This window comes from Myodes glareolus, chromosome 8 (assembly GCF_982192425.1).
Source record: "Myodes glareolus chromosome 8, mMyoGla1.1, whole genome shotgun sequence".
In the NCBI taxonomy this organism is placed as follows: Eukaryota; Metazoa; Chordata; class Mammalia; order Rodentia; family Cricetidae; genus Myodes; species Myodes glareolus.
In genome coordinates this window covers 63,041,875-63,113,963 of record NC_142033.1, presented here as the reverse complement: position 1 = coordinate 63,113,963, position 72,089 = coordinate 63,041,875, and the positions used below count along the sequence as shown (strand labels likewise).

General features: G+C 43.3%; 1 long non-coding RNA gene and 1 pseudogene across 1 annotated transcript; one reads left to right on the top strand and one right to left on the bottom strand.

Moving 5' to 3' along the window:
• The first annotated feature begins 14,087 nt into the window (after nucleotides 1-14,087).
• Nucleotides 14,088-43,954, top strand: LOC146893870 (uncharacterized). The gene is made up of 2 exons (XR_015738581.1): nucleotides 14,088-16,251; nucleotides 40,574-43,954. It is a non-coding gene; the product is annotated as an uncharacterized LOC146893870 (long non-coding RNA).
• On the bottom strand, nucleotides 28,872-29,333 carry LOC125387528 (small ribosomal subunit protein uS19 pseudogene; annotated as a pseudogene).
• Nucleotides 43,955-72,089: the final 28,135 nt, after the last annotated feature.

The following is a 72,089-nucleotide window of genomic DNA, read 5'->3' as shown; positions in this document are numbered from 1 at the left end:
ACCTTAGCCAACTGCGTAGCTTTTCTGTGTCCTACGTCTTCATCTGCAAAACTAGGATAAAAATAGTTTGTGTTTCAGTACTGTGTTGCAGGATCAATTTATCCAGCTCTTATAATGCTATTAGCACTGTTGAGGCACACATAAAGTGTTATATGAATATCACCCATGGTGATAATTAGGAAATGTACTGGGTAGTAAAAGCTCATGTGTTCTCTAGAGTCACAGTTCTTACAGAATGAATCTATAGATAGGTAGATAGATAGATAGATAGATAGATAGATAGATAGATAGGAAGGAAGATAGATAAGATGATAGAGTGATAGATGATAGATACATAGATAGATAGATAGATAGATAGATAGATAGATAGATGATACATACATACATACATACATACAAAGGAGATTTATTGAAATGACTTACAACCTACAATAAAGTGAATTCAACAATGGCTATGGATGGAAAATCCAAGAATCTAGTAGTTGCTCAGTTCCTCAAGACTAGATGTCTTGACTGATCTTCTGTTTATGCTAGAATCCCAAAGAAGTAGGTTCCAGTGCCAGTGAAGGAATGGATGTACTAGCAAGGTACAGGCAGACAGGCAAAGTACAAAAACTTTCTTCTTTTATGTCCTTATATAAACTTCCAGGAGAAGGTATGGGCCAGATTAAATGTATATCTTCTCACATCACAATTTGTATTAAACACGTGTGTCTTCCTGCCTCACGGTCCTAATTAAAGGTCTGTGCCTCCCATTCTTAAGATCTGAACCAATCCCAGCACTTGGGAAGCAGTGACAGGTGGATCTCTGTGAGTCTGAGGCCAGCCTGGTCTACAGAGCTAGTTCCGGTACAGCTAGGACTGTTACACAGAGAAAGATTGTCTCAAACAAACAAACAAAAAAATGATCTGGACCAAAAGTGTCTTCCTACCTCAAGGTTCCAGGCTAGAAGAGAACTCATCCACTTCAAACCAAGAAGAAAATCTCTCACGGGTGTAGCCTCCATTTCTGGATTGCAGTTCATTCCAGATATGGTCAAGTTGACACCAAGAATATCCATCACAGCACCTATGTGATCTAGACTGGGGATATGAACAGTCAAAGCATCCCCGTCAACACTGAGACCCAAAGTGTGTGCAAGAATCAGAAGATAAAGGGTAAAATCCTCCTGGCAGTCTAATGCAACACTTTGTCCAGGACATATGGGAGTTTAGGGCAACCACAGAAGTAGGCCCCAGTGCCAGTGAAGGAATGGCACAAAGATGGCAGACAGTAGGACTGAGCTAGAAGCCCAAGTCTGGTAATGCAAGCTGAATAAGCACCCTCTTACACTCCCAACCCCCAAAGGAGAGGCGCATAGACCAGAACATAATTGATATGTAACAAACTCTGAGTGAACCACACCCTGGTTAAAACACCACACACACCAGCATGGGACAATGGGACTTAACTTGGCACGTGGTCCAGAAGGAGTTACCCTAGGGATTCCCAGAAACAAAGGACCCAAGTTGGGTAATGGATTCATATAGCAATATTCATCCACTGAAGTCAAAGATGGCTTCAAAAACTGAAAGAGAAGGAGCAGAGTAAAAATATTCCTGAGTCTCAGAGGTGTGAAAGTAGACTAACGAGAAATAGGGGAGAGATTAGTGTAGAATAGGCAGCATGGAGCCAGTTTGTCAAAACCTGATTACATCAGCCCAGTCAGTGTGGTTGGGGCCTAGAGTCCTGGGTAGAAATGGAGCACTATGGTACATTAGCAGTCTAGGGTTGAGGAATAGCAGAGAAAAGTCCTCCACATGGTGTCATGACTGTCCTCAAGCATTGCCCTCTGTGATGGGGTTGCCATGGTTGCTCAGTGAGGTCAGGGGTATAGCACAGATACTATTCCTAACATATTAAGTCTACAAGAACCTCCTACTCAGCCTTGTGTAAATGAAGGTAATAATAGTGCTATCTCCAAGTGTTCTTATGAGGATGACATGGCTTAATATACTCAAAGTGCTTTAAATAATACTTGAACTATAGCAAATGTTCTGTATTGTTGCTTAATTGCATTTTACTTTACTTACTCACACAAGGAATGCACCGACGCTTTTTCCTCAACTCCATGTTGGTTGCTTAAACTATAAAATGACTAAAGCAGGATTTTCGCTCTTAGAATGTTGAGTATCTAAGGAGAACATCAGAAAAGGAAAAGGAGGAACAACAGCGTTAAATGTCTGCTAGGCTGGGGAACCGTGGGGGCCCTTACAAGAAAGACAAATGAAGAGGCCAGACACAGAAATACGGAAGAATCATACAAAATGCTATGCCCTGATCCCTCATACTTTTTAAGATTTATTCAGGGAATGAGGCAGGGACAAACATCAAGAATAGGCACCAAGGACAGTGGATTTAATCATTTAGTTAGTAGATTTGCTTGCCTTGCACACAAAAGTCCCTGGGTTCAATGCTTACATTTCTAAAAAACAAAACAAAGTCAAAAGAACAAAAATCAAGCCAATAAAGTCATAAGCATGGCCCAAGCAGATAGAGATTGGAGCCCTGCCAGGCCACTCACCACTGACTAGAGAAGACACGGCTTTCATCTGTACGACAGAAAACAAGGACACACTCAGCACTTCTATGCTTTGAAATAAATATGCATTTTAAAGACTTAACCAACACATCATGACCACGTCTCCCTCCTTTCCTGATTCTCAGACTTTTTATTGTCCCCAATCAATATACTGATGTAAAAGAAGAAAAATGGTTAAGAGAAGCCGTGGTTCTGCCTGTGTGACAAAACAAAACAAAAAAGCACCAGTGAGTTTCAAATATACTTTCGGTTTTCATTTCAACTTGAAATTTGTCTTTTGGAAATTAGATATAGTAAAGTGAGAACAATTGTGCTTCTGAGAGGCTCCCACACTGGCACATTTAAAGAGAACCAGGAAGGTCTCCAGCTACATTGTAAAGACTGGAGGCAGCTACACTGTCCTTGGCTACAGGACAAGCCAAGACCCCTTGTAACCATTTATTTTAATTGTTGTTTTCTGTTGTGTCTGTGGGAACTGACTGGTGTAAACCCACCTTTAAGAATCCTCTTCCCCACTGTAAGAGAGAGACATGAACACAAATACATGTGCTTATTCAAGGCAATGCTGGATCAGATTATTTTACAGCCATTTTAAAATTCGACACGCTGTAATGCTGTGACCCTTTAATACAGTTCCCCGTGTTGTGGTGAGCCTCAACCACAAAACTATTTTTGTTGCTACTTCATAACTGCAATTTTTCTACTATTATGAATCATAATGTAAATATCTGTATTTTCCAATGGTCTCAAGCGACCCCTGTAAAAGGTCATTTGAAAGGTCCTTGAGAAAGGTCAAAAGGGGTTGCAACCCACAGACTGAGAAGCACTGTTTTATGGGAAAACTAGGAAGAACAGAAAAATGATGACCCAGAACTCCGATTTTTTGAGGAAAGCTCAGCTTTGGGGTGCTTCCTTATTGACAGTTTTGTTTGTTTGTTTCAGGTAGTAAATAGTCAGGTCTCTCCACATCCCTAACCCACCCTGCTGCTTGCTGCTCTGCTACAGGTGTAGCCGAGAGACAGTATGAAACACCATGCCCGTGTGCCTGCTTACTACCGCACTACGTTTTCTCAGGGCAATCCAGGTCAGAATTTGAGTCAAGGGTTGGGAATTGTACCAGGTGAGGGGAAGCAGCATGCTTTAAGCTTTACTCTAAAGGGCTGGCTGTGGGGAGAAGACACCTTAGAACACCAAAGGCACTGACTCACGGCTGGCAGTGGATCAGGCAGAACCAGAAAAGGCAGTAGGACCAGCTCAAGAAGAGGTCACAGAAGAGGAACTGAGGCTTATAAAACCTCGAGAAACCCTGAGGTAGGCTTGCATTACCTGAGTGACAGTTGACGGCAGACACTCTGAGACCATTTCCCACCCCTGCACGTCTTTGGCAAGTTCAGCAGGTTTTTCCTTTTTTCCTCCCTGACCACTGTGTAGGAATGCCAGGGACCACTCCCAGCCCACTGTGCTGATAATGAAGGAGGCACGCCTTCCGAAGCCAGTAACTAACCTGGACAAGAGTCAGCAATTGTTTGCTGTCGAGGATCAGAGAGTAACCGCGTTGGGTCTGTGGGTCACTTAGTGTCTATGTCATGTAGTCTTTATTTTTGTTAATAGACTAGAGACGTGATTGTGGTGAGGGTGGATGAAGCGCCCTTCACTCAGGCACACGACAGAACAGATACATCCCTGAGCAGAAGCTTATTTCTCATCTTAATGAAAACTAAAGACACCTCTCCTAGGGAGTGTGTGGAATTTTCTGACAAATGAATGTGGAGCATAAGCTAGTTTATCTAATTAAATGTAAAAGAAGAATGTATTAGCTCATAAAGAATTAGGTTTCATGTTTTCGAAACAAATTTGGTTTTGTAGCTTCTTACTCATCCCCTGCTGCTCTCCTCCCCGCAATGCACTTTTACTCCAGTAGCCTCCTCCCTCCCCCTCCCCATCACCTGTGACCTTTTACCTACCCGCTCCCTCCTCAGCACCTCTTGTTTCTCTGGGAGTCTCCTATCTCATTCCATACACCTAGATAAGAAACAAATCCAGTCTTAACTGAGGTCCGGGGCAGAGAGGTAAGCAGTGGCAGTCACACCTCCATCTCCACTGGAGCACAGGGAATGTGTGACAGTGTCATTTATAGTCTCCAGGCTCAACGTTCTTCTGATGCTTAGGAAGACAGCCATCCTCTCAGACATGGTTAAATATGGTACTCGACAAATGAGCTGTACCGATGACGTGTAAGAAAGAATCCTCAGGAGAATTCTAGTGTCATCTATTGTCATTTGGAAACTCAACAAAGATCCAGACACAGTCCTTTCCCTCGAAGAACTTTAATTGCGTTGACTGAAGAATTTTACCTGACGTCTAAGGAAGGTAAGACACTGAAAATACAAACTGACAATGACCAGAACATATATGGAAGCGAAACACAGGCATACAACTCGCAGCAGCCAGCCAAGGAACCCATCATTACCATAACTAGCCCAGGAAGCTTGCCTGCTCCTTAGAATCAGATTTATAATCAGTTGGGCTAGCAGTCACCCATATCCTTGAGTAACTAATCCAGGAAGTCAAACAAGAACCACCGTAACAACTGACCCAGCACGTCCTTCTTTCTAACAGAGGGAAAATCAAAACAAATATGCACTCTAGGTAATCAAATACAGTGTCCTGGTTGAAGGTAGACAACCTTCAGTCTCCTGAAGCCAACACTTCCAACTGGGTAGCATGGAAGTTCCTGCCAGATCTCGGTCCCTGACTACACAGCATCTGCACTCCTCAGCCGGCCTCTCCGTCACACAAGTCACAGTAGCCAAGCACACTGCTGTGAAAGTTCATCCTTATCCTTCATTTATTTATACAAAGTCATTGATTATTTCTGTTCTGACTGTTCCTGTGTTAAAACTTCACCAATCCCAGTATTTCAGGGTTACGTAGAAAATAACTGAGCATGCTTTAATTCATCATTAATGCTGTCTGTAAGGTAAGCCAATCACAGAGCATCCTGAACCAGGGTTCCATTCAGGGTGCGAGCTGCCTGGTTGGGGGCAAGGTTGCTTCATACTAGGCTCTCTGTGGGATCGAACAGAAGCCAGTGAACTGGTTGAATGACGCTGTGTGGACGCTGCTATGGAGAATATAAAGATACCAATGGAAGAGAAATAGGAAGTTACAGATGATGCCGTTTCCAGAGTGCAGATTTCAAAAATACACTAACTGCTATGTGAGAAAAAAGAATGTCATAACAAACTCACTTAGAGGATGCTATGTGGAACCAGTTAAACAAGATTTTTTTATTGGGCATTTAATTTGCAAAGAGGGAGCGATTTTAAGTGCATTTCCGAGGATAATTGATTCAGGGGCTCACTCTAGGCAAGGCTTCTTTTGGCTCCAGGATAGAGAGAACCAATCTTGGAAAATGCAATTGTAGGAGTCTAAGATGTTCAGGGACATTTTAAAATTTTAATTGAAAGGAAGTAAACTAAACTAATGCAAAAGAAAATGCCACTTCCTTAGTCGGGTCTAGTGGCTTATTAAGGGCTTAGCACACTTAACATTTATTATCTCATTTCATTCTATCAATATCTCCTGGAGTCAGACATTATTAATTATTATGACTATTTTACAGGTGTGGAAAGAGACAAAGGAGAGTATAGAATAACTGCTCCAGGAGTCAGCTTCCCCAGAATGAACTCACTAACTATCCCGCCTCCACTAAACTGGCCATGCTGATTCAGCCCCTGACCCTGCAGCCCAAGGAAGGACAAGGGTCTTTTTACCTCTGCAAGGCCATCTGAGAACTGACTGCTCCCCATCCCCTAAACACTTTACCAAAGCAGAGAGCACAAGCAGGCATATATATTACTATAAGCAACACAAATGAGGTCCTAGATTCTCAGTACTCTGGCTTATAACACGGCTAAAAGCATTGTCTCTAATCCTGTAATGGACTAAATCCCACTTCTGCTAAATTCATATATTGAAACCTAACCCTCAACATGACTATACCTTGAAACTGGAGCTAATTAAGGTTGTGAGGCCATAAGGGTGGGACTCTAATCTGGTATAACAGAAACCATATAGGAGAAAGATTTCTCTGTCTTTATCTGACTCTCTGCTTCTGTCTCTCCCCCACACACCTCACGTCATGTGAAAGACATTAAGAAATACCATCCCCAAGGCGGGAAAGAAGTACCACTGGAAAGAGAATCATCTGGAATGTCACTGCACTTTCAGCCTTTAGAGACAAAAGAAAAACATAACAAAACAAATTTCTGTTGAATTGCCTGGCCTAGGTAATTTTGTGACAATAGACACATAGGAAAGTAAGACAACTCCCTCATCCTTATTACCTCAAAAATTGACTACATTGGGAAGTAGAGCCTTTAGAAGGATAACTAAAATAAACTTGTTAGGGTGGCCCCTCATCCAACCTGACTGGTGTCTTGTGAGAAGAGGTTGGAAGACATAAGAAGCCTGACCAAGGCAAGGCAGCCATAATGAAGAGGCGATAAGGAGATGGCCATTTGCAAGAGGCCCCAGATGAAGTAAAACATACCAGTATATGATCTAGATCCTGTCACCAATCTTCCTGATATCATTCATACACACCTCCCGAGTGACAGTGTGTCGGTATCTATCCCTTCCACTGATTGAAAGGGAACGCCTAGGCCCTAAATTCTGCTAGAGTCCAGGGACGGAGAAGAAAGGCAAGTCCATTGTCCTTTCTAATAGTCACCCTTTTTCTAGTTCTTGATAAGTACCCACCAGCTCCGGTTGGTGACAATGAGATATTTATCTTTAGGATATGTTTCCTAGGACCTCATAACTCTGTGCAATAGGAAACCTCTTCACTGGCACACTGACTGAGAGCCTGGTACAGGATACAGTTAATCTTCATGCTAAAGAGATTCGCTTACTGAAGTAGACCATCAAATAGCTGCAAGTTAGCATTTTACAACATATTTGTGGTATACAGACAACTGTAGTCATTTCTGTCACAAGTTTCACATGGTAGCCTTTGCCCCAGAAGGAAAATGAGGAAGGTCACATGCCTGGCAGCATCTCTGTGACCTGCTCCAATTATAACGCTCTGTGTCTAAGTCCTTTATCTCACATCGGGAAGAGAGGAGGACCTAGACAGATGTCACGCCTTAGTCACATCCAGAAAGTCACACCAGGGGCCAGTCCAGAGGGCTGTCTATTAAGTGTCAGAAGGTCTAAACCATCTCACTGGTCCTGAGGGCCAGGAAGTATTCATGGAAATGATCCAGAAACATGCGCTCAACCGACTCTCTCCTTTCTAAGGGGGCTAACATCTTGTTTTGCACGGAAGGTTTCATTTATGTGGTAGTGGTGTGTCCCTGGGAGGCCAAAGCACTAATAAAGTAATTTTCACCTCTTTCGTGATGGCTCATGTTTCTTCATGCACCCTATTTGCTAGAAAAGAGCATCCATTTGTGCACTGAGTGTTTGTTGAATATCAATTACTTGCTAAACAACAAAGCTGACCACTCTGTTTTCATGATGTTCACAGTCCAGTCAGGAAGTCAGACAATCAATGAGATAAATGACAAGGAAATTATCATAGCATGATTAAAGCCAAAAATGAATTCGTCAATGAGTGGCATACGGGGATCCAGGTGCAAGAATAGAGGTGCAGTTTAGAAGTCCCGCCAGGAAGCCTGTGCTGGTGAACTGAGGTGAAACAGAAGCTTAACGGGGAATCTTGTGGCTGCCAGGTCATCTGGCACACTCCACAATTAGATGTGGTGATGATCCTTGTGTACATATATGTGCCAATATTTAACTCAAGCCATTTATGGGGAAATGCTCGTGTGATCAGGGAGACCATTTGTGTCCAGATCTGCAGGGTTTGTGGAATGAGCTGGAGGCCCAGGAGAGCGGACGGTAGTAACAGTTTCAAAGCTGGCTGCTGGCTCAACACCCAGGTAGAGTCTTTGCTTCCATTTCATTCTAGGGCAAGGATAAATGTCTCTTATCTTGGAAAAGATTAGTTCTTGATTTCGGGTGGAGATATTCTCATTATTGCTTATTTTTAAAGTGCAAGGGTTGGAAGCCAGGGCTCTGGGTGTGCTTGTCAAGTGATCGCCTAAGGCTCAGCTATGCTTGGGATGGCAGTTCCTTTCATTTGGTCTACCGTTTCAAATGTTAATCCCCTCCAGAAATGTCTGAGATAGAGCTTGGCCAAAGTTGGACACTCTGTGGCCTGATCAAGTTGATGAAATTAACCGCGGTGATTGTAAACAGTCATTGGACAGTGGCTAAAAGCTGAGATTAGGGGGTGTGCTGGCTTTGGTATGTATGGTTGGAGCAGTATCTAGAGTGTGGGATGAAACGGTGCAGAGCAACATGGTATAGGATAAAATGGAATAAGGTGGTATCACCGGAGAAATCTTAATTAGCCACCTGACTCCATCTCTTTCTAGCCTTGTGCTTCACACTTTCTGACCCTCTGTTACCTTGTCAATACTGTGGGGTTAGTTGTGCATGACTCCCATAGCTACAGGGAAAATTAAAAGCTCTTGTGGATAAGAGGCCTAGACATCCAGATCAGGAAAAAAAAAAACAAAAGCAGGAAATTGTTGAGAGTTTCCTCACCAACCCTAAAGAAGCTGCCAGGAGCTTCTCTGGTCCTGAGGGCAAGGGCTCTTCATTACAAATGCAATTAGTCAGAAAAATTAGCCAAATTCCTAGGATCCCAGACTTCAGGAGTTTTAGTAAGATTACATTTCATTCTTTGGTGGCCAGTCTGAAGAGCAAAAATGGAAATTCCCAGCCAGTGGGTGGTCTACAATAAGGAATCAGGACCCCCTATTGAAGGCAACGTCATCCAAGGCCTAGGCCTGAGACCAGGGCCCAGTCTCAGTCTGTTGGTTAAACAAGCTAAAAGCTCTCCTGAGTTCCTCATGTAGGCCGGCCGACCCACAGGTGGAGTCTCTCAGCTGTCTGTGGAGCACATGCACAAATGTGCTTCTTTCTCTTTGTACCTCCTGATAAACAACAGCAGCATGTACAACCCCCCCAACACTACCAGAAGACAGGGACCACCTGCTACCTGCGCTCCCCTTGGAACGGCTGTTGCTTGACTTTAGAGGAAGACACAGGTATCATCATGGTCCTGCTGCTAGGCGCTCTGACCTATCTGGAAGTTGGACTTCCAGGTCCTTAGTCCTTCCAATTATAAAACAGCACAGATACTATAAACACACCTCTGCAGGCTTTATTTATAAAGAGATCGGTTGAATCCTCATCACGTGGAAGCACAGTGACTTTGGTGGCGCTAAGGAACTGCTCAGGAGTACACTATGAACTTGTAGCTTGTGTCAGGCAAACGGCCCTGAGTTCTGGAAGAGCCCCTTGATATTCTTAATATGTTTTCAAGGTTTTCACTTAGCACTTGGTTCTAGAGACTTTGATCCGAAATCCCCTTTTCTTCCTTCCTTTCGCACATGGTAAAAATGTGGCTCACTGGGGTTTAATGAATTCTGTAACACTGGTCATCAATGAGTCATACAACTAGGAAGTGAGCATCTTTCTGCTCCGTGATTTAACACAGTTCTGGATCGTGCGTTCTATGAAGTACTGTTTACGAGTGCTTAGTAATCTGAGTGGCTACCATCCTTCATCATCCTCACTTTCTGTCGTCCAGTGGTCTCTGTCCTGGGCCCAGCAACCTTCAGCCGAGCAGCTATTCCAAAATGACCCCTAAATGCTGATGTACGTAACTGGTGAACAACAGGGCCTTCTTAGACAGGCCTAACAGTCACTGCTCTGTGAATTGGCCAGAGGCAGTGTTTCGTTTGAAGATGACAGGGGTGGGGCAGATACCTGTTATTAGTCAACTGCGAAAGTGGGTGGAGCCTGGAATAGTCTCCCACCCTGGAGAATCACCCCCCTGCTTCAGGGGGTGGAGATGGACTTGAAGAATTTGTGAGTCACTCTCCAGGAAATAGCAAGGCTAGGAGGCCAGGACAGGGAAGCAGCCTGCTGGCCTTGTGTGGGCCACCACACCAGCCGTGGGGAAACAGGGCAAGTGTCCCAAGACAGAATTGGAAGTAAACTTTGGTTTGTGAATCAAGACTTCTATAGCGGTGCAAAAGAGAGGGGCCCTGAACCATGTCTCTGAATTCTCTTTACATCGGTGTTTTCCTTTCCACCTCTACTTTTAGTTCATTTTGTTGTTATAATTTTATTTTTTTTAGCCAGTGCACTGAACTGCATGTAAAGGAGCCAACAGAATAGAGTCATCACCTTGCTTGGGGCAGGTTTTGAAAAGACACAGAGTAGTATATGTCTGGGTAATTCTGCAGTGCAGAATGGTTGTAACTGACATAGACCTGAGAGAGGTCAAGGAAAATGTCACAGTGAAGAGAAAGAAACTCATCCTTTGGATTACACGTGTGCTCCGGGCACTGTGTACATTTATGTATTTTCAGGAACCTTCAAGACATGCATTTGCCACACTTTCTACTAAGAAGCAGATCTTAACCAGGAGTGGCGCTGTGTAACTTTGCTTCCAGCATCCAGGAGGCTGAGACAGTAGGATTACAAGCTCGCTTGTGGCCAGAGGACGAGCCTGAAAAGGAGAGGAGGAGGCCTACTCCCTCCAATCTGGTAAAAAGCTAACCAAGGAACACCGTCAGGAATACAAACCACCTTCCTCCAATTAAACAATGCATCATAGCATTAATCAGCAAGTCCTTCCTGTGTCCTATATTCTATTAGGAATTTCCCACAACAAAGGGAGCTGTAGTTTCAGCTCACACAGTAGCTTCGAAATCAGAGTAAAGAGGATGCAATCCTTGAGATGCTTACAGAGGCAGTCACAAGAGGACCACATCCCTCTTGGGATGAACGCTGTTTTATTGTGTATTAAGAAAGACTTTTGAAAGTAGATACAAAACTGGGATGGAGGCTTTGTAGTTCCACAAAGCTTTCATTGGAGCACCTGCAAAGATTTTATTGGCCCATAGCTTTAATCTGCATAGCCTCCCGAGGGCGAATGGCAAGCTTCACTGTTCCCATTTACCGGGCGGAGAAAACAAGGACGGAATATGTACTGGATGTATCTATTTTATTCTGAACAACATAAAACAAGTGGCAAGACTAATTTTTATAAAGATAAAATTAGTAAGATTTTAAGATGAGTGAATGTGTGCGCATATTTAAAGGATACACATATACGCACAGAGACATGGAACTATAAAATGGGTAAGTTGGCTCTCGGATGGTTTCTAGAGGAGGTGCTTTCCGCATTTCCCCCACTATACTACTCCACTTATTTTATTGATTAGTATTTCATAAAACTGCTCTGAAGTAACTGCCCACAGCAAGTGAGAAACAAGGAAACAGAGGTTAGGCCAGTGCAAAGTTGCATGTGCATCCTATGGGAGGGACAGTGAGACCCTTTCGGGAAAGTTGTGACCCTCATGGAGTCCGTAAGGAGACTCTAGACAGCAGACAGGGAGGGAAGGTCACCTTGAGCCCAGCCAGTGACACTCTGGTTCCCTTCTGTCTACGACAACAAACGGAGATGTGAGAATTCTCCAGCCTCCAGGCTATTCCATATGTCTACATCCATGCTCAGTGGGCATAAAAACATTCCTATGAAGCCAGCCTATCATTTCCTGGAATCGCATCCTGCTGGAGGTGTTCAGAGGCAGTTCCGATCGTGTCCCCCCCAGAATCAGTTAAGCCTTCGAACAAAAGGCCTCTTCTGCCTCAAGTTTTTTACCCACTTGGAAGAGAAACGGTCATAGTAACTAACTGAGTGGATTGTGAGTGCTGAGGCATACAGCACTGTAAAGATCTTCAAGTAATCCAGGTAGGCAGAAACCACTGTTTGACCATAGTCACCATCAACAGCCTCCTTGCCCTTCTCCTTGTCATGGAGCACTGTGTATTAGCACCAAGTACTTCCTGCACATGGTTGCAAAGGATCCTCAAGACAGAGTGGATAGCTTCATTCCCCTGTGGTAATAAATGAAGCACTGAGAATATCAGCCATGTGAGAGTTAATCCTTATTATCAACCTGACTGCATTTGGAATTACCAAGGACACAGGGCTCTGGGTTTCTCTATGGGAGTTTCCAGAGAGGTTCAACTGAGTAGGGAAGACTCACCTTGAATGTATCTCAATGTCTGTTGGACCAGACATGGACTAGGGTGCCAAAGCAAATAAAAAGAAGCAAAGGAGAAGCCCACTGAGGATCAGCAGTCAACGCTCTCTGCTCCCCGACTATGGAGACAATGTAATCATTTGCCTCGTGTTTCTGCCGCTGTGAATTCCCCGCAGGATCCACTCTGTCTCAGTCCATGAGCTAAAAGGAGCCCTTGCTTGAGCAGCTTTACTCCAGTCTTTTGTCACAGCACTGGAAAGATACCTAATGCAAGGAATTGACTAAGGTTTGCCAACTAGTGATTGGTATTGCATAGGGATGTGACATAGTGCCTACAGGTCTTGAAATGCCACACGGTCGCTTAAAAATATGTAAAATCACTATGAGGATTCAAGTATGTCTTCATTAAAAAGTAAATGGAAGGAAACCTCTCTGGTTGAGAGAAAATACCATTTAAGATAAACTCAAGTAATCCCTTGCTTAACTTTGAGTTCCTTTTTCCTGAGTGAGGTGCATGGTGTGTGAAAAATAGCACATGCATTGAAGTCAGAACACTCAGCGTGGAGACACGTGGGAAAATCTCCAGGCAGTGTCCATGGTATCAGTCTCTCGCAGGATTATTGCATTGTCTCCCTTTTGATTATCTCTCTTTTTCTCTCTCTTCTCCTCCTTACTTTAGGGATTCATAGTTAGCTTTTAAATATCAATCTTCCCTAGTCACACTTCTACCTTTATTTTATGACTACTTAAAATTGCATACAATATATACAAGCTGTGTGTGTCTGTGGTTTAACTGAAGTTACGTCAATAACTTTGGGGGTGACAATGCTCCCACAAAACAAAACTAAAGACTATCAACAAGCAAAAACCCCACTCAAAGCAACGGAGCCCTGTTTTTTCAGGAGGGCTAAAAACATTCCCCAAACAATATAGACTATTTCCATTGGCCCTGGTGCCCTCTAGAAAAGGAGGTAAGACCCTATTTCTGAAGACACCACACACTTTGCACACAGGATTTGGAAGAATTGATCTGGCTCTGATGTGGAGGCCTCCTCACTGAAGACTAGCTCACATTGTTATGCAAGGAATCATTCAAGTTTCCAGTGGAGAAAATCAATCAAAGCTCCTACCCAGCAGTAATAACAATGTATCCCAATGACCAGCATAGCATAGGGGCAACAGTGGCACTTATATCCTTGGGGGAACTGACAGCCATCTAATTGGACATACGGCCCACTCAGTAAGAGGAGATTTGTGCCTGAAACTATAAATATACTCAACTACCTGTGGCTGGTAATGCTACGGAGCCTAGAGTACTGTTGTGATTACCGTGCGAGGTGGGACCTTTAGTGGGTCCCATGGTTGGTGCGGGAGAATTGTCTGTATTCTGTCAATCATATTTTAATAAAACGCTGATTGGCCAGGCAGGCAGTATAGGCGGGAAAGCCAGACAGGAAGTAGGGGTGGAGCAAAGAGACTGGGAGTATTCTGGAAGCAGAAGCTCTCTCTCAGCCATTCCTGCGCAGATCACTGAAGAAGCAACATGTAAGCTGCCCCTGCTGGAAAAGGTACTGAGCCATTATGGCTAACATAGATGAGAATAATGGGTTAATATAAGTTATAAGAGTTAACAAGAAGCCTGACCTAATGAGCCAATCAGTTTATAACCTGATGTAGACTCCGTGTGATTTTCCTTGGGACTTGCTGGCTTGTTGGGGTACTGGGCGGGAAAGAAACCCCAACAAGCTGGCCCACACACTACATATGGCGCCAATGTGGATAACTGAATCCACAGAAAGCTTGAGAAAGCTTGGGAACGAATAGAGTAAAGCATGTTTTGTTGGTAGCAGCAATTTCTCAGGACTGCTCTGTTTGCTAGAGCAAGCAAGCACTCTCATCTAAGGGAGGCTTCCTGACTCAGCTTTAGCTGCAAAACTTTGTAGCTCATTAAGAGGTCCTGCCACGAAACACTTAAATGCTGTTGGTGAAAAGCTGAACGCATGCTTTTCCGGTTTTCAGTCGTAGCAGGAAAAAAGCTGTGCTGTTTTAAAATGCCGGCTTTCTGGGCTGTCCTGCCAGAGCAAACTCTGACTCTTTCAGGCAGGCAGTCCGACTGAGTGTGGTCTGTGAGCAGAATGCTGCAGCTTGCTTGCTGGCAAGGACCTTGAAACGCCATAGAGTTGTGGCAGTGAACACAGCTCTGGCTGGTACCTCAGCCATGATGATGGAAAGCAAAATAATGGGCTGGATCTAGCTGTCAAAGCCACGGCTTTAGTCCTACTGATATTGCTTGGTAAATTAATGGCTCATGTGGTCAGAAAAAGAAAAATATACAGTAAAGAGAGATTCAAAGAGGAAGAAAACCTCTAAATGGTTTACAGTGTGTATATGCAGGCTAAAAGTTAAAGTTCTTAAAGTTAAAAGGAAAGAAAGAGAGTAGTTGGGTGTGGTGGTACACACCTTTAATCCCAATCCTGGGAGGCAGAGGCATATTGACCTCTGTGACTTCAAGGGGTAGAGGTAGATTGACCTCTGTGACCTCAAGGTGTGGTAGTACACGCCTTTAATCCCAATGCCTGGGAGGCAGAGACAGATCTCTGTGAGTTCAAGGTGTGGTAGCATACACCTTTAATCCCAGCACTGGGGAGGCAGAGACAGGAGGATCTCTGTGAGTTCAAAGACAGCCTGGTCTACAGTGTTATTCCAGGACAAAGATATACAAAGATCCTGTCTCAAAAAGTAAAAGTAAAAATAAAAGAAATAGAGGTTAAAATAAAGCCACATAAAGATGGAAAATGCACAGATAATCTTCATACTGTATGCTTTTATGCTCTCTTTAAATTGTTTGATTGCTGAGGAAGGAGCAACAACTGCTAAAAGATTTTTGTTTATAAATGCTGCTGAACTAACCCAAGATAGGAATTTTGAAAATACCTTGGCTTCAAAACTGAAGTCAAAAGGTATGTTACTTTGGAGAAGAGATTTTGCTTTTGTTTCCACAGAAAACGAGAGACTCTGGATTTATTCAGAGTTAAGAATAATCACCTTTGACCAAGGGAGGCCGCCTGAAAAATCTCCGATAGGAACAGATGGCCCAGATGACAGAGGTCTACATCCAGAACTGATCCAAGACTGCTGCCTGAGATGATCGAGACTCACAGGATACTCCAGTCATGACTTGATTATAACTCTAAATTTTCTTTAGGTCCCCTTAAGACTATCAGCGCCCCCAACCAGCAGGAAGTAGCCTGAAATACTACGCCCACATTCCCAACAAATGGATTATGGGTATTTTCCTTTGTTTAAAAAAAAAAAAAGAGGGAAATGGTGCGGGAGAATTGTCTGTATTCTGTCAATCATATTTTAATAAAACGCTGATTGGCCAGGCAGGCAGTATAGGCGGGAAAGCCAGACAGGAAGTAGGGGTGGAGCAAAGAGACTGGGAGTATTCTGGAAGCAGAAGCTCTCTCTCAGCCATTCCTGCGCAGATCACTGAAGAAGCAACATGTAAGCTGCCCCTGCTGGAAAAGGTACTGAGCCATTATGGCTAACATAGATGAGAATAATGGGTTAATATAAGTTATAAGAGTTAACAAGAAGCCTGACCTAATGAGCCAATCAGTTTATAACCTGATGTAGACTCCGTGTGATTTTCCTTGGGACTTGCTGGCTTGTTGGGGTACTGGGCGGGAAAGAAACCCCAACAAGCTGGCCCACACACTACACATGGTGGGTGAAAGACAAATACACCGTGCAGACAGAGTGGGAGTGCGGCGCTCATTTGAGAGAAGGATAAAGTGGAGGAAATAGAGAAAGAGAGGACAGAGAAGGAAGAAGGGAGAGAGAGAGATCTGCTTGCCACTTCAGAAGAACAGTAAGAAGAGAGCAGGAATAGGCAGGGTTGTTTCTTAAAGGGACCTTTGCACCTCATATAATCAGGGGACTGCTTGTCATATACTGAGGGGTGACTGTACTATGCCAGGTTCTCAGGGATTAGGCCCAAGGCATGCCTAGATTCTAACATTCCTCCCTTCTTTTTTTTATTAAAAAGGTGAAGAGTTGGCATGGCAGGTTAAGGGAATGAGGACATTGAATTCTTGAGATAGCTTCCTGCTGACCTTGGGGCACTGACCATCTTTGTAAAACCTAACAAAGCTGGGGAGCTGCCACGTACTGGGGTTTCACTTCACTGTCCAGGTTCTGTGGAACTCTCTGGCACCTCTTGGACCTGGCAAGATGTTGGTAGAGCAGAGGACAAGGTTAAATTTAAAAATTTTTTTTCTTAGGTCCTGGTGATTTAAGAGGAGGGTGTCAGGACCAGGGAACAGGGAAAAGATTTTGGTTGGTTATTGATTAACAGTACTTATCTGGAGTGCGTCTGATCTTTTTGAAGGGAACTTAAGTCCACTTCCTAGAACTTAAAACTATAACAGATATTTTTAGCACACTGAAAAGCACCTTTTAAGTCTATAGTTAGAAAATGACCAGAGAGAATTTGAAGTCTTGAGCTCGCAGTTATGATGATAGTGAAAGTATCTGCCAGAGTACAAGAGCTTATTTGCACACCTTAAGTTACTTTCATATACCCTGGAACATTCTTTTTGCTTGTTTGTTTGTTTTGTTGTTGTTGTTCGTTTTTTGTTTGTTTGTTTGTTTTCTGAGACAAGGTTTTTCTATAGCTTTGGAGCCTGTCCTGACATTCACTCTGTAGACCAAGCTGGCCTCAAACTCACAGAGATCTGCCTGCTTCTGCCTCTTGAGTGCTGGGATTAAAAGATGTGTTCGGTTACCCTGAAACATTTTTAATCCTCAGACCTTTATAACTTGTATGTACACACCCTCATTGGCATTTGCATACCTTCAAACACATTCTTGACCCTAAAACATTCTCAGATCCTCACATCTTAAACTTCGTATCTTAAACCTTTTAATTAAAGAAAGGAATGGTAAGGAGTTATACTAAAATCTGTTTTGTGAGTTTGCCCCTTTTAAACTGGCACACCTACAAGCCATCAACCTGTATCACAGTTCTAGAGAAGGATAAATTTTACCTGAGTAATTGATTAAAAAATAACAGAGACTTACTATATTGACTACCTAGACAGCTACCCCGAGGTCCTCCATGGTCACTGGGGACAGGTCTTAGGGTAATATCCGTTTTTCAGCTGGGAACTCCGGGGCCTGCCAGGCTTCATGAGATCCTGTGCATTAAGAGTTTGTAGGAAGACAAGTCCCCCATTGACTTGGCCCAGGCATCTCAAGGCAGTCCATTCTTCAGTGTCGTCCATGGTCTGAAAAGGTCTTTGCAGCAGTTGAGGAGAAAGGTAGGTTTGGTCAGTGGCTAGTGTTTTCACTTGTGAAGTGAATTACAGATGGGGGAGTTCTTCTGTACCGATTAGTCTTCTTTGGAGAACGTAGGGGTTGCCCAGGAGTTAACTTGTCTCTCTGGTAAAAAAAGGCTTTTTAATTATACATACTTCCCAGATCTCTATGCATTTGAGGGCTATCTATTGGGTATGTGTGAGTTATGACTACAATATAGAATCTGGGTGGAGAGCTGGATCCAAACTGAAAGGTTGTGGAGGAATGTTTTACCCAGCGTGACTGTAACTTTTTTTAACTTAATAAGACAGATTTATGTTGGAGAATGTTAGCTTTTGTTAATCTGAAATTGATCTTTATAACCTTAAAATTTTAGCACTATGTAGAACATATGTTAAAGCAGGGTTGAATCACGTAGATATTATGTTATTACAGATCTAATGATCTAATTTTATTATCATTTAAAAGTACATACTAATTTAAAGTATTTGAGACTTGTTTTCTTAGTCTAGGAGAAGGTACAATAGACATTGCTCATTAAGACGGTTTAAAACGTTTTTCTTTAACAAGTGCTTATCTACATACATGCAGTTGAATTTAAATTGCAGACACACACATACAGAGTTAAAGCTAGTTTATATTCACATACATAGGGTTAAATCAAAAGTCGCATGCATACACACACACATATATTAAACAGAAGTTAGGTAAAATAAGAAGAAAGGGAAAACCCATGTGTGTTGAGTGAGAGGAAGTGAACTTTTCCATCTCTAACTTGTATGTTGTGACAAACAGACTGTGCATTTAGAGAGAGAGAGAGAGAGAGAGAGAGAGAGAGAGAGAGAGAGAGAGAGAGAGAGAGGTGGAGAATTAAAGTCACCAGTGAACGAGAAAGGACATTCCTTTTAGGTGGAAGAGAACAGAGCTACTGCAGGTGGAGTGGGCCGGTGGGGGCAAGTTGTTGCTGGCGTTGTTTGGCTAGGGCATAGGTTGTTGCAGGTGCCACGGCTTGGTTAGGGGCAGAGCTTCACAAGTCTGCACCTGCTCTTTGTCCCAGTCACCACCAGAGGTCAAGTGGCACAGGGGTAGCTGATCATGTGATCACCTGTAGAAAAGATGGCAGAGAAATATCCCTTTTAACCTCAAACAAAATGGCTGTGGTCACGTAGTCATCCTCTGTAAGGTTGGTGGTTAGGTCATGTGATCTGCCCTTAGCCAAGATGGCACTTTTCCCACGTGTTGTAACTCCTCCCATTTACCCATCTGCTGGCAGAAGTTAGAAAGGTTCCATAAAAGTTTGGGATTTGGTTCTGTCAACCTGTTTTCCACAGATGAGACAGAAAGAAAATTGAGAGGCTCAGGTCACTCTCCTGTCAGTCAAAAGAACGAGGGCCAGAGCAAAGAGCCCAAAGGTCGCAGAATCCAAGAGGCGTGAAGCTGAAGGCACAAGGACAAAAGGGCAGGAGCCTGAAAGGACCCAGAGGTCCAAGAACGGAAGGTACCCCTCAGTGATGGCTTTGCTAGGTCTCAGAAGCAAAGGCACCACTGTACGGGCAGTGCTAGGGCACTAAACCCAAAAGTCTCCTTCACGGAAAGTTTGCTGGAGATGATAGTAGGTGAAAGGAACCAGCTATAGCCTGGTAGGTGGTGGGTGGTGGACCAGGAGTTGGAAAGTAGGCTGTCAGTCTGGGTCCAGGATTCCTACGTGTCTCAGAAACGTGGGAGAAACTGGCCGAATCAGGGGCCAAATGTTATGAGTATAGCCTGAGGTGGAAAAATATGCCATGCAGTCAGAGCTGGAGGGAGGAATTTATTGAGAGAAGGATAAAGGGGAGGGAAGAGAAAGAGAGAGGAACAGAGAGAGAGGCAGAGATCTGCTTGCCTCTTCAGAGAAACGGTGGAAAGAGAGCAGGAGTAGGTGGGGCTTGTCTCTTAGAGGGACCTTTGCCCCTGCGTACAATCAGGGAACTGCTTACCACGTGTAGAGGCCCGTCAGCTGCTCCACAAACCCTACATTTAAGGCTCAAGGGTCATCAAGAAAGAGGAGACACGAAGAGTGTAAAAGACAGAGGACCAAGACAAATGCCCTGAGATAATTTGTTCTTAAAAAGGAAGAAAAAAGGCCTCAAAGGGCAAGGGAGGAAAGGGTGTATCTGGGAGGAGTTGATGGAAGAGTGGAGGGGAGTATGACCAAAATAAACTGTAGGAAGTTCTCTAAGAATTAGTAAAAATATTATTAAAAAGAAATGAAATTTATTTAGCTCACAGATACGGAGGTTTGAGGAGAGAGTAAAACACTTGCCTGGGCTTACCTCTTAGAAGGCACTTTCTGTTGCTCTCTCCTGGGGAGCCTCCTCAACTGTTCCACAAGGGAGGCCCCTCAGCTCCTCCATTGGGGAGGCCCCTCCGCTACTCCAGTGCGAAGGTCTCTCTGCTGCTTCACTGGGGAGGCCCCTCAGCTGTTCTATTAGGGTGAGCTTCACTTGCTCCATGGAGGAGGCCACTCAGCTGCTCCACTGGGGAGGCTTCTCAGCTGCTTCAGTGGGAAGGGTACTCAGCTGCTTCATTGTGTGTGGGGGGGGTGGGGAGCAGAGAATGGGGAATGCTCATCTATGCCACTGGGAAGGGCCATTGGCTGCTTCACTGGAAAAAGTCTTTAGCTACATCAGTGGGGAGACTCCTCAACTGCAAAATGTCATGGCAGTAGTGTGTGTGTGTGTGTGTGTGTGTGTGTGTGTGTGTGTGTGTGTATCAATCCTATTTGTTTATCTCTTGTTGATCTAGCTTTAGTTCAGTGATTTGCCCCCCAAAAGAGCAATAAAGATGGCGAGCAGTTATTTTTGCCCTACAGCTGTGTTTCCCAGTCCCTCTTGTTGCTGGCTGTAGCAGAGAGACTGAGATGATCTTGTTCTGAACAGTTAATGCGGATGAAGTGATTTGCCCATCCCCTGACCTCATCCTTAAACAATGTTCACATAACTGTCCTCAGTCTCCTTGCCTGGTCTTGATCTTAGTGGCCAGAGGACTCTTAAAGCCTCATCTTGCCAATCTTTAACCCAACTGTCACTGATATCAAGTCTCAAACCTAGGACAAATGGCTGAGGTGCCTGTTTAACATCAAAGCAGACCTGGTTGCCGGGTTCTCCCGGCATCCCTCTGTCCCTACCTGTTAAAAAGTACAGCTGGCACACCCTGCACCCCTACTCTAAACTTCTTCAGGCCGGGAGCTGGGCTGTTCTTCCCCCAGCAGGCCTTCCCCATATAATCCAGCCACTTTGGTTACCCGACCCTTCTGTCTACCCTTTACTCTCTTGGCCAGTCTTTTGACCCAGGCCAGCCCTCCTGGTCAGTGGCGCCTCTCCCCTCTTCCTCTTCCGTCTCCCATCCCCGCACTGGCCTAGCTCAGGGTCAAGTTCACTCTGGATTCAGATGTCTCTGTCTCTGGCTATGCTCTGCCTTTGATCTACAGTGATCTCTTCTGCCATACCTAGGAGCAGTGATGTCTCTCCTTTTTAATTTTTTTTCATTCAATTGGCATAAAAATGCCCACTCTCCCTCTGTACCAGTTCAGGCACAGAACTCTGCTGGGCCTTCTAAAACTTGTGTGCTCGACAGTCCAGAATGGCAGGATCTGTGAAGCTCCCTTCCTCTGGGAACCCACTTTTTAACTGAAGCGATTCATAGAACATTCCCACAGACATGCCTGGACCCATCGCAGTTGATTCTACCAACTCACCGTGTGAGCTTCTGTCAAGTCTAAAAGAAGCCTCTCTGTACAGTAGGGCATGATTTGGTAGGTCTGTGCCTTCATGTTATAAACAACAGTATGGGATTAAGAAGTGTCCAGTTCACTTCCTTTTCCAGCCTTGAAACCCAAAAAGCTATTAGATGCTTTCATTAATAGGAAAAAGATTCAAATTTCAACATACCAACTAGGTAACCTTCCTAGAAGGAGGAATAACTTTCCTCTGCTTCTAATGAACCCGCAAGGGAATAAAATGAGATGCAGCTAGATTTCTGAATGATTGAATGACAATGAAATATGTCAATCATTGCTTTGACCCTCTGCATATCCCTAGTGCTAATAAGTCCTATCTCCTGAGGAGATTGTGGCATGGCTGGGACAGGAGATGGGTAAGTACAGAAGTGGATCACATGGAAGTGGAGGGAGGGTCAGTGTGTCGTAGGTGTCCAGAGTGAGTGCCTAACCCAGCCGATGAGAGGAGCACATCAGAGCACAGCTGTGAACACCAGGAACAGCTGGAGGCAGAAAGGGGGCAGTCAGAGTCGGGGAGAAGAGGTGTGCTTCTCGTACTTCTTATTTAATCTATAAACATGTTCTTCCTCTTGTTAAATGGAGGTTAAGGGGAAGTCATTAAAGATCTTAGAGCTCATAGTGACAGGAAGATGAAGCAAGCTGGAAGAAAGCCAAGTCGGAGGCCGAGGGACCAGTTCTGAGGTGTGTTCTCCGCCTTCTTCCAGGATGAGCCATCTTCTAATTATAACCTGACCCTGAAACCACAGAGATGACACAGCACAAGGGGTCCCTGTGTCGGCTGGGATGTCTAAAGCCCTGACCAGACAAGGGAACTAACTGGTGCACCCTCATTCTGCACTCAAGTGTTTTGCTACTGAGCTCCATCTTCATTGACTTCCCCATTCTAATTCCTACATTTCTAACGAAGTCACAAGGGAATGAAATGAGATGTATAGTAGCCGTGCTATGTTACCCATTGTTTGAACCCCTACCCCAGAATTCACCAGACGTCTCAATCCTAGCGTGTTTGTAAGTTGACCTCTTTGGGGAGTGTCAGACTTCAGAGTGAGCCTTAACTCTCTAGGCCTGGAGGGAAGGTTGGTGGGGTGTGAGTCACAGGCGAGAGAGCAAGGCTCATTAGTATAAGAGATTTCATGAGTGGGCTGAGGGCAGGTGGGGATGGGAACGTGAGTGATCACATGGGGTGTGGAGGGGAGGGGGGAGTACTGAAAGAGACTACTGGAAATGGGGGAGCATTTGAGGGTCAGGTAAAAACCTGGCACAACGGAATCTCCCAGGAATCTACAAGGATGAGCCCAGCAAAAACTCCTAGCAATGTTTTATATGTAACCTGAACTGGCCATCTCCTGTGACCAGATTAGTGCCTAGCCCAACTGTCATCAGAGAGGCTTCATTCAGCAACTGATGGAAAGAGATGCAGACCCACTGCCAAACATTAAGTGGAGTTTGGGGAATCCTGCAGAAGGAGGTGAGGAAGGATTGGAGGAGCCAGAAGGGTCAAGGACAAAACAAGAAAATGCATAGAATCAACTAACCTAGGTTTGTAGGGGCTCTCAGACACTAAACCGACAACCAGGGATCCTGCCTCCGACGGACCCAGGCCCTCTACATATATGTTACTGTTGTGTAGCTTGGTCCTCTTGTGGGATTCCTAGCAGTCCTACAACAGCTGGAGCTGACTCCAACTCTTTTACTGGCTTTTACGATCCTACCCCCACCCCCATACTAGATCACCTTGCCAAGCCTTAATACATGAGGAGGTGCTTAGTCTTACTGCAACGTGATGTACCATGTTTTGTTGATACTGGGAGACCTGCCCTTTTCTAAACAGAAACAAACAGAGGAGGAGTGGATTGGGATGAGGGGACAGAAGGGGATTTGAAGGCGAGGAGGAAGGGGAAACTGCCACCAGGATATTAATTAATTAATTAAAAATTCATTAATATAGAGCTTGAGAAAGACCTGAGTCTATGACAGTCACTCCTGCCTTCTGACATGCTAACTTAAAACTTGTGAGTTAAGGCAGGGCTTAAACAGTGACTATATGGTATGGTGTTCTCCTGTTAATGACGTTAGTTGCTTAGACATAAAACAACAGGAAAAGGGAAGGGGAGCAGAAGCAGAGCTGGTCATGGGGAAATAAAAACCCAGGCCATCTTAGAAAAATTAACAAAAAGTGTTATTTTGTCTTTTCTTCTCCTAAAAATCAGAGCTGGTAGCAAGAAAGCATCTCAGTGATAGTGGGGCCAGCAATGCATTCATGCTGGATCACTTCTCTGCCAATCTTTAGCTGTACAACCACAGGCAAGTTGCTGAATCCTTCGCATGGCTTCCTTATCTGTCAAACCTATGTTAAACAATAATGACTGCCCACACTCCTTTCCTTTTCCCCTTTTTCACAATGTGAGTGTGTGTGTGCGCACACACATGTGAGTGTGTGTATGCATACACTTGTATGAATGCATCATTTTCTGCGTGAGGGGCACACATATATGAGGATGCATGTCAAGGGGAGCACGGTTAACAATGGGAACCATCCTCAATCACTCTTGCACCTTATTTATTGAGTCAGAGTCTCGGGATCAGACTCAGAGCTTGCCTACATGGCTCGTCCTATGAGCTACCTTGATGTTAAACTCCTGATTTTGCTTTTTAAGGCTGCAGTTATAGGCACACTGCCATACCTGCCTGGCATTTACCTGGGTTCTGGACATCCCAGATCGAGTCCTGGCCACTGCTCTTGAACAATTGCTCTATGCTAGGCACTGGACTTACAGTGTCTTATTTATATCATCTCAAAATGATAAATGTAAAACTCTGTAGTAGTGTGAATGTGTTTTGTTCTCAAAACAAACAAACAAACAAACTACTGGAAGCCTGTCCCATACTGTGGTGACACAAAGGTGGTGGACCATCTTACGGTTGGGGCCTGGTAGGAGATTATTAAGGCATTGTCGCTGAGCCGTTGTGATAGGAGTGACACTAGTCAGGTGCAGTCTGTGACCAGGGTTTGTAAAGTAAGGTCGCCCTTGCTCTTTTCTGCATATGGCATTTCCTTGTCTTCTTCTCTGGTGTGGGAGAATTGTCTGTATTCTGTCAATCATATTTTAATAAAACGCTGATTGGCCAGGCAGGCAGTATAGGCGGGAAAGCCAGACAGGAAGTAGGGGTGGAGCAAAGAGACTAGGAGTATTCTGGGAAAACAGGAAGCTCCCTCTGCCATTCCTACGCAGACCACCGAAGAGGCAACAACATGTGAGCTGACAGCTGAAAGAGGTACCAAGCCATATGGTTAACATAGATAATGATAATGGATTAATCTAAGTTACAAGGACTAATAAGAAGCCTGACCTAATAGACCAATCAGCTTTATAACTTATAGAGATCTCTGTGTGATTGATTTTCTCTGGGACTTGCCGGCTGTGGGGTACCGGGCGGGACAGATACCCCAACAAGCCGGCCCTCATGTTACACTTCTCTAGTCAAGAAGGTTAAGATGCAGCCAAACACCATACTGTGTGGACCATTCATCCCTGAAAATCATGAGGGGCCCAGTCATCATAAAGTATGCAGCCTCAGGAATGTGTTACAGCAACCCGAAATGGTTAGATGTGATAGCTAGAACTAATCAGTCTCAGCTTAGCAACAGCTCTCAGTCTCTTTTTTTCATCTGTGGATTTAGGACAATAATACCTCTGTCCTGTACAGAATCAGATATCCTCTCTCTTTCCCCTCTCATCTTTCCCCTCTCCTCTCTCTATTCTATTTTCTCTTTCCTTGCTTTCCCTTCTATTCATCCTCTCTCTCCCATCCTCCCTCCTCTATAAATCTTCACCTCCCTCTTTCTTTCAGAATATTGATAAATGATTGGTACGTTGATAGGTAGGTAGCTAGATAAATAGATATATTCATCTAAGTATACCCAAATTGATTGGTATGTTGCTAGAGAAATGGATATATTTGTGTAAGTATACCCACATTTGTACTTAGTATATCCTAAAGTATTCGGTTATTTCTTTGATGGGAAAACTGCCACTCTTCAGTTTCTCAGCCTCTAACTTTTGTTGTTCTCTGATCCCAAGAGCTTGTACTTTATGGGTAATAGGGGAAGAAACTCAAAAAGAAAAAGGTAAAATCTTATGAGAAGTTTCAGGCTTGCTAGTCAAACAGTTTTGTTGTTCTTGTCCCTCCTCTTTCTTCTGGCTCCTTTCCCTGTCCTGCCCTCACTCTCCCCCTCTTCTTCCACTGTCGCTTTTTCCTGCTCCACCTTCCTCCTCTTCCTCATTATCTCCTCTCCCCTTCTGCTCTTCTTTCTCCATGTATTTATTCGGCAGCTATGCCTCCTCGTAGACATAAGTCAACCTAGGGGACAACTCAGTGAGACAAGATAATACAGCCGGAAAAACTAGACTCTGGAATGTGGACTTGACTTTTGACTTTGCAACATGTTTTGTGACCTCTGGTAAATTATTAAGTTCCCTATTCTTGCTTTCATTATCTTATAAACACATACTAATAGTATCAGTAATAGTATTTGCTCCCTCACCTTGGTAACAACTGTCACAGGGGAAGCACTTAGCCGAGTATCCGGGAAATAGTAACAGCACCTCATTGTTATCCCGTATCTTTAATGTTGACCTCATTCAATAGATGGAGATACAAGGTCAGGATGTTGTGTCTTCCTCCAGATCATACATCAAGGAGCCCTCCACCAGTCTTCAATGAGGAAGGGAAGGCTGTGAAGTCAACCAGCAGAGGCAGCCTTGGGAGTCAATGTGAACTATATGTAGCTCCTAAAATGCTTTGTCTTGAGTCAATCAATCATCTGATAGTCCAATGCCCACAGTGTCTGGGTCAGAGAGAAAATTCCAAGGGGGTGTTGGAGACTTAAAAGATTCAGAAACTGATAAGAGAATTAGGATCAGGAATCATATGGAATCAGGGCTTTTGTGTGCTAATGAGTGAGTCAGAGCCAGCTCAGTAGGATCAATGGTGGAGGATGAGGGGAAGGACTAATTTACCTCAGGAAAGGCAGCTAAGATGCAGCCTACCAGAAAATGGGACCTGCTGACCCTGAGAATAGGTTCCCTGTAGGGTGTGTCCTGGGAAGGAGGGGTAGAGAAGGCATAGCTCTGGAAAGGCCTCGGCCTGTCCAGTCCACAGTCCACCATCACTCTTGCCTTCTCACTCAGAAGAAACAGAAAAAGTCAAATGACTGCTTAGGAGGAGCAGTTGCCAGGGTTGTTGTGATGGGAAGCAGAGGCTTGGCCTGAGAACAGCCTCAGTTGTCTGTCAGAAGGAGTGTAATGATCACAGCGTCTGTGGTTCACAAATAGACTTCCTTGAGATCTCATGGGAGTGCTTCCAGACTGCACCAAGGTGAACAAGACAGAGTCTCTCATTTCTTTTCCATATATGAAAAATGAGGGCCATGGAGCTAGAGAAACTTGCCCAGGGCCAACCAGGCAGCTAGCATCAGGAGCAGGGCATGACACAAGAACCAAGTCCATGTTCATCCATGCTCTAGATATACGGCAAGCCAGAGCACAGGCTCCCAGTAGCTCATGTAATTCTTCCCTCTTGCCTCATGCCTCCACTCCCACACACTAGTCAAGCAGAAGGACCAAAGCAAGACTCGGGGACTTGGCCAACCATAACTGGGGGAGTCTAGAGAGCCCAATGTGAAAGCTTTCTGTGTTGTTCATCAGTCATAACAGTGATTTGAAGGATACATGGTAACAACTGCTTGGATTCAGATCTAGAGTGAATCCCGAACTGACCCCATTGACTGGGTCGTTTCGTCTCTTGGTTTTCATCATACTTTAAAGGAGAAAATACAGGCAATTATTATAGGGTTTCTCCCATGATGGATGGTGCTTGTCCACGAGATCGCGGACTCACCACTGGACATTTCCAAACCAACAGGTGACTCCAAGACTCCACTTTTAAATAGACATATATAGGGCTGAGCTGTACCCTGGGTGATGGCGTCAAAGAAGGCATTGGTTCCCAAAGGGTTAACTAATCATCCAATGAACATTCAGAAAATGCAGCCTTGTCATTGCCTCTTCTCTTGGTTCTGATGGGAGTTCAGGCATCTGGACAACATCTGGGTTGTCCTTAGGAATATTTAGGTGTATTTGCTAATTGGAGCTGTTGCAAGAGAATATCACAGAGTGGGCGGCTGATATGACAGAAATGTGTTTTCCTGCTCTTCTGGAGGTGCAGGGTCAGAGATCAAGACGCTGCCCAGCATGAGAGCGCATGGTCTCCGTCCTCCCAGCATTTATCTGGTGTTCTCGCACAGCATGCAGCGTTCCTTAGATTCTTTATGCATCGCCTTTGTCTCGGACCACATCTTTATAAGGCACACTCCTTGTCTGACTCTACCTCTAAGTATCTCCTTTTGACCTAGACATCGTCATATTGGATTAGGGACGACTATCCTACTGACTTCATTTTAACTCGATTTTCTGTAATTTTCAAATAAGTTCACATCCACTAGCACAGGGATTAGGACTTTAACCTACCTTCAGCCATTGTGGTTTTTTTTTATTGTGGGTTTTTTTTTGTTTTTTCTAGTGCTGGTGTGTGTGTGTGTGTGTGTGTGTGTGTGTGTGTGTGTGTTTAGGGGTGGGGTGCTGGAGTTTGAACCCAGGACCACCGCACAGTAGGCAAGCACTCTGCCATGAGTTATATGTCCAACCTTCTTTTCACCATTTATTTTAAAGAAAAGCACACTAAATTGCCCAGGCTGGCTTTGACTTTCTGACTTAGCCTTCTCAGTAGGCAGGGTCAGGCCTGTGCTACCAGGCCAAGCTTCACCGTAATTGGAAAGGTATAAGCCAATCCACAACTCCAGATCTAAGAACACTGGTCAGAATTTTTAAAACAGAATGCCCCCAGGAACCACCAGGTCATCCCGTGAAGCCATAGATATTGCTTAATTGGTTTAATGGAATTGAGGATTATTTTGTAAATGGGAGATGCTGATGATGTTAAGTTCAGGGACCAGGGTTTTTGTTTTGTTTTGTTTTGTTTTGTTTTTTGTTTTTTTTGACTGAACATGAGTCTTTATTGACCACAACTACTTGAGGGGGATGAAGTGGGAGGAATGGGCGGCACCGATGCCAGGCCGGCCGTGCTTCACAGGCTTGTAGGTAATGGAGAACTCGCCCAGGTAGTGGCCAATTATCTCTGCCTTGATCTCCACCTGGTTGAAGGTCTTGCCGTTGTACACGCCCACCATGCTCCCCACCATTTCGGGCAGGATGATCATGTCGCGCAGGTGGGTTTCTCCTTGGGCGGCGCCTCCTTCTTGGCCTTTCTCAGGTGCTTGAGCAGCGAGTGCGGCTTCCGCCCGCAGGACGCGGTTGCGGCGCCGCCTCTGCCGGACGCTGTAGAGCTGCATGAGCTGCTCAGAGGACGTGTCCAGCAGCTGGTCCAGGTCCACGCCGCGGTAGGTGAACTTGCGGAAGGTCCGCTTCTTCTCCTGCTCCACCTTGGCCATCTTGACGGAGATTCGGAAAAGGAGTTAGGGTTTTGTTTTTTTTATTTCCATACAAGTGGCTCACAAAAGTCCAAACCTGATCGCCATACAAAAAGAGGCTTTGCCCCATCTCAAGAGTGGAGTTACTTGTCATATTTTTGTTGGGTATTTTAATGCTGTTCTTTATTTTATTGTGTCTTTATCATTTATATTTAATTTCCCATCCGCATGCACAGGAAGATATCCACAAGATAAATTTGGGAGCCTTGAGGCCTGTCCACGGAAAGTATCCTCATAGAAGTGTTTGTAGACCGCTTTCCAAAGCCCATGCTATGGGAAACATTCTCATTATTATCTGCAGCCCCGGCCTGTTTAATCTTCCATATTCAGGGTTTTATTTTATTAGCCTCGTGTTCCACCCCTACTGCCTTCCCAGCACCACCATCTGTCAGCCCAGTCCAGCCCGAGCCCAGCTCGGTGCAGCTGTCTCCCAGGAGGTGACCCCGGGGCAAGTCACCTGTGAGGGTCTAGTCAGTCTGGGCCTCAAGGCCCACCAAGGCCCGCACGTGGCAGAGAAACCGCAGAGCCTCCCTCCACAACAGAACTTGTCCCCAGATGCCTTTCGGAAGAAGGTGTGCCTGCACTGCACACACCACCCAGCCACTGGTGGAGGGGCCTTGACAATGGAGCAGGGGAAGCCAGGCACAAAGGCGACAGCTGCACAGCAAGGCTGGGGGAGAGACAGCCTCCCTCACTGCACAGCCTGACTTATTTATAGATGCGCTGGCTCTTTCTGCGGCCCAGTTAAGGACGCCTTTCCATAAATACCTAGAAACGGATGTTGTTCTAGAACCTACCGCTAATAGACACAGCTGGAGAGGTTGTCACTGGATTAACAGCCCCACTTTTCCTCTCATCACCCCTCCCCCCAAAATAGAACAGAAAATTAGAAGTGCATGTGTTTTGTTTTTGATGTTTGCAATGCCAGAGAAAAATGCTATTTAAGAGTGACACGGTTTTTGTTTTTTTTTTTTTTGAGAGTCAAAACATGATTTCTTAGGGAATAGAAAATTAAGAAGCAAGGCTACATCTTTACAAAGCAAAGGCTGAGTCCTTTACTTTCCCCCTTTTCCTAGGGGCATCTATTTAACCCAAAAAACAATTCTCTCCATTTAGAGGCTGCACGTGGGAGCTCATTTCCCTGCAACATGTGATCTGCCAGACAGAACCCTGGCTCTTTTTGATCCACTTGCTTCCCGAGCTGCGAACAAGCCACAGCCCTTAGCCTCTGTTGTTTCCCCCAGTTTGTTCTTCAGACCCTTAATTCTATTATCTGGCTGTAATTTGGCTCTGTGTCTCTCCAACATTCTTCCCTTTATTCTATCCCCTTTCCCTTTAATCGATTGATTCATCTGTAATTGGATTTTCTCTGGCTCTTACCAGCTATTAAAAGTAGCTGTGCCTGTGTGTATGTGAATGAGTGTGCTTTTTAACTAGGCCATGCTTTCGGATGCCTTACAGTCTTCCATCCTGCCTGCCATTTCCAAGTATGAATTCAATTCCCTGGGCCCCAGGAAGGCATCAGGGACCAGTGGATAAAATATAAACTTTAAAAGCAGACAGAACCACAGCGTGTTTTGTTTTGCTGTTTAAGACTGACATTTATTAAGCCTGCACCGAACGCCAGACTCCATTCCAAGCACTCTATGAAACATTAATAATCCTTGCCACACCCTTTTAAGGTAAGCCTGATTATTACTTCTCCATTTGACTAATGATAGCATGAAGGTTGGGATGGTGTGGGGAGGGGCTAAAGAACTTGACCAAGGCCCCATATAAACTAGTGGCCAAGTTCTTAATGGAGATTGAGTTTTTCATGTTCTACACTACACTTTCAAATCTGGGTGAGTGAGGTCAGGGTTTGTTTTCCTTACCTCTTTCATATTTGCCAAATTGATGAAAGCTGGTTTTCCTTGCAAGGCAACTGTATTGAAGTCTCAGGAGGAGATTTGCGGTGCTGGGTTAAGTGTACAGTCTACCCAAGTATGGGCACATTCTAGACAATCTAGTGATCCCTGCACTGAGATTTAAGCCAATGACTCAATCAGGCAGCTTGGAGAACACATAAAGAGAAACTGAGTGTTCACCAACCCCAGTAGTGTGTTTTGAAGGGACAGAAACAGAAACCAGTAAGTCCAAAGAGAACACTGTACGGGTCAGCTGTACTGCTGAGCCTCAGTGGTACCTAAGACACAGAATTCAGCTCCGCAGCCCTTTCTTTCCCCCCAGTTTAGCACAGCAGCAAACTGTAGCCCCACTAATCACCAAGGCCCTTCTGCAACTATTGGGGCAGATGGTCCCCTCTTTCTCCTTATATGGACCAACTCTGCCAGAGTCACCATGAAGTACAAAGTGGTTCTCAGCTTCACTTCGCATTCAACGCTGACCCTTACCACAAAAGCATGAAGCAGATGCTCAGATTTCTATTGTACAGATGAGGAAACTGAGTCATAGACTGCTTCCATGACTTGACCAGGAGGCAGAATCGAGTCTCAGCACACACTCTCTTCACTGAAATTCAGGCTTCCCTCGTTGTTGTTGAGTGTAAGTACAGGGACTGCAGGCCGAGGAAGCAAGCCAGGCTCTATGAAGCAGAAATTACTAGGCATCAGATGTAACAAATGGATTCCGTGGAATGCTGGTTGCTCATTCATCGCTTCCATTGCAAAAAAATTTCTGAATCCATTTATTTTTATTTATCTATTTATTTTTCTTTTATTGAAACTACATTTTTTATACAATATATTCTGACTTCAGTTTTCCCTCCCCCTGCTCCTCCTAGTTCCTCCTACCTCTCCTCCCACCCAGATCTGCACCCTTTCTGTCTCTTGTTAGAAAACAAACAGGCATCTAAGGAATAATGAAATAAGATAAATAAAAAAAATAGGAATATGTCCAAACAGGCAAACAAGAAAAATACCCACCCCCCAAAAAAAGTACAAGAAATGAATACAGATGCAGAGAAACACACATTTCCACAGTCAGGAATCCCATAGAACTAGAAGCCACAATCTATGACCAAAGGACCTGTAAGGTAGAAAAACAACAAAATAACAAAATGCCCAGACTTCACAGCGTGAGACAAAGAAGCTCCAAAGATGCCACCTACTGCTGTGCATGGGGCTTACTCTTAAGGGTGTTTTTTTTTTTTCCCCCAGTAAGACTCCCTAAGAAAAACCTAAGTTTTTATTTGCGGTGGCTATCATTGGAGAGAGCCTCTGGTTTAGGGATTGGGCTGCATGTCTACTTCCCTTTTCAGCTCTAGGACCCTAGTCTATGTTATCACAGCCTCTGTGAGTCCCTGTGTGTGTCAGGCCTGTTGTGTCTCCAAGGCTTTGAGTAAGGGGAATACTCAGCATTGCTGATGAGTGCAAACTCGCACAGCCACTGTGGAAATCAGTGTGGCAGTTTGTCAGAGAGCTGGAGTTGATCTGCCTCGAGATTCAGCTCTACCAATCACAGGCATATACCCAAAAGATGTGTCATCCTAGGACAGAAAAACTTGCTCAACCGTGTATATTATTGTTCTCTTCATAATAGTCAGGAATTGGAAATAACCTAGACATCCATCAGTGGATGAATGGACAAAGAAAATGTGGTACATTTACAGAATGGAAAGACAAATATGGTATGTATTCACTTGTATGTGAGCGTTAACGATGCTGTCATCGATAAACAAGGTACCATCTGTAGCACCAAAAAGGTTAGGTAGAAATTATCTGACTCCAATTGTTGAATGATCCTGTGGACGACTTTGTAAGGCTATTGATGGTGTAATGCACATGAAACACTTAGAGTCTTTCACGACCTGGTGTGTCATAACTTCCTAATCAAGTATGACATAATAATTATTACTGTGGAAAAGAATGTTTAAATATAACATACATGTGCAAAGTTTATGCAGGTGCTTAAATATAGTTACCAGATTCCTTTCATATCGGATTAAGATATCTTTATATTTTTAATTAAAATAGTATGACATCATTTTGCCTCCTCCCTTTCCTGTTCTCAACCCCTCCTGTGGCCTCCCACTGTGAAATTGATAGCCTTTTTCTTTATTATTGTTCAGGTTATATTTATATATTTGTACATATGTGTAAGTATATAATAATCAATGATCTATATTTTAAAGTCAAGCTTTCCAAAGAAATCCTAAAAATTCTGAGCAGAATTAGTCCCAACACTATTCAGAACGGCACAAAACACAGCTTGGACTACCACTCAAGGGGTAAGGTAAGGAATTTACCTCTGCTATGAAATTCTAGGAACAATATAATTTTGTACCTTCTAGGGTCGGACAGACTCCACAACCAGCATTTGTAAAAGCAATATTGTAGCAACCACATTCATTATCAGTTAAGTACTTTTGAATCTTGTTCTTTCAGGAAATCCCCCAAAGAATGTGTAAAATTCTGCAGATTTGGAGATTTGTTTTACCTTTTTTCCCTCAAGCCATGCAATCTAAAAAATGTAACACTCCTTTTGAAATGAAAATGGCGTATGTGTATTAACTCTAGCATGACTAAGAAGAAGACAGTCTGGACACTCATGATGGTGTACTCTTAATTCCAGCATGTGAGAGGTAGAATCAGGCAGAGTTCTGGGGCCGTCTGTCTATGACTCTTTTACCTGCTTTTGGGACCCTTTTCTGCCTGCCTACTGGGTTGCCTTGTCCAGTATTGATGTGAGGGAGCGTGCCTAGCCTTATCGTGACTTGATACGCTGTGTTTGGTTGATGTCCCTGGGGGGCCTGATCTTTTTGGAAGGGTGGAGGGTAGATCTGAGGGTGAGGTGAGGTGAGGTGGGGCCTGGAAGGAGTAGAGGGTGGGAAAACTACTGTCAGAATGTAATATAAGAGAGAAAAACAAACAAACAAACAGACAGACAGACAAACAAACAAACATATGAACAGCCTTGTCTAAATAGTGAGTTCTAGGCCAGTCAGGGTTACATAGTAAAAGAACAGAAAGCAAAACAGAGTTAACTCGATCACTGTGGTGTTCTTTGAAATCATATGTGATTGTAAGCAATTTACATTTCCAACTGTGAAGAGACAGGTCGGAAGCATGGGACATCTCAAGAACACCTTGGTTATTATTAACTGGGAGATGCCTGGAGCACGAAATGGGAATGACTGAAGGTAGATATTTGAATTCTGGAATTCGAGTATAACAATAAAAAAGGCACGGGATATGTGTTAATAAGGGAAATTTAGGATATTCAGCAAAAACTGGGGGAAATTATAAAAAGGGTTGACTGCTCTTTAGAAATGAAGTGAATTAACTATGGGGGAAAATCAGAAAAAAAGATATGGGAATATTCCCAAGGAAATTAAATCATATTCAAAATTTAGTGAGAGGTAAATTATGGTTTGTTAGCAACTCAGACCTAGTTGATGAAATAAAATGACATATCTAGAATATTCTAGAAGCATATGAACAAAGTTGTAAGCTGGTTATTTCTGGGATTACTGGTGGCTTATATTTTCCTTTTGCTTTTGTAAGAGAGGAAGAAATTAGCAAACAGTCTGAGGTCACAGGACACACAGGGAGTCTTTGGTTTATACTTTCAACTAAGTACGGGTGAAATTGCCAACAAAGTTCACACAGAGACCTGTGTCTGTTGTCTGAAGAGGGTCACCCATGGCAAGCAAGACAGCTCTTGTCCCAGTGGTAAGTGCTCCCTCTTGACTGTCCTCCTTGCTTCCACTTTCACTTAGAAAACACAGGACTGGCCTCCTGATGCAAGCCCCACTCAAAGCCTGCCACACTGAAAACCCTCTGATACAAGTAAGCCAGGTGCTCCTCTTTGCCTCAAGATCTTCTCAGAACTTTGACGAGTGCGTTTGGGGTTCATTAGTTTTGTTCACTGATATGTATGAAGCCATACCAATCCAAGAGGAAGAATCCTTGCATGAAGGTGAGACCTGCAGACTCCCTGCCACGTGTTAGGTCTGTTTCTGGTGCTATTGATGTGCTATGCAGACTTGAGATCAAGAGGTGCACAGGCGCTAAGTCTTGGGATCTGCCTCTGTCAGAAATAGCCGGGCTAGCAGGCCGGATGATGTCAAGTGGCTGGGGGTCAGTAGGACCAGGGCGTGAGTGTCATTGTGTCTGAGGCCCGGGAACCAAGCCTGCTCTCTCCAGCTCTCCCCGACCCTTTGTTCCTACAAGATGCTGTAGCCAGCTAATTATCAAACCGAACCATAGGGTTCTGGAACAGCACCTCTGAAATCAAATTGATCATCTGCCAAATGACTCCTTCACTAAATTGCCAGTGCTCGGTTCTGACCTTCTTCGCGAAGGAGGAAGCCCCCAGCACACATTCGCACCAGGAGCTGGAAACTATAATGGGAATGAGAAAGTGGGAGGGGTGGGAGAGGGAGCAAGCCCTTTTCCCTCTCTGGTCTTCCAAGCAGGAATAGCTCCTCAGCCCTCCCCCTCCCCCCGTCCTGCAGTTGGTCCCATTATCGCTTCCACCCTAGCTAATTATAGTCACTGATTACCTAACATCAAATCCTACCGTCACCTGCTTTGGCCTGACAGATTATGCCATCTGGGCCACGTGGCCAGGGTGCAGGAAGCATGAGAGGTCACAGAGAGGGGTAAACAGCACTAAATGGGAAGAAATGTGTTTATAGCCCCGCCAGCTGACTGGGCCATTAGAGCGGCTTTAGCTGCAGTGTTACCAGCTGAAGCCTCTCTCCAGGGGCCTCACCACCCAGTGCTATTAGCTAATGGGATGTGGCTGCATGTTGCTGCTCCGGTTCCAATCTTGGCCAGGCGATGGGACTGTACCCTCTCCTAAAAAGGAAGAGAAAAAGGACCCAGGAGAAAGCCAGGGCTTGCAGTTTCACCCACATCAGAATAAATGGCTGGGAGTCTAAGAATGCCCGGATCAGGCCCGTTTCCACTTCCACTCCGCATGTGTATTGTTTCCAACATGCACATGAAGCCCACGTGTGAAACTAAGTAGATTCTAGGTGGCAGCTCCAATTTATTAACAACTTTTGTTTTCTTAACAGCAGCGCATCCATCTGATGTTCACATGGCCGGTGTGACCTAGAAATCTTATTAAGATGCATGTTTTTAATCTGTAGGTTTGGGGTGGGAAGTGAGGCAGGTTCTCTATTTATAAGAAACTCCCAGAAGAAGCTGCCCTGCTTTGAGTATCCGTGAAGTAGTCAGTGAGCAGAATTCAATGACTAAATTAACGTTAGACAGAAAACCTACAGACCAGTATTTCTAAATCTGTGCACAGTAGAACAAACACTCCCAGACAGCCGCTTCTGTTCTGCTTTGCACCCCTGGGAACTCGGCGCACAGGATTAGCATAGTGCAGGAGAACATGCCTCCAGTGGCCAGCTCCAACTGAGACGTGAACAGTTTGCATTCTACCGAAAGTTTGGTGCTCTATGACCTAAATTTTTATGACAACTCTTGCTGAAGACGCTACACTCCCCTGATTGCTTAACCTGCCCATTAACGTCTTGATTTGGAAAATGCATTCTCAGCCAGGCCTATTCACATGAAACAATACACACACACACACATACACACACACACACACACACACACACACACACACACACACACACCAATTTGAGAAAGCCTTCAAGACTGAAGCAATACCCTTACAATATGCTGTCATAAAATAGGCATGTGGGCACTTGGTTTCTTTTGACAGCTTCTAGCTTTCTCCTCCTTCCAGTTTGAAGAGGAAGTCGAAATAGCTGTGGAAAAAGAGACAAGAACCCCACCAAGGTGAGGAGCTAAGGACTGAATATGTAGGAGGTCAGAAGGAAGACTTAATGTAAGAGACTGGTAGTGTGTGTATAAAAAAGAGATTTTCAAAATTAATCAATCTTGCTTCAAATGTTACAGAAAGATATAGATTGCCATCCTGTAATTCAAAAGTGATTTTACATGACAGTAAGAAGTGGACTATGTGAACATTATGTAGAAAGGGAAAATATAAGACAAAGTGACAGATACCATGTGATCACATTTTGTGTGCCCATGTGTATTTATGTGCCTGTGTCTTTATGTATTGGCACATGCCTTTAGAGGACTATAGTGTAGTGATTAAGTATGTAGACATTGAAACTGTGGGATCAGCTTCATGGAAGACCTCTTACTTCTTGGGTATGAGAACTGCAGTTGGAATCACAGAACCCACAAAAATACCGACTTGGCATAGTGTAATCCTCATTCATTTGGGGCAGAATCGGGGCATTCCAGGGGCAAGCTGGATGTCTAGACTAACTGAATGCATGAGTTCCTGGCCCAGTGAGAAAACTTGACTCAGTGTATAAGGTTCAGAGTAACCAAGAAAGACACCCAATATTAACCTCTGTGCCTTCACATACATACAACATCCACAACACACATTCCAACATGCATACATAAACATACACAGACACACATGCATGATTGCCAGGACAATTCCTTCTTCAATGTGCATGAGGAATTACACGAGATGATGCTTTGGAAACACCTAGCACATTGGTTCAAACAAAGCACTCACTGATGGGAGCTGTTACAATCCAGGAAAGGGGCCTTAGAGGAATCATAAACTATTCCTTCTTCATGAGCTTGGGTATTTATGCTGACGTATCTGATGTTACTTGGTGTGTGACTCTTTCCCTAAAGGAAAAGTCAGCATTTTGCTATGCGCAGCTTTGTATAATGAGGCAATACCATAACCAACTGACTACCCTACTTAGTAAACAGTGCCTAATACATTTTTCCTGGAAAACTTGGCACCCAGGATCACTCTGTCAGGCCCATAGTATTCATGGCCACCACACTAACAAAAAGAACATTTGTTGGAAATAGAATATGCATCCCTGGAGCCAACCAATCAGAATGTGTACACACAGCTCTTTGGATACACAGCTGAGCAAACAGTGGGTGCCTCTGTGTTCATTGGAAGGAGTCGCTGTTTCTCCCAACTGGAGGAGCCCCAAGTAAGCAGAACAGAGGCTGTGTCCCAGCTACCACACACTCAGCTGAGGGTCCTGTGCTGGGCGCATACCGCACCACGGTCACTGGTCGCCCTGATAGGAAGCTGATAGACAGGATACGTACCTCTCTGTTCAACTGTCACACATAGCAAGTAGTGACTTATAAAATGTGAACTGGGTGACTGAATGTATGAATAAATTGATTAATGGATATTACACAATGAATATATTTTCTCAGGCTAACTTTGGATTTAGTTAAGTCATCCTCTGTGTTTCCTTGATGTTGTCCCTGGTACCCTTTGGATCCTCACGTGGAAAGTTCTCATTTTATTTCTCTTTGGCTGTGGGTTATTGAGGACTGTAGATTGTTTCAGTAAGTTGGTTTCCTGATGTGTGGGACTCCAAGGCAGATGAAACTTGGCCCTGGGAGAGCTTTTATGTAAAATCTCTTCTCTGCTTTGGCTGAGAAGCTCCCAGCACGCCTCTGTGTCTTTCTCGTGCTTTTAAGTGAAATCTGTAATATACCCTCTACTTCAGGCAGGCAGAAGCAGTGATTACTGGCAGCCTCACTTGGGTGTCTCATCAAGAGGATGTGATGAGCAAGATCTGACCAGTGTTACCCATAGTACTTCAGTAGGTACTCTGCTACCCTGCTGCACAAGGATTTCTGTAGGGCGGATCAAATAAGTCAATCACCTGTTACAATTAGCTGGGAAACTTCGTCAAATTACCCAGGGCCATTCCACTGAGGGCTCCAGGTTCTTGATCCCAGCCTAGAGATGTTTAAAAGCTACACATAGGCTTCCACATAGAAGACTTCTCTAAAACCCTCTGAGGTCTTCAGATCCCAGGACCAACAGTATCAGGGCAAGTTGTGATTCAAAATGCTGTGGTCCTATTCTTTTCTTTGCAACTACACGGTATTGTCTCTTGTCTCATGTATCAACTATTAGAAAAATCTTTCTTGCTGCGAATTCTATACTCGCTCCTGTTGAACCTTTGCTGGATGTCTGCCCCCACCTCCAATAACACTAGAACCAGATCACCTGTCGGCTGGAAAGTCATCAGCACCCTCAGACTGTCCTGTCCTATCTTCTCAGCTAGACATGAGATCTATCATGAGAAAAGTTACGTTTATTCATGTTTCCATATAACATGGCAGCCAAAAATCTCAGTCGCTGGAGTCACAGGTCTCGTTCTCCTACACTGCCTATAACTGTCTAAACTAAAGTCTGCTTCTTCTCTTTCCAAATCTCAGTTTTTCTGTCTTTAAAAGGTGTGTATGTGCAGGTGTGTATGTGTGTGTGGGGGGGTGTTCATATCTATGACCTGTCTCTGTGTGATATGCATTGATGATCCAGAGGGAGTAACTACAAAGTGTCTAGCACATGAAAGCACAGCCCTCTCCAATGCAGTTCTCATGAGAACACAAAGGAAGCATCTAGAAAAGCACAATGGCTCGCTGGTGCCTAAAACTTGGTCTGGGAGGGAGGATAGGTAGAGACAAGGCTGGAGGGCTCATCCTGTTTAAGGTAATAAAAGGCTTCCAGTCCCATGAGAAGGAGTCTGGGCAGGACTGAGGACAAGAGCATCCTCCAGGAAGTATTGATCAGGAGAGATTGAGCTGATAGATGCCTTAAAGACTTCTCTACTACTGTGAGAATACCTGGGGATCATAAGAGGGATGTCGGGGTGGATATAGTCATCTGACCCTGGAAGGTCTCAGAGGTAGAGATTTATTTCACAGATGTTTCAAGGTCCTTGCTCTTGGGAAGTTCATGGTCTACTGGGGTCCAATTCTTAGATAAGAGAGCTGAGGAGGCAGGAGTGTCATGATGGGAAAGATATGAATCCCAGAAGCTAAAGAAAGGCGTGGCATCTGGGTGTGGTGGGGAGGAGGCCCAGGAAGCCCCAGAGAAAACAAGGGCTGTGAAACTCCCTCCTCCCAGCTGTCCTGAAAATGGCACTGCCCGGACATCCCAATGCAGTCCAATGGCCTCATGCGCAATGGGCAAGAAGGATGCTATTCCATTCTGAGGCCAGGACTCCTGATGTCTCACAAGCTTCAAAACCCTTCTCACAGAATTGTTGGACCCGATCACCTCCCTTCCTCTGCACCATCACAGCAGTGCGGGCGATTACGTGATGATCAATGATCTCCTTTCCTTTGTATCTATTGACGGATAGATAAAACCTGTCTTAAAAGTTTCTTTGAGCAGCTTCTCTTTTCTTTTTCAGACAACGGGCTCTCTGAAATGAACTGGAATTTAATGTCATTCCATTAACATTTTGGAAAATGCCAGCAAGGAGCTCCAACCGATAATTACGTACAAGAGGCGACAAATAGGATTGCTTGCCTCGCACAGGTCCACTGTCCCCCGTCCCCCCAGAAATGTTTCAGAGTAGATTGTGTCATCCAAACCTATTTGAGATCATTCTGTCCCCACAATTACAGATTCAAATGACATTTACATTTGGCCGAATGGTCTCTAATTGAGCTGCCCATTAAGTGAGTGCATGTAGAGGCAGTCATGAGATGAAACCTCATTTGCAAGCTGCGGATAGGAAGGCGGTGATTAGTTCTAGAAGGCGAGAAGCCCATGAGTGCTCCTCCAGCTGTTTCAGAAAGGGGTGCAGAGGCCAGTGATGGCCCCCGCCCTTGTTCACAGTGCCAGTCATCCTTGCCCACAGTGGTTGCAAAAGCCCACCGCTCCATGTGACTTCACAGCTCACCGTCTCAGGAGCCACCGTGACCTCGGCATCACCTGTGAAGGGACAGTGCAGGTGCCCCGCTGTGCTCATTCCACAGCTGAGAAAACTGAAGCCATAACTCGGATGACTCACCGAGGTCATGCGACAAGCCTCGGAAAAGGTCACATTCAAGCCGGCACTTCCTACCCCCAGTCCTGGGGCACTTACCACACCACGGGATCTGTCTAACACCTTCAGCAATGACAGTTCAGAGGGATAGGTTTGGCAAGGGAGACAGATGTGTGAATGTGGCCAGCCCAACACCAGATACGAAAATGACCACACAAAGAGGAGGTGACCTGTGACAGATCTCCCACAGGGAACCCAGGGGAAGGCCATGGGGGAATGATTACATTCAGAAAATAACGACAAGAAGAAGGACTATACATTGTAGGAAGTCACCTTTTCTTTCCCACATATTGACTACAGTTTGTCTGACTCCATGGAAGCAGAATCAGCACACATGGAGAGTCAGCTGTATTTTTTTTAAGGAGTTCCTAAGGGGACACTGAGGATGCTCCCATACGTAGTTTGTACTGTCAGATTCAAAGCAAGAACGAGGTGTTCAGCTCAGAGCAGCAGCAAGGGCCATATGAAACACACAGACCCAACCCAACCTTGCCCCAGCCATGAGTGTGCTGGGCCTGCCAGTGCGGTCTGTGAGATTCTGAGAACTGTGGAAGACCCCATTAATGTCTGAGCCCTGCGGACTTCCTCAATTGGACTTGGATCCAGTGTAAATGCCTAGAAGGTTTCACGATACCCAGGCAAGTCCAGTGCTGGCTGCTTCCTCAACCTTATCTCTTATCAACCATCAGCCCTCCACACTGATCCACAGATTGTGATCTGTGCCGTTGTCCAGATCGTAAACTGCTTCCCCTCTTCCCCTGCTGTGGCTCCTGCTCCTGTTTTTTTAATCAGTTCTTTGTGACGGTTTCACTTCCTCCCTTCTACCCCAGTGTTTACCTCCTCCTGGCCCTTCTAATACCAGCCTATAGGTCACTTCCTGTGGGATGTAGCCCAGTGCACCTCTGCCCTTCCTTGGCTAGGCTGGCCTGCCTTCCTCTCCCACCTCTGCCTGCATTTCCCCAGCTCTCTCTGTAATTGCTTCATTCGCATTCAGTCCTCACCACCTGGCAATTACTGAGTGGAAACAGCAACGGCTTCTCATATTCACTATGGTAACCTCAAGCCAGGCGCTGCAGTATTTTGTTGAATGATGGAATAGATTATTTTTTTTTAATTAAGTTAGCCAGTGGTAAACGCTACTAAGAAAAACAAAACAAGGACTTGCTCCTTTACAGGTGCTGAGTTCAGTTGGCTGGAGCAGCGCTGAGACCCCGACTGGACAATACCCCTATGTCATATGCCGTAATAGCACGTTAGAATCAAGACTCTGCTGAAGAAAAGAAAGTGAGCAGGCATCCTATTTGCAGAAGTCCATCTTCAAGAGGCTTATTTCTATCTGGGTGGGATCCAAGTGACTGAAGGCTTTAAATAATTGGGAAAGACATTATCTCTGGAAGCTAAAATCCAACCCTTGAATACCTTGGTTCTTGCCAAATATCTCCCACAACCCACATTAAGTGGATTATCCTGTCCTTAATCACATGCTAAATGCCTGCATCTGTGGCTGGCATCAGCTGAGTGTGCAGCAGCTGCAGTTGCCACTTCACCCCCACCCCCTGCTACCGCAGCAGAAAGCCCTGGGCGAAGGGCTCCCAGCAGTGGGTGGGAGTCAAGACCGTACAGGTTAAGGTCTTCATGCGGTCATCCGTTCAGCACCAGTTAATGGTCAAGTGTATTCTCGGTGCAAAAGAGAGAAGTCTGGCCCATTTCATTTTTTCCAAGGGACTCTATGGAAAAAAAAGTACTCACAGGACTAAAAATTCTCTTTGCCGGCACTCAGACTTGATGTAAACTTCAGGTTCTGATTTTGGAAGTCTGGGCTAGGGGCTAAGAAACCAATGGTCTGATACTCTTTAAGATTGTTGCTGCTGCTAGTGTAAGGACCACAGTCTGAGCAGAGCATCTTGCTGTAACATAAACAGGGACAATGGAATCCTCATTACCTCAACTGATTCTTTCAATGACAGTGGGAGTAGGTGCAGAGGTGCTTACTGAGCCTCTACTTACCCAGTGGTATCTTAACTGTTAAATTTTCACTTCCTTTACGTAAACCCCAAATCCTTAATCCCCAGCTTAATCTCCTTACACTGAGGATCTGACCCCAGACATGGCTGACTTCTGCCTCTGCACACAGACACTTGCTCACCAAGTGGTCTCTCAAGCCGAGAGCTGTACACACTGACAGTCAGAACTGCTTCTCTGGGGCTGGTCTCTCTAGATCTGCAAGATCTTTAGGACTCCCCGCACCATGGTCTGAGAGGCGTACCAAATGTGCGAACCAGGAAGTTTTGAGAAGACCGGAGTGCTTATCAGCAGGGACTCTGAGCTAGCCATCCAAGCATTTTTCAATGTGCGCCACACATCCAGTCTGGCCCCACACAGGTGTGCACAAACAACAGAGCCCTGGGCCAGGGGATAGTAGGTGAGAATTGCACTTGGTGAGTATCTGTTGTGGGCAGGACAGTGTCCAGATTGTTTCCTGAGCTCTCACTAAGGGGTGCAGGGTAGGTGAAAGTCTTTGCTGCCAGAGCTGAAAAGACAAGTCAGTGGTTAAGAGCATTTGCTGGGCAATCATGAGAACCTGAGTGGGTGCCCAAGTTGGGCACCCAGAAAACACCTGCTACCCCAGTTCTGAGGGATCTGACACCTTCTTTTGGCCTCCGTGTGCACACAGGCATAAACATCAGAGGTATGCATGTACATACATAAACATACATGTAAATAAATACTTGAAAAATATCTCCTGTGTGCTTGTATTTCTTCATCATTAGTTAGGGACCAGCTGTGCTTTAGGTACAGAATAGCTATACACATTACCTATATAGTCTTTCACTTTCAGGAGTCCTGATGAACAATAAATGTCACACCAAAAGTCACTCTCCTAGGAAGAACTTTTAGGGATAGATGTTCTTCTCCCCAACCTAAATCCCTCAGTTTTTTCAGCCTAATGAATCCTTCAGACCATCAATTCATCAACTAGGGAACATGCTAATAATGTAAATATCATGACTCACTTGGTCTGTAACAGGCCTAATAGGCAATCTTCCTAACATATTAAGAGAATCTGATAAGAGGAAACGTCATATTATACTTGGAGGAAAATGACACCAATAACTATTGGAGACAGACAGGTGAGCATTTCCCATTTAAAGCCACCCTAAGAACCTGCTTGGTACAGAGATCCAGAAAGAGCAGACAGGACAGCCTCCCACCTTGGGGAGACTGAGTTAGGTTGGAAAGCCGAGTGCAGTTATTGCACCCAGGCAGGTTTGTAAACAGCATAACAAGAGTTACGTCTGAGGCCAGGAATGCAGCCTTGCTAGAATGCTGCAGGGCTGGCAGGGTGTGGGTGGGTGGGGTCGCTCCAAAGTACCACCCCATGCTCTCATCACACCATGTTATTATGACCGGTGCTTCTCTACTCTGATATCCTGCCGCATGATTATGGCTTTATAGTTTCAGGCCCGCAATCATAAGGGATGGGTCACTTGGGCCCTTAGGTAAACAGATGCTCCTGGTAACACTTCCCCTAGCAACTGCCCAGCTGAGATTAGTCCTGGCTTCTTGAAGCCACCAAACTGGACTCAGAATGGGCATATCATGGACCTATATTGACAGACGTGTTAGAGACAACTAAGATCTCAAGAAGGTCACTGGGCAGGGACATGAGCAGTCCAGTAAGAAATGAGTACAGTAAAGTTTGGGGGACAGAATTGAATAGCTGGTGACTTAGTTAATGGGAGGAAAGAAATCTTGTCTGGTTGGCAGGCACAGTGATGCCTACCTGAGCTGAAAAATCCAATGATTTGAAGTGGGGGTGGTATTTTGGAGGAAGATAGAGGTAATGTGGGGATCAATATCCCTTGGAATGCTTTGTGTTTGAGAAACATTTTAGTTCTCAAAGTGGAAATACTAAGTGGCCAATGGGCATATACACTTTTCTTTGTACCTTGAGCCCTAAAACATGTCTTCTATGGGCACTTGATATGTTCAACAAGACAAGAATCTCACTGCAAGAAAAGAAGATACAGGATCAAACTAGGGGCCCTCTGACATCATGAGATAGATAAAGAAGAGGAAGAAAATTGAATGGGAAGGGCCTATGAGGTGGGTATAAAAGAGAATCTGGTTTGGGGAAGTCAAGGGCCCAGATGAGAGTCAGCCTGGGGGATATGGAAAAGGAGTGCACAGTTTATTAAAGACGTAGACATCTGTGAGCATAGAGCTTCTATCTCTAGCACCTAGGATAATGGATGACATAGAGTAGGTTGTAGAATTTGAATTGATCAACTAATAAGTGATGTAGTTCAAGAATGAGAAATAAAGAGCATTTTCTTTCTAGAATACACCTTCACATTCTCCTTGCCTGACTCCAAAACAGACATTCAGCTATATTCAGCTATCAATAATTAGTTTCTTTCTCTCTCTCTCTCTCTCTCTCTCTCTCTCTCTCTCTCTCTCTTTCTCTTCTTTCCCTCTCATTTTCTCTCTTTATTTATCTCTATCTCATGCTCTATCTCTCTCATCTCTCTCCCACTCTCTCTGTCTCCTGAAATAGGTCTCATTACGTATTTTTGACTGGCTTAAAATTCAGAATGTCGACCTCGGACTCAGGACTCAGACGTGAAATCCCTCTGAGTGGTGGGATTTCAGAAGCACACTACACCCTGGTTTTCCTCCTCCTCTTTTCCTCCTCGTCTTTCTTTTTCTCCTCCTCCTCCTCTTCTTTTTCCTCTTCTTCTCCTTCTCCTTCTCTTTCTTCTTCTTCTTCTACTCTCCTTCTTTCTTTTAAAATCCAGACTCAGAATTCCTCAGCCCAGCACGCTGGCCAGTGCTACTAAGTGGCTGGACTTGTCTGGCACAACCAAGCCTGTTTGTTTGGCCTGGAATGCACTGAGTAAGCAGCACAGGACTTGATGTCAGAGTTGCTCAAAACTGGGGTGTCGCTGAGGCAGCTTCAGGTGGAGACCCAGACACTGTCAAGGTCCTCCAGAGGGAGTTGCTCCTTAATTAGAGTGTAAGCCAGACAATCTTAAAAACAACCCAGACAGGGGTTCTCCTTCATTCCTAAACTGTACCTGTAACAAGCATAGAGAGGAAACGCCTACCTAGTGTATGATTAACACTGGCAAACTAAGTCCTACCCAAGCACTTCCTCCTATGCCTTTCTCCTCCCTCTTATCTTTATTGGCTCCCTGAGATGCCTTTTCTGCAAAGGCAGACTCTGTTCTAAATCTCTGTCTATGAATACAATTACCACGTCTGCTTCTTCCACAAGGTAAAAATGAAACACACGATACAAGATTCACTTCTCCGCCCCACCAAAGGCAGCCTGTCTTCATCTCTAAATGATGCAACCCCCTCCCATAAAATAGAAGGTGACAGCTTTATTCTTCAGTCCAAAGTACTTAGCATTGTGGAGAGGCATCTGCTGTTGATGAAAATTTGGATCTTTGGAACATTAATACTTTGAAATGTCTTCTTCTTCACCACCTGGAGGCTTGTGAGTCCATGTGTGGATGGTTTCCACCTTGTGCTGCCTTACAAGCTAATGAGTGCTTAGTTCACAGTGAAGCAGGTTGTAAGCCCTGCTGTCTGGATCCAGACATCCACACTGTGAGGGAAAGGACCGCGATTTGACCATCCAGAGCCTCTCAGTACCCTCCACCTCACCTCCCTGCATCATTATCCATCCTTCCATAGATACGTCCCATATGTGAGGCCCTACAGTAAGCTCTACAATAGAATTCACTAAGCAATAAGAGTTTGGATTTCTTTTCTCACCCAGGGCTCATGAATGGGCTTCAGAAGTTGTGTGTATCCCTCCAAGATCATAGGCAAAATACTGTGTGTGAGGTTTGTTTTATTATTTAATTAATTTATTTATTTCAGATCCCAAATGCAATTTTCCCTCCCTTTTCTCCCCCACACTGTATGTGTGAGGTTTATAATTTTCATCAAGCTCTGAATCAAAGAGGTGAAGCATCAATGCAAATCTAATACTACCATCTCACAGGCCTTCCCGTCGTCCATATTCACAGGACAATATCGCCAAGAACTGGCAGACGTTTTGCCTAGTTTTACTTTTGTCTCCAGCTTTGCTGGTCCCAATCCTAGCCCTCCTTCATCGACCTCTGTTCAAGCTACCTTCACCTCAACAGCTAACTGAGAAGAGTCTCCCAACCGCCTCCCATGGTGTATGCCTCCTGCAGTCTGCTCCCCACAGAGAGCCAGCTAGTTCTCCAGATCTCTAATCTGATCGTTTTCATGCTTTTGCACAAAACCCTTCAATGACTTCCCACAGCTCTGAGTGTAATCGCAAGCCGTGCGTACTCACGTCAGCATCTTCGGCCACAGTGCGTCACTTTCTACTATTCTTTTTGCCTGGTGAACCCTGTAACATCTAACTTCCTTTCCACCTTCAAATTTTCCATTTCATCTCCCAACCCTGGCCTTGTCCACTTTCTGTATTTCCAAGTTTACCAAGCTGTGCTCTAATGCTAAACTCAACCTACCCCTTTCCCCTACTTTCCTAACTGGGTCAAATCTTATATCTGTAGTACAGTGTGCTTTGTGAGCATCTACATTCTCTGCCCAAGTCAGACGTATACATTATGTATGAGTCATTGATTAACACTTATCATTTATCCTTTAGCGAAGCTAATTGTCATTATAACGTTAGGGTTTAACAGAACAGCAGCCACAGGGGCAATCGGGGCTTGATAACTACTCAGTGAACAAAGGAACGATCAAACAGGCAAATAAATATGCAGCCAATGATGTAACAGAGGAGAAGGAGCAGCTCTCTGAGGGTGTAGAAGGGGCGCGTTTCCTCCGCACACCAGGCAGAAAGGGCTGCACCTCAGTCATCTCAAGGGGCCAGTTCAGAGACTATAATGTACTACACGGGAGCAGTGGACGCTGACTAAGTGCATGTCACAGAAGCTCACTCTGCACGGAGAGCAAAGGGAGGCCCCAGGAGGACTTGACTTTTGACATCAGTCATAAAGGAAAACTGAAAGTACTCAGATCAAACAGAGAAAGAGACAGGCACAGAATCTTTCAAGTCCAAGAAACGGCAAGTGCCGGGCATGCAGCCACCGGAGAGGAAAAACTCTGCAGGGTTAAAGGAGGTTCAGAGGAACAGACATCGTGCTGTCTGCTTGGATGCTCCTTCTGGGAGCAGAGAGCCATTTCCCCGGCTGCTGAGCCCACAGAGACAAGCACTCCCAGCTCAGTCCTCAGGAGTCGCAGCTGTACAAGACCTCACTGGAGGTCATTTTATTCCAAGGGCATCCCCACCCACTAGCTGAGATGGGGGTGGTCCCTTGGCTATTTGGGTTTATGGGCACATTTCTGGTACCTTCTTACTTCAGAGCTCTGGGTGAAGATGGCACAGGCCACCAGGGATCCACTGTCACTTTAGCTTTGCCTCTGTGTGTTCTCAACACTAAAAGCTGTTGACCTCCACAGATTCAGTGCCAGCTTCCTAGTGAGCCAGACGGCCTACCTGGGACAGGCCACTGAAGAGGATTTAGACAGAGGTATCAACCCGTGGCATACTGACTAAGGAGACAGAATGAGGGATAGTGAGACAGTGTCAAGAGAAACCTATGTTAACTCCCAGAAATGGGAGGGAGGGAAGGAGGGAGGGAGGGAGGGAGGGAGGGAGGGAGGGAGGGAGGGAGGGAGGGAGGGAGGAAGAGACAGAGACAGAGGCACAGAGAGAGAGATGCTAGTTTAGCTTTCAGTGAGAACATTGGAAATCAGACCCTTTCCTAGGCATCCCTACGGAGGTGAACATCAAATGATGACTAGAAGGCTCTCGTGGCATCCAGACAGGTAATTAACCAGCAAAAGAATTATACCAAAGGAAGGAACATCGAATATTAAAACTTAAATCTTTCTGCCTTGATATAGCCAGTCATCAAACTTGCCAATGAAAATTCTTATGTCAAATGCACGAAGCTTCAAAGATGATCAGAAACAAAGGTATACATTTGAAGGAAGGGAAGCAAATTTCATTCAGAATGAAGAATGGGGCAGGCATATAATTCATTTAGCAAATGTTTGTTTAATGGAGTCTATTTGTGAGCCCTAGAGGAGAGGCTGGGAAACAGGTAAATAAAGCTTTGCAAATACCATGTTAAGAAGCAAATACATCCTTGGTGACTTTTACTATAAATGGTGTTGCTCAGTTCAGGACAGTCTTGCACATCAGCCCTATTCCGATGCCTTTCAATGGCATTTGATGCTGTGTGTTACTTATGAACTGGTTATCCTGAGTGGTTATAACCACTCAGGCTTTTATCATTTATTACTACATAATACAGAATACTAGTGCTACTCTGATCCCTCACTAATCATGTGACCCTGAGTAAATTACACTTCCATCCAATAGGTGCAATTATACCAATGTCTAGGTATTCACTGTGACACTGTGCATTCGCTAGTATACCACAGTGACATATAAGCCTTTATTCCATGTGATTTAGTTATACCAAATAAGGGTGAGGAGGACTGTAAAGAAGTAATTGTCTAAAGACAAGACCAGCACTGACTACATCATTTGGGAGACTTAGAAGAAAAGTGCAATTGAGAGGGTCCTCATTCAAATACTATAAAAATTTTCAAGGTGAATAAGACAGAGTCCTGGGCCTAGCACGGGAACCCTGAGTGTGAGACCTTTTGCAACTGCTTAGATTGAACACTAGGATGCTGGCCTTGGATCTGAATTTCCTATTCTCATATCTCAATGGACACTGGTACCCTGGTATCTCCAGAGTGATGAGTGTGTGCTGTGACAAACGTGGTTGTAGAGCTAAAACACACGCTTGCTCTTTGGTGATTGTATATTATAGACTAGCCATAATCTTAACAACTTCTTTTTTCTGTGAATAAAATCTGTAACATGAGGGCTGGCTTGTTGGGGTATCTGTCCCGCCCAGTACCCCACAGCCGGCAAGTCCCAAAGAAATCACAGAGTCTACATTAGGTTATAAACTGATTGGCCCATTAGCTCAGTCTTCTTATTAACTAATTCTTACATCTTACGGCAACCCGTAATTCTTGTCTATGTTAGCCATATGGCTTGGTACCTTTTTCAGTTGTCAGCTCACATGTTGCTGTTTCGGTGATCTGCACAGGAGTGGCGGAGGGAGCTTCCTGATTCCTAGAATACTCCCAGTCTCTTTGCTCCACTTCTACTTCCTGTCTGGCTTTCCTGCCTATACTGCCTGCCTGGCCAATCAGCGTTTTATTAAAATATGATTGACAGAATAGAGATAATTCTCCCGCACCAAAAATCATATATGTAGTTATTTCACTTCAGATGTTGGGGGGGGGAGAGAGAGAGAGAGAGAGAGGGAGGGAGGGAGGGAGGGAGGGAGAGAGACTCTTTACATGTACCTGCTTCCTCAACACCAGAGGACATAACTGTATATCACACATGTAATTTCTTTTGGGCCTTTGGAAAGGGCAGTCAAGTTTCTGCCAGAGTCTGCACTCCATCCTAGCTATGTTCACACAGCGCTGTAGATATTACCACCTTTATTACACCTGGAGCTAGGAAGATAGTTGTTCCAAATTGCCCAGCAAATAAGTAGCAGGTCCAAGATTCAGACTTTAGCCTGTGGGCCTCAAGGTCCACACTCATCCAATAATGCCTTAATAAATGTGTGCTTCTTCCAGCTCTCTTCTGCAAGACTTGCCCTAACCCTTTGAAAGGAATAATTGTTTGGTGAACAGAAAAACCTGCTTTTCTGCACCCTGGTAGGAGTGATGCTCCGTAATTCAGTTCGGGCATGTCAGGCTAGAGGCAGAGCTACACATGAGCTTGCATGTCTGACGTGAGCTCCAGGAGTTCTGATTGTCATGTAGTGAAGTCTCGGGGCTGCCATCGCTAGACTGCAGCTGCCCAGATGTGAGCCTCCGTGGAGGGAATGAGGGGAAAGCAAAGGTCATAGTAGAGTGAGTGATAGACGTAATTAATGTTACTGTCAATGAAAAACTCAGTTGCTGTGAAACAAACGAACCAGCAGTGGGCTTGATGCTGAAACTAAATGGTGTTGTGTTGCTCAAATACCTACTTGTTTTACAAAAAAAGGTAAGACAACTTCTTTATTAGTGCATACAAGGTGTCACTGTGAATACTATGCAAAATGTATGGGAAATCTCTCTCTCTCTCTCTCTCTCTCTCACACACACACACACACACACACACACACACACATTTTCTTTTGTATCTAGCTTTTTCATTCCCACTGAAAAGTTTTTGAAGTCTTTCATAGCCCAACCCAAATTTCCCTTCCTATAATCAACCTCTCCATTCTCACTCAAGTCCATTATCAGAATCCTAACCCATCATTCCAGAGGCAGCTCTACCTAGGTGACAAGTCTATCCTGTTTCCAAATCAGAAATCCGGGTCCTAAAAGGGCATGGCTCTGGTGATGGATGATGAGAAGCTCACGCATTACCAACATTTATCCAGACATATTTCTCCTAACTTGCTTCTGACAAATCCATTCCCCTTGATTTAATCACTCTTAGTCCCTTCTTCAGGGACTGAATATGCCCCTGTGTCTAGTTTTGGATTCAGTGTCATACAGGACACTATAATTTTCCCAGCCCTGGAAAGTTCAAAGTATCTGATGCACCACAAAATAGACACACCAGCCTATTCACTGCCAAACTGTGGTATCTATGAAAGTCTCATCTCTATATTGCAACTGTTCAGCTCTGCCCTTCCTTATGTGCTTGGCATATTGTTTTTTTTTTTTTAACAAAGTGGGTCTTCAATGAATACTAGCTAATCTGATTTGCATCTATCAGTGTTGCTAAGGATGATCAGCAATGTGTCATTTTGCCTGGCAGTTGGCGCTTCTTGGAAACAGAGTCAAGCTGATTATTTGAGAACACAAGCATCTTACCAGACTGCAGGAGGGGTGCAAAAAGAAATATGTTCTGGATTAACACAGATGCTGCTCTGTTAAATTATTTAAGAATTAAAAATTATGTAGGAGGTGTGACTGACGGAGCCTCGAAATGAAAGGACAGCTCTGTGGGTCTGTTTCCTGTTGACTGAAATTCATCGGGCCCATTTTGTTGAAGTGGAGCCATTAATCTTGACTTTTGGAAATGTATGCCAATAATAATAAAGTACTGCCTTTTGGTAAATTACAATGTGCTGTGTGTTTGCTGAGCCCTCGCAGATATTATCACATTAAATCATCTCAACAGTCTCAGAAGGAAAAAAAAATGTCATTGTTGTTATTATTATAATATTCCCACTCTGTATCCGTCTTTGGAGATGAGGCCTCAGAGAGACACGATAATTTGCCTAAAGTTGCAAAGCAAGTCATTGGAAGAACTAGATTTAAATCCAGACCTGTAGCTCCCAAGCCAATGCTTAAAATAAGCTTAATTCAATAGGATAAATAGAAGTTACTTGGATTATGGAAGGTCCCCCCCTCCCCATTAAATAATATCTAGCCTGTTCCTTCTGTAAATGATGAAAATGAGATTTGAAGAGAAGATGAAATGTTAGGCCTTAAAACATCATAACTGCAACAGATATGTAAATTCATACAAATAATTTTATATCCAGCTGCTAACAAAGCTATTTTTGTTAATAACAGCATGACTCAGATTTAATTTGTGCACCACCCAATTCAATCAGCTAAAGTTGCAATCCAATGATGTTTAGCATATTCACATGCTATATGCCCATCACCATAAGTGAATTGAAGAGCACTTCCATCACCTCACAAAGGAGCCCTGTACCCAGATCTACATCTTGGGCACAAAGCATCGTGTCATAGCTCCAGCCCAGCAGTCTTACTAACATGCTGGTCTGACATTGAACTAGGTGGGCCTTGAATTTGACATCCTCCTGATTCAGGCTTTCAAATGTCTGAGATTGCAGGGCTGAATCATCAGCCCATGCCAGATATCTACCAATGGGTCTGTACAATACACGGTTTCTGTCGCTGGCTTCTTTCACATAGCATCATGTACTGTTTTTGAGTATGTCGAGGTTACCTCACTCAAGGCAACAACAAGGAATGACAGGGAAGGAGACGTTTTCCAAGTTTCCATTAGCCTGAAAACAGGAACTATTCAAAATAAAAATGAAACCTAAGCTAAAGCGAAGTTCTTTGTATACATTATGGGATATTGTGTGCCTTGCCCATACACAGGAAAACTCATGCTTTGAGGTTCTGAACCTAATCATTTCAGATGTGAACTTACGTGATGATACAGATTTTATAGAAGTAATTAACTTTAAAATAAGACCATTAAAGTGGCTTCTAATTTAATACAACTGGTCTTATAAGAATTGAAAGCTCAGATACACACACACACACACACACACACACACACACACGGGGTGGGAGGGAACAATGCTGTGTGTGGACTTGTGCCTTGCTGCCACAATCCATGGAACTATTGGAAATTACACAAGAAATGATCCATAAATTCCAACATTTAACCTTCTAGCCTTCATAATTGTAAGATAAATTTTTATTATTTAAGCCATTCATTCAGTCTGGGGTATTTTTGTCACAGTAGCATTAGAAAACTGATACAATATTGAAATATAGCATCTATTGTAGTGATATTTTGTTTGTGTTTTAACAAATAAAGCTTGCCTGAGGAGAAGAGAAGCAGAGGGGCCAGGCGCTAGAGAGTTCTTACCTCCACCTATGCTCAGACGAGAAAGGCGATCCCGTCCTCAGACTTCATCCTCAGACTGACTGTCTCAGACTGCACTGCTCCTCAGACTGACTGTCTCAGTCTGTACTGCTCTCTTCAGACTACGTTGAACCTCTGTCTCCACCTGCCTTATATTCCTCTCTCTGCCCAGCCTTACCACCCCTGTCTCCACTTCTCTAGTGCTGGGATTAAAGGCATATTTTGTGTGAGCTCTGTTTCTCTTTTAGACTGGGTCAATTCCATGTAGCCCAAGGTGGCCTTGAACTAACAGAGATCTGTCTCTCAAGTCCCGAGATTAAAGTTATGTCACTATAGACTGCCTGGTTTTTAGTGACTTGGCTCTGCACTCTGACCCTCAGGCAAGTTTTATTTGTTAAAACACAAACAAAATATCACTACATTCTATATGACTTCCCCAGTCATTCTTTTCCTAGCAAAAATATGCCACCACTGTGTTCCTTCTCATTGGTTTCTTTAAAATCAAATGTTTGATTTATTTTTCTGAGTCCTAAGCCTTTCTCTACAGCCTTCTTAGGCAATGGTGTACTATGCAGACAAATGTACAAAATGTGCAAGCCAGTATTCCAGAAATCATCATATACACTTCTTCATAACCACACTTTCCTCTCTCTCTTTCTCTCTCTCTCTCTCTCTCTCTCTCTCTCTCTCTCTCTCTCACACACACACACACACACACACACACACACACACACACACGGGCTATTCTTTCTAACAAGCCTTGGAGAAAAGTGATCTTAATACTATTTCATATACTCAGATCCTTAAAATTTAAGCTTGAAAACTCTTCATGTTATCACCAAATATTATCAAAACCTGAATAAACAAAATAGAACAATAACAGATTCTAAATGCCCATACCCACTGCAATTACAATGTCAGGTTACACGATTCATACTGTTTTAAAGACCAATATGCCATGACAACTCACAAATTAGTTTAGAAATGCAGGGCTGCTTCCCCTTCTGTATTTGCCCAGACGGTTGCCATTTGAGGGAACTATAGAAGGCTAGTGTGCCTTGCCTATTCACACACTGTCCTGCATGTCACTCCACAGCCTAATCTAGTCCTGGGATTTTTAAGTACCTTTTTATGGTTTTCCAGGAATGCTCATAAGTCCTTTGGCTCTGGACATTGTATTTTTCCTCATTATAAATGTGTTCATGGCTTTGCCAAACATTAATTTCTTGAAATGTCTTCCTATGCAGAGATTTTTGCCAATATACATACAAAAAATGTTTCCAACAAACATCTAATGAAAGTGATCAGTTGCATAATAGTCAAAGACAACCTTTCCCGCATAAGAACTGGAATTTTCAAGCCAAGAATCCGTTTCCTGGAAAAAGAAAATCCTGGAAAAATACTTAAAGGTTGAAGTTCATCCTAGGTAAACATACCACTATGATTATCTGTTGATGCATGACCCTAAAACCTGAGAATAACAATAAGAACAGTAAGAATGACTTTGCTCTTCTTATTCTCCTCGTCCTTTAAATAAACTGGGCTCAGATGATGGACTTTTCAAGATGGACTTTCTTCTGATTGCTGACAGTTGGTGGTTAGGTAATACTGACTTCAAAGTTGTCTTAGACTTCAGCCCAAGATGAGTCACTTACATGGCACTTGATGTCAGCAGCTGAATGGAAGCAAACTGTGTATGTATGTGTATACCTATGCTCTGTGTGTGTGTGTGTGTGTGTGTGTGTGTGTGTGTACACGTGTGTGTATGTGTGTGAACATTGAGAAAGAATTGAGGGAGAGAATATCAAAATTTTAATTGTTCTTATCTTTGGATGGCAAAATTAGCTACATATTTATAATTTCTCCTACATTTAAAGATGATTCTGATGAGAATTATGCTTGGACTCAAACTCCCAGACTCAGAAGGAAGTGGAAAAAGAAGAGGAAGAAATATTTATGTGAATGTCAGACACTTTGATCAAATTCTAAAACACAAATACAGTAAGACTGTTTTTGCTGTTATGTTGTTTCTTATTTTGTGTGTTTGTTTGTTTTTGTTGTTTGTTATACTTTTTGTTTACTATTTTCTAAGCATATAAAGGATGAAATCTCTTGCATTTCTAAGTCTGAAATGACCATATGAGTCTCTTTCATTCACGTACTGTTGACAAGTAGATGTGTTGATCAGAAAGGATATAGGCACCCATCTTTGAGTGACTTCCTCCCTGAAAACCTCTCTTAAGCCCTCACATTTCTTTCCCTGATTTCCCACAGTATAGTACATCTTTAGTAATTCTTTTGCTTTCTCCCCATTTATGTCAAGGGACATGAGATATTTCTATCTTCAGCATATCACATGTTCCTTTGAAGCAACACTCACACTTGTCCATGCCTTGGTCTATTCTGATTCATTGACTACCAATACCTGTTGCCTAGCAGTTGTCTGTTGACTACACAGCATCTCCAGCAGATTGTCACTGCCAGAAAGACCTTGGCTAGTGAGAAATGTTGAGCTAGAATCTCTGTTCCTTCTCTCCCAAGTGTTTCTATAGTTTCTGGCAAATGCCATGATATGCCATACTCCACGGAACATGTAGACAGCCAGTCATGAGGAGTAAATGCATCTGTCTGCCCATGGGATCATACATAAGCTAAGATTCTGCAGAAAGACACAATTCTGGGGTAAAAAGAGTAGACATGATGACAAACGAAGTCTAGAGATTTGCAATGGTGGCCTGTGACTCTCTTGATCCAGTGCCTACTCTTTTTGCCATGCAGCTTTGAAGTGCCTTCTTACAATGAGCCAGCGAGTTTAAACAGTGATAACAGAGGAACAAGACAACAGATACCAGAGTACAAAGTCAATCAAGATGCCACTCGCATCATGTTTGCCAGCATTCCATGGGTCAAAGAAAACCGAATGGTCAAGTCCATTCTAAAAGAGACGAATATAAATGCAGCATGGGTACTGCTACTCCTAAGAGCCAGCAGTTTTGTATATAGTGACCCAGAGAGGAAGGAGATCAAAGCCATTGCAGTGCTATATCTTAGCAGGTCCTGTTTTCCTTCCCAGCCAACTACTTCCCTCCTGAATAATAGCAACTGAAGAAAGCACCTGGAGGAGGATGCCTTTCATTTCTGTCTGTCAATCACTGTGACTTGAACAGATCACTGCTTCCTATTGACCTTCTTATATTTTTTCCTGGGGAGCTATGGATACACAAATACTTGCTTTGAAGTCATTGTAGTGTTATTAAGAATAAAGTTTTGATGAGCATAGAGCCCTTACCAATGTTTTCAGTGGCTCCCATGACTCACCAATAAATCCCCAACTCACTCTAATCTACCTGGGCACTTTCTAACCCCCAAAGTATATTCTGTCATATTCTGGGGCTATTTTTTTCAGGAATATTTTCTCGACTAGTCAATTCTGAACTTCAGATGAGGGACTGTAGCTATCCACAGTCTTTCAGACAGGCAAGCTTGTAGTGGGTTCTTGACTTAGTGTTCAGATAAGACTTCAAACAGCTCTAGGATGTAAGAAAGGGAATCTTTTCTAGAGAAGAATGCTCACTACACAGGAGACTGAGTCTGCTTCTTGCCACGACAGGACATTGGATCAATTATTACATTTTCCCCCTGAGTACTGATGGTCATAATTCCATGGTCACTGGGAAAAAATGAAATTCAAAATAGGAAGGAAAAAAGCAGTGGTAAAACTCACAAAGAAATGACATTAAAATTATTTAAATTAGAATCTTTGAATGTTCCATAACTGCCATGACCAGACCTATGGCAATAGAACTTAATAGGGTTTTCTCCATATTAAAGTTAATGAAGTAAATTTTTTCTTTGTAAAATTACATTCAAGTCACAACCTTATTGAAATTGCCTGCAAGTATTTAAACTAGAAGCAATGCTATTGAGTAGAAATGCTTCAGATAAGACTAATGAATGTATTAGTCATAGAAATTAGCCTTAGAAATAAAATGTCAAAGGTACTAAGGCATCACCATACCCATTTTACAGCATGCATTGTGGAGACCAAATAATTTATACAAACTAGACAGTTATGAAGCAAATATTTTAAACACAAGTGAAGCAAAATATATCTATATGATTTGCACAAAACCCTATCTGGTTACTCATGGAACAAGCTAGCAATTTCATTGACTGCTCCAGGCTCTGCAGATATGACTAGCTCAAGGAACAGTATTGAAGGTAAGGGAACTTTTGCCAAAGGCAAAACTAGACAAGACTTTCCCATATGAAAATTTGTCAGTCACCAATACACTCTGGCACCATTATAGAAATGCTGATTTCTGTCTTCTGTCACCAAATCAAGATTATCAGCCACCCAAACCTGTTGCTCTATTCGAGACTGAAAACTCATGTGGCCCAGCAAAGGAGACACACAACTTACAAAGTAAACATTTCATTGTTTGAAGAAAAATTGAAAATACTGGTAAAAGAGGCCAAAGACCAAAGGGTGGATTAGACGTGCAGCCTTCTACAAGGGGGCAGGCGGTCTTCTCCTAGCCAGTGTCTGGAGGTAGCTCACTGAATACAATTCTATTTCCCACTCAGTCTTCTGCCTAACTTTCCCCAAGACCCCTGCCATACACTAATTTTCCCCGATACCTCTGCTGTACACTAACAATTGTTCTAAGTAAATCAGCAGATGTTCTGAAGATCAACTCAGTTTAAAACTGTAACTCAAGGATCTGTAGAGATATGGTTCCAGCAGGCCTTCTGAGACAGGGTCATTGGGAAACTTGGGCAAGAAGAAAAATAGACTTTGACTTAATCTGTCTTAATTCCTTGTGCTGGTTAATTCTATGTCAATTTAGCACGAGCTATACTCATTTGAGAGGAGGGTGTCACAATCAAGAACATGCTTCCACACGATTAGACTATAGGACGCCTGTAGGGTATCTTTTAATTAGTGAGTGATAGGAAAGAGTCTAGTCTACTGTGAGTGGTACTATCCTTGGGGATGGGCCTGGGGTCTGTAGGAAAGCAGACTGAACAAGCCATGGGGGCAAGCAAGTAAACAGTACTCCTTCTAGGCTTCTCAGTCATCTCCTGCCTCCAGACTCCTGTCTGACTTTCACTGATGATGAACAGTATGGTGGTTTAAAAGGAAATGATACCCCCAAAGAGAATGGCACTATTAGGGGTTATGGCCTTCTCAGGGTAAGTGTAGACATATCAGAGGAAGTGTGGTCTTATTGGAGGAAGTGTGTCACTGTGGGGGGCAGGCTTTGTGGTCTCTTCTCAAGTTTCACTGAGTGTGGCAGTCAGTTGGCTTTCTGCTGCCTTCTGGCCAAGATATAGCCAACAACACATCTGCCCTCACATCTCCACGCTCCCTGTCATGATGATAATGGACTGAACTTCTGAAATTGTAAGCCACAACCTCAATTAAATGTTTTCTTTGTAGGAGTGGCTGTGGTCATGGTGTCTCTTCACCACAGTAAGAACCTAACTAAGATTGAACAGTGATGTAGAAGTCTAAGCCAAACAAACCCTTGTCTCCCTGAATGACTTCGGTCATGGTGTTTAGTCACAGCAATAGAAATTCTGACTAAGACATTCTTCCGTCTAATACTTATAATTTGATTTGGGATTGTTTGGAGAATACTTCAAAAGAAGAGAATATTTTTACATGGGCATGATGGCACATTCCTGAAATCGAAGTGCTCAGGAGACAGAAGCAGGCGGGTCACCTAAGAGTTCCAAGCCAGACTTGTCTGGAGAATGAGTTCCAGGCTAGCTACAATATAAAGTAACAAAATAAGACCCTATCTAGAAAAGCACTAAAAGAAAAAAAAATTCTTAAAAGAAGATGCCCTTGTATGGCATTGAGTCATCTCTGGAAAGCATCTGACCAACCTCACCACTTTACAGATAAGAAGGCAAAGGCTCAGAGAGCCTTTTGACCAAAATTTCCTAGCAAATTACCACCAGAGTAAATGCAAGAAGTAAGTTCTCACCATCTCTGACTCTTTCCTTCTCACTGGTCCACACACAGGTCCTCAGTGACATTTTAACAGGGAATGTTGGCTTTATAAGCCACCTCCTTAACCTTGACACCAGAGGGAAAGACAGAAAGAATGTTCCACCACAAATGTCCTCTCAGGCTAAACCAAAAGACATTCCTGTAAACAAAGGCAAAAATGTAATTCAATGGGGTAAATGTCTCAGTAGAGGCTTCTTCCAGGAGACAGAGGAGAGAACAAACCCTTTTGAGGATAGAGGACTTTGGGATCCCCAAAAGAGGATAAATACATAACTTTGAATCCAAAAGCATCAAATAGAAGGAGCAAGACAAAGAACCTGTACAATAGGTAGCAACATGTTGTGAGTCCTAAGATGGTTCCAGATGCTATCTGCTGTCATAGATAGTATAATGCTGAGAGATGCAAGAAAATGTATATCTTGGATGAGCTACAAGTTCACGGTCAAGGTGTCATCAGTATTAGTTTCATCTGAATACTGGCGAAAAAAATCTCTTTGACGTATATCTCTTCTAGTTTCTGATGGCAATGAACCTGATCTGCGCATTCATTTGACGTGTTCTCTGTGTGTGCATACCAGTACTCAGCTCCCTACTCCCTCCCTCCGACCCCCCTCTATACCTGCTTGTTTATAGTGTGTGGCATATGTGCATGTGTGTATTGCTATGCATACCTGTGTGTGAATGCATAAAGGCCTGAGGACGACATCAGGTGTCCTGCTCCATCATACTATACCACATTCCCCCGAGAAATGGTCGTCCCTCGTTGAAATTGCAGCTAGGCTGGCAGCCAGAAAGCCCTCATGATTCTTCTGTCTCTGTCCACCCTAGTCCTACGGTCACAGAAATGTTTGTGGTCATATGTTTTGGGGATTGAAACTCATGTCTTCATGTTTATACAGCAAGTGCTCTTACCTAATGAACAATATACTCTGACCTCCCAGAGTTACTATGTAATCCTTTTCTATAAGAACACCAGCTGTGTTAGATGATAAAAATGGCACTAATACCTATGGGTATTTCAAATGAAGCACATATATTTAAATATGTAGATTTAATATACACATGCAATGTCTTTCTAATTGTATCATCTTTGTAAACTTCACATTTCTAAGTCAGGCTACATATTTTATAAATTACTGGGGGATAAGTTTCTGGAAAGACACAGCACAACTCACAAGAGGAGACTTAAAAGTTAACAGAGGGTGAATCGGTTACATATTTCTCAGAAAAGACCGTATTGAACACACTGAATTAGACTGATTGAAAGGAGGAATTTTAGTGATGCACAATTAATAAAAACGCAGAGAAAAAAACAAAAAGTTCAACTGAAGGTCAGAAAAACAAAACATCCAACCACCGGCTCTTACCTCTACCTAAATCAGAAATGAGAATTCTGCCTCCAGGAATCTCATAATGAGATTATATCTGAGATCTGTCCTCCCATTTTATAATCATCTTTAGGGCTGGGATTAAAGGCGTGCAGTACTGGGATTAAAGGCATGCATTGCCCGGTCTCTATGGCAACTAGTGTGGCTACTGGGATTAGAGGTGTATGTTACCACTGCCTGGTCTGCAAGGCTGACCAGCGGAACTGTTTTACTCTCTGATCTTCAGGAAAGCTTTAATTATTAAAATACAAAGGAAATCCTGCTACATTCTAGACTAGGAGACCAGATATAATATCCACACAAAAAGGCATTAGAATTAGTCTCTACAACAATTATAAAATGCATAGAAAGGCAGCAAGTAAATCTTGAATCCAGACAGTCTGTACAACTAACAACAAATGTGTTTCTCTATGCTGTGGGCACTGGGTACCTGTCCAGTAAAATAAGCATCATGTTATATTCAAGCATTCCTTTTCTAGGTTACTGTATGGCCCTCACCACGTCTATCAGTTTAGAAATCTTTGTGAGTCTTCTAAGCCGATTTGGTACATCCTTCTCTCATTGCTGTGACATAGTATTCTATGATGTCATTAACTTTGAGAAAGACTTGTAATTATGGCCCTAGCTAAGACTCCTCGCAGTGGTGGAGAGGGTGCCGGACCTGATCTTTTCTGTAATAATGGTACTCACTGCCAAAATCGTCATCATGCAGCCTTCATCCAATACCTAATGGAAGCAGATGGAAGAGATTCACAGCCAAGCACTGAGTCTAGCTCCAGGATTCCAATTGAAGAGATTGTGGAGGGATTATACAAGCAAGGGAGTCTTCAAGTCTCACACATCAATGTCCTTTAGACAATAAATAGTGAAAAGATCCAAAAGATAAACACATATTAAACCTATTTCCTTTTCAGTTGCAAGACTCCAAATGAGTTTAGTGAGATAAATTGCAAGCATATCATATATTATTTTAGGTTTTAAAGGTATAGCATATATTCCAATGAGAGTAGTCCTCTCCTACTGTAATAGCTATATTTTTATTTTGGTATATATATTTTCTGAATAATTCTCTCTCTCTCTCTCTCTCTCTCTCTCTCGCTCTCTTTCTCTCTCGTTTTGTTTTTTCAAGGCAGGGTTTCTCTGTAGCATTGGAGCTTGTCCTGGAACTAGCTTTTGTATACCAGGCTGGCCTCAAACTCATAGAGATCCGTCTGCCTCTGCCTTCCAAGTGCTGAGATTAAAGGCATGCGCCATCACCTCATAACTAATTTTCTCTTTTTATGAATAGTAAAGAGCTTTTAGAATGGGGATTGCGAACAACTTTCAATGTTTTAACCAAGCAACTATTTATTGCCATACCTCACATTATTAATCACAGTTCAATTATTACATACTGGCTTGGATCAAAATATTAAATGGAAAGGAAGAAAAAAAGAAAAAGAAAGGCAGCAAGTAAAGGGATAGTTGATCCACAAAATTTTTGGATCAATTTAATGCTGGAAATAGGAAGAACTGGAAACCCAATTGAACATTTGGATTGAGGAGAAGGCATGATGATACCTGCAGAAAAAGAAGCAGATGGAACAAGAGCAAACTGGGGAGCAGAGAGACTAACTGACTAATCTTAGGCTCAGACTTCTCAAATTGACATCATCTATTGTCTAAGAGCATCCAAGTACAGATAGTGAAAAGGTGCTGCAAAGTATAAGAAAAGAATGAATTTGATTGCCACAGCTAGAGAAGAGCAGAAAGTGGATGGGAGCCTGATGTACAACAGTGAATTCAGCATACATTCTGGATTAACGTATGCTGAACACACACATGCACGCGCGCATGTGCGCACGCACCCACACAAACACACACACACACACGCACAAAATCGAGCATGTGTGTAGCTAAGCATACCCTTGGTATCAGACAACACAGTGAACCCAAACTGTGTTCCTGTCCTGAGCCATAATGTAGAATGATGTAGAGTGAAACGTGTGTCTCCTATATGGGTGTCTGGGGCTCTTGCTGGACTATCACCTCCTTAGCATTCCCTTCTGCTAAGACACATTTCACTCTACTAAGACACACTAACTCCTCTTAGCTGGTTCGTTTGATAGTTCATTCACCAATGAGCTTATTGGGTTTGCATTGGTTGTCACAGACTGTGATGCTGTCCTATGTGATTTGTCTTCTCTCCATCCAATGAACAGTGGAACACATTTTGGTCCTGAGTTTTCTAATATGTAGTGTTTGTTGTTTGCCATAACACATCACATTAGTGAGCATTCTGCATCAAAATAAAGCAAGAAAGACCACGGCTTCTTTTACTTTATATGTTTGTATGGTGCTGATGTGTTTGTTTTCTCTAGGCATGTTGGGGCTACTCCAGTGTACTAACATGTCAACAAGTGTGGAAAAACTCTGCACATGTCATTAGCATGCAGTGAGTAGTAATTAACTGTGCGCTCTTTCAGCATTTGGAATAGACTCTAATGCCTCAAAATTGGGGTAAGTTACAACAGGAAAAAAAATCATATCTTAGTTATTCTGTATCTTTATCTGAGAGGTTGTTGTCATTGAGAGGTTGCCTCCAGTCATAGAAACAGAAAGACAAGCAGGCTGGAAGTGAACACTAGCAATTACACATGTACTTTAACTCCCATGTCATTGATCAATAAAAGTCATGTGTGTGTGTAAGTTGCGTGCGTGTGCCTAAATTGTAAACAGGAAAAATGTATCCCTTTCAAAATTCCAGAAGAAATTTAAAAAACACTGGGTACTGCTAATGGTAGAATGGCTAAGACTGCAATCACTTATGTGGTTATATATCATAATAGTTATTTTATTTATCAGTACGCCTCTCCTAGAGCCAAAAAGCATATATAACAGTCTCTCCCATATAAAAGGGGTGTTAATATTCCTGTTAGATGTATGAAACCATACAGGATAATAACTCTGTATATGCAACTTTCGTCTTTACGTACACATACACAAATTTAAAGCCTTTTTCAAATTCACTCAGAGATTAAAACAGACAGTGGCTGTTGCTTTGTCTGATTGAAGTGCAGCCATGAAGCTAACATGAATTTATTCTTTATATTCAGTTCCATAGATGGAAAACTCATTCTCACAATAACTAAGTAACCTATACATAGAATTATTTTCTTCTTAAGTCCTTAAATTTCATTTCACTTTTAGCTTTTCTCACATATGTCCAAATTACCAGAATAATTACAAATATACTCTGAAGACATTATTATGTAAAACTGCAGGTAGTTAAATATAAGCATTATACTGCTGTAATAGCCAATATGATACTACATTAGTTACTAACTACCAGGTGGGCATTGTGTACAGTGTGGATATTCTGAACAAAGACATGATTGACAACCTGGGCACGACAAAGAAGGTCAACTCAAGACATAATCACGCTTCTCAAAATGCCACGTAATTTAAATATTTATTTATTTATACTTTTGTATATGTGTTTGTGCCTATGTGAGTTTGTATGCAGTGTGTGTGTGTGTGTATTCAGGTTACCATGGAAACCACAAGGTGTTATATCTCCTAGAACTGGAGTTCAGAGAGTTGTGAGCTATCTGATGGTGATGCTGTAAATAGAAACCCAAGTCTTCTGTAAAAGCAGGATAGTGATATAAATAAAAATACCCCTTGTAGTCTCATATACGTGAACGCTTAGGAAGGGGGTGGAACCCTTTGCTAAGCTTAGAAGGATTAGGAGGTATGGCCTTGTTGTAGAAAGTGTGTCACTAAGAGTTAGTTTTGAGGTTTCAAAAACCCTTGCCAGGCACATTCCCTGTCATTCTGCCTATGAATTAGGATATAGAACTTCTCTAACACTGTTTCTGCATACATACTGCCATTGTCCCCATCATAATAATGAACTAACTTCTGAAACTGTAAGTAAGCCCTTAATGAAATGCTTTCTTTTATAAGAGTTGGTCATGGTATCTAGTTACAACAATAAAACATTGACTAAGACAGAAGTTGGTGTTAGGGACTGGGGTATTTTTGTGACAGGCCTGATCACGATGTTTATTGACAGGATATAGAAGACTTTGGGATTTTGGACTTAAAAAATAGTTGGACACTTTAAGCTTAATGGAGTACCCAATAGGAGCATGGAAGACAGTCCTGAGGGTACTCTGGATGGTGGGGCCCAGCTCAAGAAGTTTCATAGGGAAAGAATATTAGTAAGTGGTCTTGAGATATTTTATCAATCAGTGTGTCTGCTTTTCCCCTTGTCCTAAAATTCTGCCTGGGACTAAATTGAAGAATTTTGAACTAATGGTTTTGCCAAAGATTGCAAGGCAGCCTAGCATTGACTTTGTTGGGTGGTTATTAGTAATCACTCTCGTGTAGATCTATAATGAGAAAGAGAAAGCCGGACAAAGAGAAATACAAAATGTTCAGTGTGAAGAGAGAAAGAGTACCAAGGAAAGTGGTGTTGGAGTCAAGTCCTGTGCTCAAGGAGGCAAAAAAAAAAAACAAAAAAAAAACAACTTTAAAAAAAATACCTGCTGCTAAATGGAATAAAGGGAGTGGTGACCTCAGGGCAAGACCCCACCAAGTTTAGCTTCCAGCTTGTAAAAAGGAATTAAAGGCGAGCTTAAGCAGAAAAGGAGTCATCAACAGTAGAAAGCTGACGAAGATGTAATTGAAAGAGGGGGTCAAGTTCCAGCCCTATTAAGTAGCAGAACTTGGCAGCCTCGGCCATGTGGTTCTGGTTTTGGAGTCAATTATACAGTGAAGGGATTGTGGAGTCTCCCTCTAAAGCTAAGGAAATCTGCTGAGGCCAGAAGTGTGCCAGGGCTGTCTGTGCATGGAAACTCATTTCGTGAAGCTATGGAGGTGATACCTGGCTTGTGTTGGAGACACCACGATCTTCGAGATACCAGAGTCATTGGATACTTGCCAAGAAAAGCTAAAGACTTTGTGTGGAACCAATCTAAGACAGAAAATTGTGTTATAGTCAACAAAGATGAAAAAAAATGGAGATCGGAAAAGTCCTTTGAAACCAGACATGGGGATGAAGAATGTGGACTTTGCCTTGCTGGAATTTGGTCTTGCTTTGTTACAATATTTTCTCACTATGTTCCCTTTCCTATCTTGTGGAATGACAGTGTATATTCTGTGTCATTGTGTGTTTGAAGTATGTGATCTGCTTTTGTATTTTGGTTTTATAGGGGGTTAAAGTTAAGAGATTGCCCCTTTAGACTTTAAACAGTGTTGAGACTGTGATAGACACAAGGGACTTTTGAAGTTGGACTGAGTATGTTTTTGCATTATGTGGCTTCAAACCAATGGGACCAGGAAATGGAATGTGATCTTTTGAATAGGAATGGCCCCTATAGGCTCACATATTTGAATGCTTAGTCACTAGGGAGTGGAACTCTTTGATAGGATTAGAAAGATTAGGAGGTGTGGTCTTGTTGAAGGACGTGTGTCACTGGGGGGTGGGTTTTGAGGGTTTTTTTGGGTTTGAGTCTTTGCCAGGCCCCGTCTATTTATCTCTCTGTCAATGGATCCGGATGTAGAACTCTCAGCTACTTCTTCAAAATCACATCTGCCTGCATGCTGCCATGCTTCCCACCGTGATGGTAATGGACTAACCTCTAAAACTGTAAACCAGCCCCCATTAAATGCTTTCTTTTGCAAGAGTTGCCTTTTTCATGGTGTCTTCTCACAGACATAGAACAGTGACTAAGACAAGCAGTAAGTGGTCTTAACTGCTGAGCCATCTCTCTAGCCCCTGACTTGGTTGAAAATGGGTTGCGAAACTGTAGAAAGTAAGACTGTGCACACAGAAAGAGTGTTATGTTTCTCATCACTTAACTAAGAAAAGCCATTCTTTCTTAGAATGGCTGGTTTAGGTTGGTAAAGAGCACAGCTTGGATAAGCTTCTCTAAAACCACTCTGAATACTTCTTGCTCCATTCTTCCTGAACCTTCAATAGGTTTCTTAGATTCCTAGTCCTGACATCACTTCCACAGTGCCCCCACCTTAGACCTTTCCACTTGCATCTATCTAGCTGTTCTTCTTGGGCCTTTGCCAGACTGAAGTTTCAACACGCTTTTGTTTTTCCTCAGTACTCACCCCACTCTCTCCTCTTCTGTTGGCACCATCCACCCCACTCCACATATGCACCCCAAACTTGGCAAGAGCTGTTTCTTACAAACGAAAAGCAAATAGAGAAACATTTGGACAATAGGATAGCAGCATGGAATCGTGCTGCTACGTACTACCTGGAGATTCCAAACAGAACCCGCCGTAGCTTCGAAACAACGTCAGCTTCCAGCAATTTTCTAGAATAATAATTAGGTCTCCACAGGGTAGAGGGCAGGGAGAGTTTTTGCTTTTCCTTTCTCCCTTTGCAACTGGCTCTTCTAGGTGGGGAAGCTGGACAAATGACTGGAGCCGCATGATGTTGGCCCACTTTAAAGCTTCTATTATGAAACCCAGTTGCATAAGCTATAAGAGCAAATACCATATTCTCGGGAACAAATTCTAGTGAATCAGCTCATTTTAGATTCACATCTTCATCTGTCTCTGAAGTGGCTTATTTAAATTTTAATAGAAAATGTTGGATGTGGCGCTCCAGTGGAAGCAAATGAAAATAACACTGTTTATCCCCAAGATAAGATTGTGTTGGGAGCTGAAAAAACAGAAAGAAAAAATATGATGCTAATTTCTTGAAAACAAACCTTCCATGTCCCACTTCGTAGAAACTGGACAAAGCAATATAAACTCTCTATTGTACTGCACCAAGGCAACAATGAATTCTTTAGTGACTCACTCTCCTTTCATGTGTGGATTTTTAAAAGCAATAATCTGAAATAGGAAAAATAACTTCCTTTCAGGAAAGTGAAAAAAATCTTACAAAACAAATATTTGCCACTTTCTATAAGTAGTTGGGCTGGGGGTAAACAGAAGGCAGCATGAGGTAGCAGGAAGGTCTTGTGAAAGATCAAGAATCAATACTAGCATTTTCCCTTCTTAAGGATGTGATCATGGGAGGAGGAACTAGTGGTGGTGGGACACAAACAAGCCTCTCCAGTGAAGAAACTGCATGGTGCTGTCACGAAGAGAAAACCTAGAATGTGGCAAGTCACTTGCTTAGTCCAGTCCTACCAAAGGTCAGTGATCTTCCTTTACTCTGTAGACCACTCTGACCTCAAACTCAGAGATTCATCTGCTTCTGTCTCCTGACTACTGAGATTAAAGGCGTGTGCCACCACCAGCCAGCTGATCTTCACCCTTTCTAGACTAGGAGTTAGCTAACCAGGGCCCATGGGCCACAACCAGGGCCCCTGGGCCACATCTGGCCAGTTTCATGTGTTTGAAGACAGTTTCACTGGAGCATAGCCAGGTCCATTGCGCTACAGATATCCGTGGTTTATTTGGATCATCGTATGATCCTGTGATTGCAAGAGACCATTTGGTTGGAGCCCAGGATATTTACCCCTCAAATTTTTCTGAAAAAGTTTGCCAACTTTTGCTTCACACAGTTTTGAAATTTAGGGTTCATATCGGGTAAACCCAACTTCCGCATCCTGTGTACGATCAGTTTCCAGGTCCTGTGGATTCTGCTTCCAAATCACCTGTTAAGTCTTTATGTCACAATCCATTTTTGTAGCCACCACTGTAGTCGTAGTCACTATTACTGAAGTCATTTATACACACATACTCACACACATGCACCCTGCACATGTTATTCAAGAGAGGTTTCTAAAATGCAAAATATGACAAATTTCTATTAGGACAACCCGCATGGGTTCTGTGCTTTTAGAATAGAATGAAAAATCTTGACCTTGGTCCTACTGAACCAGTCTTCATTTAATATTCATTGTCCTGCTTAACTTTGGGGTTCCCAACCTTCTTTCAGCTTTTCATTGAAGAAAGACAGCTTTCTTGGGTCCAAAAAAAAAAAAAATACTCATGGGAAGATCCCTGCTATGAGTTGGAATTCTCCTTAGTCTTTACCCTCTCCAATTCAATAATGCTCACTCATTCCACGAGCCAGAGAATAACTGTCATCTGCTCAAGTAAACTAGCCTGGTTTTCCATTTTTCTCCCTCTCCTAGATCATGCTCTGACATATGCTCTGATAATAATCATATCAACTGATGATCGTGTTGTTCATTGCTTTGCCTCCTTGACATTTTCCTCAAGAACTTCAGTGTTTTTGTGGTTTGCTTATTGTAGGCAGAGTTTTTGTTCCCACCCACCAGTTCTCAAATAATTGACATAGAGTGTTAATATAAATTATAAATGCTTGGCCAATAGCTCAGTCTTGTTACTAGATAATTCTTATATTTATGTTAACCCATATTTCTTATCTATGCTCTGCCATGTGACTTGATACCTTTTCTCTGTATGGTATGACCATCTTGCTTGTCTCTGCATCTGCTGGGGACTCCTCTGACTCCTCCCTTCTTCTTCCCAGCATTCTCAGTTTGGCTCTTCTGCCTAACCTTACCCTGTCCTGCTATTGGTCCGTCAGCTTCTTTTTTCAACCAGTCACAGTGACATTCATTCACATAGTGTGAAGGAATCTTTCGCAGCTTGTTCTGTTTTGTGTGTGTCTTTTGGTGGGAGGATAGAATGAAACTATGCTGTTGGCTAGCTCTGTGTTCCAACACACGGACCATCCCTTTGCTGCAGCAGCAAGCAGTAGCTAAGAGAGACAAAGTCCTCTAACTTCTTTTTTACTTAAAAAATTTTAGCAAACCTTTCAAAATTGCAGCTCCTTCTCAATTTATAAATATGTAAGTTAATTGTGCAATAGCACATCACAGTCATACTATGTTGTGAACATAAGATTGTGCAATACATGGGAAACATTTTGAGTGTTACATGAGGGCTTGCTATTTTGACTATGGAACATTGTCAATAAATTTAGAATAGAGGACTATAGATGTAGCTCCATGGTAGAACAGAACATTCACTTGTCGTATATGAAGCTTTAAGTTTGATTCCCAGCACAATAGGAAAATCACTTCTTCCCTTCAATCTCCAACTGAGCATTTTGTGGGTGTATAATTATCCAAAGTTTATAACTATAGGCCAAAAACTCTAGACTACTTGATTTTCCTCCAAAACCCGCTACATCGTATGTCTCTTTAATTTTGCAGTTGATGTTCATAATTCCTGGTCTCCATAGTGAATCCCCATAGTCAATTAGAAGAAACTCTTTCCAAAGGAAATATGCGTCCCAATGCCAACTGCTCCTGTTCCTTTCCTTTCTCCAAAACAACCAAATAAAAACAAACTACTCTTTTCTATGCACAATAATAAAACTTGGCAAGTAGATAGATAGATGATAGATAGATAGATAGATAGATAGATAGATAGATAGATAGATAGATAGATAGATAGACAGATATGGATGGTTATAACTCTAAATAACAGTTACATTTGCAATGCTTTGTATATATAAGTCACTGCCTCAATATTACTCAACATGTTGTTTATACTTTGGTGTGATGCTTGTATCAATTTTGTTTTGATATTTTTAGTAATATGTTTGTCTCTTCTCAATATTATCTTATCTAGTAGAGATCAGCAAGGATACCTTACTCACTTTGGAATGACCCAAATGCTTTGTCTTCTCTACAGGCAGTAGGTACTCATGAGACGCTTATTAATTTGCTCCCTGTGGTTAAAACATTTTCGTGTCATCAGCACCTACTGCAACTCAGTAGGCTTTGGGGCAAATGTTGGTGGAACTGTGCCAAGATGAAACTTCATCGTTGGTATCAGTTCCTTGTTTTGTGGAAATACACTGGAAGAGCCAGTGGCAGTGCAATCCAATGTGAAAGGGGTGAGGCTTTGTCTCTTCTTAGGTCAGAGAGGAGGGCAAGGAGCTTGGTTCTGAATACCAATGCGGGATTGAGTCAAGCAGACTGTGGAAGTGGCCAGTATGTGACAGGTAGAGGGGAAAATAAACTGCTTCTTAGTCCTCCCTGGAGCCCTCGCAGGGCCCAGTGGAGAACTTCTGATTCCTAGCACATTAGCCCTTGCCCTCAGCAAGGTAGATTTACAGCTCCCCGCCATGCCATCCGCTGCACAATTCTTTTCTTTGTGAAAATGTGGTCTTTCTGACACCCTGGGCACACATAGTACACAGGAGTACCATGTGTGAGGCAGTGGCTAAGTGCTAAAGATGCAACTAGGATGAACTGTCTGCTTATCGGGAGTGCAGAGCCTAAGTGGCAAGGAGAGAGGTCCATAAAGAATTAGTCACAGGTAACAAAATAATAGAGGTCAATGAATATAAAAAGTTGTTTGTATAAGTGCTGCAAAAATATTTCTTGCAGTAGAAATTTTTGTATTTGTCTATAGGAAGTCACATTATAGGGCCGTAAATGTATTACGTTTGTTTGTATGTGCGTTAAAATGTGGCTCAGAGTTGGGCTTGAGTTTCTCTGATTAAAAAAAACCCTTCTATATTTGTTTTAACAATGAGTTTATTTCTTCTAATTTTAAAAATACAATATATTTACATTGATATTAGCAATAGTCAACATGTTGATGAAGGAACTATTGGTATCTACATCAAGAAGCCAAAAGATATTCTCTGTATTCTAATAGCAAGGAAATTGGCGTGTGACCTACACATGATTAAGTGGAAGCTCCTACCACCCATGGAACTTTTAACCTTCAAGAAGTAACTTACAGTCTCAGAGAAGCAGAGATGATTTGCCCAAAAGTCTGGTTCATGAAGCTACTGGTGTGACGGTAAATATCCACAGATGG